The sequence below is a fragment of the Polypterus senegalus genome, chromosome 3 (genome assembly GCF_016835505.1).
Source record: "Polypterus senegalus isolate Bchr_013 chromosome 3, ASM1683550v1, whole genome shotgun sequence".
Lineage (NCBI taxonomy): Eukaryota > Metazoa > Chordata > Cladistia > Polypteriformes > Polypteridae > Polypterus > Polypterus senegalus.
The window spans coordinates 65,620,320-65,692,408 of record NC_053156.1 but is presented as its reverse complement, the minus strand read 5'-3'; the positions used below and the strand labels follow the sequence as shown (position 1 = coordinate 65,692,408).

At 38.1% G+C, this 72,089-nt stretch overlaps 1 protein-coding gene across 3 annotated transcripts; it reads left to right on the top strand.

The window, feature by feature from the left end:
- The first annotated feature begins 13,625 nt into the window (after positions 1-13,625).
- Positions 13,626-67,352, top strand: si:ch211-196f2.6 (immunoglobulin domain-containing protein). Of its 3 annotated transcripts, none has more exons than XR_005632917.1 (6): positions 13,626-13,759; positions 31,770-32,123; positions 33,447-33,549; positions 34,376-34,421; positions 40,355-41,914; positions 67,235-67,352. XR_005632917.1 is itself a non-coding variant. In XM_039747387.1 (5 exons), the coding sequence occupies exons 1-5, from the start codon at positions 13,708-13,710 to the stop codon at positions 40,571-40,573; spliced, it is 774 nt and encodes a 257-aa protein (XP_039603321.1). In that variant the 5' UTR covers positions 13,626-13,707; the 3' UTR covers positions 40,574-43,639. The 3 variants fall into 3 exon arrangements, 1 of the variants encoding a protein (XP_039603321.1); XR_005632918.1 differs by lacking the exon at positions 67,235-67,352 and adding an exon at positions 52,774-52,856; XM_039747387.1 differs by lacking the exon at positions 67,235-67,352 and having other exon boundaries at positions 40,355-43,639.
- The last annotated feature ends 4,737 nt before the right edge of the window (positions 67,353-72,089 follow it).

The following is a 72,089-nucleotide window of genomic DNA, read 5'->3' as shown; positions in this document are numbered from 1 at the left end:
TAGTTCAGTCATTAGGCCAAGGTACTGTTTATAAGGTTGGAGAATCCTGTAGTCAACTGAGACTGAGGAAGTCACTTGGATGAGTGATGAAACGTATCGTAAAAAAAAACTATGTCCAGATGTACAGAATCAACTTTCTAGAATACGATCTCGACAGTTTCCATATTCCCAAGACTTGCCATTAAATGAAACTCATGCAGCAAAACGGCCGAGATTGAATTCACAATATAATATAATAGAAAGGGCCTCAGTCACTCTGTCATTTCAGAGTCACCCATGAGTGCTAACTTTCATGTCAGTACATTTTGAAAATTACATGACCTACTCAGTAATGCATATTTCAATATAAGCCTGTCTCATTCACAATAAACTTCTAAATAATAACCTGACAGTTCAACAGGTTGTTTGTGCACATTCCACTTTCCCATGCAGTATGCTGCAGTGTCCCAGATTCTTGTTCCTCTGGTTGCTCAGACATTCCTCATCAAGGTCTAGGGCAATTTTGGGATATTTTTGGGAGCTCAAGGGAGCTGTTGTGACTCGCTTGTCCCAGAACTAGACATTTGGGGATTAAATGATTTTTCAAGATTAAGCCTCACTTTATGAAATTAATCATATCCAAGGCAACAGAAGCTGCAGCAGACGAACAGTTGGTGCTGTGGCCTTGAGGATAAAGCACTAGACTTATAACCACAATCCTGCAATTTGAAACTCTACAACAGACTTAGTGATTTTGAGTTGGTGTAGTTGGGCAGGACCACATTATAGTCCTGAGATACAGATATGAGTACAATGCAACACGCATGAAGGAGCCCAGCAACCACTGACTCAAAGTCATTCAAACATAACCTCTAAACAGTCATTGCTAGATCTGTGGGACATCATGCTTGACAAAACCAGCACCCATAAGAGCATGTAAGAAAGCCATGAAATCCCTTCAGATGGTGTGTACCACAGCATGGAAAAATTCAAGAGCGGCATTACATGTACACCACCAGTCAAAGGTCTGCATGAATCCAGAAATGTGGAAGATTTTGATACAAATCAAAACCTTTTATAATCAAGACACCATTGAATTGATTTAAAAAAACAGCCAACACATTTTTTGTGTTGTTAATGACTACTGCTGCTTGAAATGACTGATGACTGCAAAGCCCCATTTTCACCTTCCATTCCTTCAGTGTCCTTGGTCAACTTCCTTAACTTATTCTAAATCAGTCATGTTCAAATGCTAGTTGATTATTAGAGAAACCGTTCTAAATGCATTAGCATCACTGAAAACTGAACTTTGCTGTCATATGTGAATAAATAATTAGAAGTAATTTGCTACAAGCAGTAATACCCATTAGAAACATTAATTAATAATGTCATTCAATCAGTCATTTTTGAACCCATTTAGTCCTGAACAGAGTCACAGGTAATGCTGGTGCCTAACCCAGCTAGTATAGGTTGCAAGGCAGGAACAAACACAATATGGGACATCAGTCCATCGCAGGCCACACACACATCCCAACCACACACTAGGGCTAATAATGTCTTAGTTATTATTTATAAAAATTTCTATTTAAAAAAACTGAAAATGTCTGGGTGTGTCCAGATCTTTGACCAATAGTGTGTATATGTTTTAAGTTCCCTCAGAGAACACAGTCTTTTTTGTTAATAATTTCTCTAAATTTAAGGAAATCTGAAATATTTTCCCATTCAAGAGGGGGCAGTATAAGGCTATGTTTTGAATATTCCATACATTATAAATCTGTTTAATTCTACTTAGAGATACTGGGGGCTGAAACCGGTCCCAACAACACTGGGTGCCAGGCAGAGAACAGTCCCAGACAGGGTGCCAGTCCACCACAGGGCATACTCATGCATACACGCATGCCCACACATACTGGGCCAGTTTAGAGTGATCAGTCCACCTAACATTCATAGCTTTAGAACGCAGGAAGAATATTGGAGTGCCAGAACAGAAACCCATGGGCACACAGAGGGGTATGTGTCCTCACACAAAATCTAAGTCCAAACCCATGGAGCTGTGAGGTAGCAGTGCTAAGCTCTGTGCCGCTTTGCTTCCTTTCATTTTGTTGGGTGCAATCAATTTGATAAGGTGGTCAGTGGGCATTTATTTAGATTATACAGGCACTAAACAACACATACAGTGAACGTGGGGGACGGGCTAGCAGGACGTCCATATTTACTTGGAAAGGTAGCTTTGATGCTCTGTAGAAAGCAAGCCCTGGAAATTATAAATTAAAGAAAAAGAAGAAGTGCAATATTTGACGTCAGAATCCTTGTTAGACACGAACCTGACACTGTAATGGTTTTGAACGTTATGATCCTCTTACCTTGCAATACAGCCATCTGACGGGAAATTGAATTTCGACTTAACCTCATTTGATGGCGCATGCAGGACTAGACCACAAAGGGATACTACATCTTTGCAGGCCTGTCTCCTGATTTTACTTTGGAAATGATTTATCCAATCATACATTAATCTTTTGTGCAAAATAAAGTAATAATAATAATAAAAAATCTCTTTAAATATACGTTGGAAATGAGTTGTGGGTAGACACATAAATTAATCCGAATTTCTGCTCTATATTTGTAATCATTTCCTCTACAGAATGACTCAACCGGATTCAGAGCGGCAATGGAAATTTCTGCTCTTTTTTTCTTTGCCTCTCAGCTGACTCCCATTCATCCAATTTTCCATGTCACAATTCTCATTTGTTTTTCGAAAGATAAAACACACCAGCTACATAAAGAACAATGCAACGTCTTTCTACGGGTCCTGAACTTAAATCAGCCTTCAAATATAGATTTTAAAATAAACGAAAAGCAACGATGCTAAGTTACGACGAAAAGGCAAACAATGAAAAAAAAACAAAAAACCGAGGTAACAAATTCGTGTCCCAGCTCTGCGCCACTGTAGTTCTAATAAGAGTAAGCGGCTTCTTCGACTACACCCGCTGAGGGGTCGGGCAGTCAGGCCATGAGCGCCCTCTAGCGACCAATCAAAACGATTACAGCGCTAGAAAATAAACCGCGTGTCATGCTTCAAATGACAACACCGAGCTCCGGCTCGCGGTGCTGATTTTGTGCCAGGAGGGAATTTTCCATATACTGCAGAATGGAGATGAGCACTAGCTCTGCAGCTAAATAATAATATTATACGATATAGAATGAGTGTGTTGGCTAGATTTAGGCGCTCACGGTTTCTTTTCTATTAAAACACTGTGAGAGAAATGCAGAGAAACGGGCTTTTACATAAACATTATGAAAACAATCCACAGCATGCGTCATATGTAGAAAATGCCCTCTGGGTCAAACAAACGGCCGGACCATTTTCGCCCTTACATAAAATAATACATACTACTTAAAAAGTGTGCAAAAATATCTAAAAAATAAGCTAGGAAAAAAAAATCATAAAATAAAAATTTCCAAATGTCACAGAATGTGCTGCAAAGAGAAGCAAACAGTAACAAACTAGAATTAATATCTGATGTGACAACCCTTTGCTTTTAAAACTGTTCTTTTAGGTCCACTGTCATGCAACTTTGTAAGAAAACCAGCTAGTCATCTGTTCCATGAATCTTGGACAACTTGCCCCTGCAGCTCTTCTACACATTTCTGCCATCTCTCTTGCTTCAGTTTCTTCAAATCCCAGACAGTCCCGATGATACTGAGATCAAAGCTCTGTGGAGGCCATTATATCTGTTACAGAACTCCCCATTCTTCTTTTTGCTGTATTTAATTCTTTGTGGCCTTGGCCATAAGTTTGTGGAGATTGTCCTAGTGCAGAATGAAAATAGAAGTGTTTAGACACCTCATTGTGTTTTATCCCACACATTTAGGATTTTATCATTTCTAATATAGACTACTTATTCTGTTTAGAGAAATGCAACCCCTAATCTTCAGGAAATCTCTACTACACTGATGACTGCAGACATTCATCCCTGTAGCACTTTCTAGCTCATCTGCAGACAAACTGAGATGAGCTTGAGCCATAATAATTCAAATTTTGTCTTGTTAGTCCAGAGCACTTGATGCAATTGTTCAGCTCTTCAGATGACTCCAGGTCAGTTTTAAGCTCTAGAGGTGCTTTACATCATGTTTTTTCAACAGTTCACACCAACGTTCAAAAGCGTCTTTGATGACATTTCTGTTTCCATCATGTTCTCAGGATCCCTTGATAGCTCCACAAGCAGAAAACTTTTTAATAACTTTGTGAACTGTTGAGGCAAGGATGCCAAGGTCTCTGGAGATGATCAAGTACATTTTTGAGATAATAGCTTTATGATTGCCTTGGGTAGCTCTCTTATTTTCAGCATTGTCAACAAACCTCTTTAACCAATGAATGACAGCCTTAAAGTGTAGCCTCCTTAGTGTTATGTTTACCGTTGGAAAAATACACCAAAAAATGAAACTTTCTTTAACAAGAAAAAATGTTATTACATGTAACAAAAATATGTAAATACCAAAAGTGTCAATCTAAATACAGTAGGAAAGATATGCATAGTGTGCACTGCTGTACTGATGTAGATTTAGTTCAAGTCTTTCACGAGATATGTTTTCAAACAGTCACCAACATACAGCCCAACATCACAGTCAGGACAGTAGAAATGTGTTTCTTTGCACACTTTACTTTGATTTGTTCTGTTGCTTGTGCATGAGGGTGTAGAGCGTCATTGCCTAATCTGCATGATGGACATGCCCATTGTGTTTTAGTAGACTACCTGATATCCTTGGCTTTCTGACTGAATGTCTGTCTTGTGTTTTTGAATGGATGATTAGTAATTTCCTCAAGCTAAATAAGGGGATAAAAACTGAATTCTTAGCCATTAGTAAAAATGGAAATAATTAGAAATAAACTTGATCCCTTAGTATTAAAAGTCAAGGTGGAATAGAAGAATTTAGGTGTGATCATATGACTCAGACATAAACTTTAAATCACATGTTTACCACATTTCAAGGGCTGCATTTTTCGGTTTAAGGAACAATGCAAAAGTTAGACATTTATAATGTTGCAAGATTCTTTCATTAATCCTCCTCCTTCATAGTTTTTGGAGTGCCTATCCTCCATTCCAAGTTGTAACCTTAGCTTTTAAATGGTGACCTTCTTGTTATTTAAAGAATTAAACATGAAGTAGTGGTGAGGTGGCATTGTGCTGGTATATACACCAAAAATCAGGAATACTTTACCATTAAAGATACGCAAGGATAACAGTGTAGATCATTTAAAAAAAAAAAACTCTTAAAAACCCACTTTTTTGAATTTGATCTTTTTATAACTACAATTGAGTTCTACTATTAATAAATGAAATATGCTTAGAATTACCATACTCTTCAATGAACCCGTAATCTTCATTAATTTTTACTTCTCTGTTATCCCTTCCAGTTTCTCTGTGGTGGCGATTAAAGTCCTGTGCAGCAACCTGTGATGTCTGAATGCCCGAGATGAAGCCTAAAAAAAAAAATAAGGAATTACTTAGGAACATTAATGTTAGGCAGAATGCCCACTGGGGGCTAGGTGGTTTTTGCCCTATAATCACGACAGATTTTATTTTTTTCACTAGTATTTTTGAAAAAATTTTGGTTCTGTCTAGCCAGTGACATTATCATTGTACTGTCATTTAGAGAATTAAAGCATTTTTAAGGACTCTGATTCTCTTAATTATATATCCATCTTATGTAAATGTAGAGTACTTATTTTTAGATATTATTTATGCATTATTATTTTAATCTGATTTTATTTTGCTTTTATTTGCATGTAACTACTTTTTTGAAATTTTGTAAAGCACTTCAAGCTACATCATTTGTATGAAAATGTGCTATAGAAATAAATGTTATTGTTGACTGATGAGCATTTCACATTGTCATCACTATCACTTGATTCAGCTAATGGTTCAGTTTCAGTTTGTTCTAAAAGTGACTTTACAGATTATTGTTTACAAGCCATTGTGTGTTTCACTTGAAGGCCTCACCCCACTCATGAAAATGATGAGTTACCATTAAGTGGCAAAACATACAGAAATATTAATTATTATTATTATTTTTGCATCATGGTGTTATTTCTCTTTCCAGTTGGCAACAGAATACAGTTGGAAGTGTTATTTGGGCTTGACACTTTACAAAGAATCATAACACACTAACCCCAGAAAGGCTTGAGCTTTACATAGAATTCTGAGCCCAAAAGACTCTCTGAGTTAAAATCAAGGAGGTTAATCCAGCGTTTCTCAACCTTTAAGTATTTGAAACCCGAGTTTTCATAACAGTTTTAATAGTGCCCCCCTAACATTTTTTTTTGAAATGTAGATGCATATTTTATTATACCTACTTAACTTTATCGACATTTATCTAACTCTATATTTATTGTTCTAGTATCAGAATGTAGTTTAAGTTAATTTGTTTTGGTTTCAACAGATGTTTTTTTCATATTTTTGATTCTTGTTTTCTTTTTTTCACATCTTTGTGCCCCCCTTTTTGTTACTTCACGCCCCCACCCCACAGGTTGAGAACCACTCGTTTAATCGCTGATTAGTGTCATTGGAGTACTGGCAATTTATTGCAGGCGAGTCTAGCTTCATAGATAGATAGATAGATAGATAGATAGATAGATAGATAGATAGATAGATAGATAGATAGATAGAAAAAGCCAGTGCCTTCCTCCCCATACACCTCAATTCCTCAGTCCTACCCAGCACCAAGCCAGCCTTCTTCACCAGCTTGTCCAGCCTCTTCATGTTCTTATCTGTCATACTGCCTTCCCAACAAACTACAGCAAAAAAGAGAACGCTGGCAACAACTGTCTGATTGGACACAGATAGCATTTCACTACATACATTGAATGATCTTCAGATGACATACAGCCTTCTCTGCACCTTCCTGTAGAGGACATCTGTGTTCACAGACCAGTTCAGTCTGACATCAAGGTGGACACCTAGACATTTATAAGTCTGCAACACCTCAATGTCCTCCCCTCAGATGTTAAATGGCTGACCAACAAGAAACTTCTGACTGACCAACAAGAAAGTTCTTCCAATCAAATTGATTTGAATCATTCAAAAGGTATCTAACAGTATATATATATATGTATCCGCATGTTTCCATTTATAATTATTATTGTCAGATTCTAGGCTTCTCTGTATCAAACAAATGAGTGCATACAGGATAGACCAAAGCTGTTTCACTGATATATTGTGGATGGTTGGGGCCTATCCTGATAGCATTGGGTCCAAGGCAGGAATCAACTCAGGGCAAGGCTCCAGTTCATAACACACACCCACACAAAGGAACAGTTTAGAACTTCCAATTAACCTGACAAGCACATCTTTATATTATACTAGTCAGAGTACCCAGAATTGCTGGGATATATTTGTTCAATGGGTTGAAATAAGAAAACAAATATTTCAGTGGTTTTTTTTAAATGTTAACTCTTTTGTCATTGCTGGATAAAATATAAGTGTCCAAACCATCATCAACACTACCCCTCTATCAATGTCTCTAAACTCATGAGCTGAGAATTTGTCTTTTTGTGTATGATTGGATTCCATAATTGCAGTAACTCCTTGTCTTTTTTTGAACTTAGAAAGAAACCTCTTTTGATTTCCTGATTTATTGTGCTTTAATCTTGAATTAATATTCTTGATGACTTGTTGAATAATTCAGTCAATGAACTGTAAGAAGCATCTAAAATGTCAGTTACAGGTATCACTGCAGATTCATTCTGTGTAAAGTTTCAAGGAAACCACAGAGATGCTTTGCATTCAGTAGTCAGAAAGGGCTATTTTACTGGTGGTCTGTTGTGGTTACACAATAGCACAGATGGTAGTATGTATAACTGCAATTCGGTGCCATTGTGCTTCAGGCTCTACCTCTTTTCATTGTTATCGGGAACATATTTTTCATATATGAAAATACATACATAAGAATAATTTTGAACACCTTGCAAGTTGTCTCAAAAATTAAAACAAAAAAAAAATGTTTGTAACTATAAAACTATCTCTTGTCCTAGAAAACATATTGCCTAGCTTTGTTCTGCAAAATGTAAGATATTTACACAATGTAGAGTTACGGCAGACTTGCCGATGGAGGCAGTCATGTCTGAAAGCATAGGCGGAAGCAACCACATATGCTGGCTGCATGACCTGAAATGGGGTGAGTCGGGGAGGATGTGGTAGGCTAAAGGAGAGAGGGAGGTAGAGAATGGAGGTAAAACGGGTGAGAGGCAGGACTGCGACAGGCAGTGGCTGAAGGAAAGGATGAGAGAGGTGTAGTATGGATGTCTTGCATTAGGGATTTTAGAAAGGAATCATGACTTTGTTTTTGTCTCTGGTTTATAAACTGTTTATTACATTGTTTTAATCCTTCACCATGGACACCAAGATACATTTATTGGATTATTTGTTTATTAAGAAAGAATTGCACTTGCACTGTTTATTTGGGACATTGTTTGGCTTGTTTTAATGAAAGCACCTGCACTTCTTCAACCATCCATTGCTGGCTATGAGTATTCTACACTTGCTGAGATCCATCTGTTGGTTAAGTTATTAACAGTGTGGGAACAAGAGACACCCAATATGGTTCCAGGAGAGTGGAGCCAACCTGCTCTGTCACATTTTTTCCTGTATTTTGGAGTTCCTGTCTCCCCACACTCCAAGTTGTAACCTTGGGTCCTCTATTAGTGGCCACTTATTTTTTCTAGAGGTAAGCGTTAAAGAAGTGGTGAGGTGGATTTTTTTCTGGTATGTACCAAACTCTGTTATACTTTACCGACAAAGTCACACCAGGCTAAAACCATGCAATATTTTTTAAAAAGCACTTTTTTAATTTGGCTTTTTCGTAACTACATTTTAGTTGTACTCCTAATAGACTATACATGCATAAAATTATCATTCTTCATGCATTTGCAATCTTTTCTAATCACTACTTTTCTCTGCTTTCTATTCTAGTTTTTCTACGGTGGTATTCTGCCCCACTAAATCCAGGTCAAAGTCCTGTGCTGCCACCTGTGATGCTCAAGATGAATGCAAGAACCCCACAAGACCCTCTCCATCGAATCTTCTGGAATGAAGCCTGGAAACAATGAGGAGCAACTTAAGAAGTTTTATGCACAGTGGGAACAGGATGGCCATTTGGCCTTAGAACCCCTGCAGATTTTTATTCTTAACTAATTTCATTTTTTTTCTTGTAACTTTTGCTTTGGGCATCCTTTAAAGCATTTTGAGATAAATCAGATCTCCACTGGAAAAAAAAAATCATGCTAGATATCTCTACTGATACGGACTGGGTAATGTCTTAGGAACGAAAGGATGCCACATCGTTTGATGGAAATGAAAATTATTAACCTACAGGAGGATGAATTCAAAAGCACCATGAAAATCAAAGTGAAAAAATGATGCGGCAGACTAGTCCATTTTGCAGAAATTTCATTACAGCAACTGAAAATCATAATCAGTAGTTTGTATGGCCCCCACATGCTTGTATGCATGCCTGACAATGTTAGGGCATGCTCCTAATGAGATGACGGATGGTGTCCTGGGCGATCTCCACCAGATCTGGACCAGGGCATCACTGAGCTCCTTGACAGTATGAGGTGCAACCTGGTGACGTAGGATGGACCGAAACATAATGTCCCAGAGGTGTTCTGTTGGACTTGGGTCAGGCGAACATGTGGGCCAGCCAATGGTATCAATTCCTTCATCCTCCAGGAACTGCCTGCATACTCTTCCCACATGAGGCCAGGCATTGTTGTGCACCAGAAGGAACCCAGGACTCACTGCATCAGCATATGCTCTGACAATGGGTCCAAGGATTACACCCAGATACCTAATGGCAGTCAAGGTGTCATTGTTTAGCTTGTAGATGTCTGTACGTCCCTCCATGGAGATGCCTCCTCAGACCATCACTGACCAACCACCAAACCGGTCATGCTGAATGATGTTACAGGCAGCATAACATTCTCCACATCTTCTCCATCCAGACCTTTTGATGTCTGTCACATGTGCTCAGGTTGAACCTACTCTCATATGTGAAAAGCGCAGGGTGTCAGTGGTGGACCTGCCAATTGTGCTATTCTATGGCAAACGCCAATCGAGCTCCACGGTGCCGGGCAGTGAGCACAGGGCCCGCTAGAGGATGTTGGGCCCTCAGGCCAGCCTCATGAAGTCTGTTTCTGATTGTTTGGTCAGAGACATTCACACCAGTGGCCTGATGGAGGTCATTTTGTAGGTCTCTGGTAGTGCTCATTCGGTTCCTCCTTGCCCAAAGGAGCAGATACCAGTCCTGCTGATGGATTAAGGAGCTTCTACGGCCCTGTCCAACTCTCCTAGAGTAACTGTCTGTCTCCTGGAATCTCCTCCATGCCCTTGGGACTGTGCTGGGAGACACAGCAAACCTTCTGGCAATGGTATGTATTGATGTGCTATCCTGGAGAAGTTGGACTTCCTGTGCAACCTCTGTCGTGTCCAGGTATCGCCTCATACTTCCAGTAGTGACACTGACCGCAGCCAAACGCAAAACTAGTGAAAAAAGTCAGAAAAGATGAGGAGGGAAACATGTCAGTGGCCGTCACCTGTTAAACCATTCCTGTTTTGGGGGTCATCTCATTGTAGCCCCTCTAGTGTATCTGTTGTTAATTTCGTTAACACACACCTCATTAGCTGATCTCAGGATGACTTTCATACGAGTGACATGCACACCAAAATTAAGTTGCTATTGAAGTGAGTGTATACTGTGTGTAAATGTTGGATGGTTTTCTCCTTTTCTTTAACTTTATGATGAGAAATGAATGCATGTGTCCAAAGTCCGACTTAAAATAAAAGGCACCATACAACAATAATTGAATTGAATGGAGTTTCATAATGTTTGACCAGCACAAAGTGAAAAAAGAGGCAGAGATTAATATAATTACAACAAATATTAGCCAGATACTGTGCAATACATGAAAGCAACTGTGAAAGGCACTGCACAAAGTAATGATTAAAAAAGGAACGAATGGTCTGTCCTAGTTATTGCTGTGACAACATTACTGATGTTAGTGGGCAATCCTTCTGTGGTAGAGTAGCCATGCTTACCAGTGTGGGCAGGTAAAAGCTCTTCTACCTTCACGGGGGCGCTTGTAGTATCTCACTTGGCTCTTGGGTGTAAAAATAGGACATAATGACCCAGTGGAATGAGTTTCAAGATCATCTGATACAAATATCATCTTAGTTCTGGTTTTACGATTTTTTCATAAAATATGGGAACTCAATTGCATTTAAGAATAGATCCTGAAGAAAGAAAAAACTGAAACCTTAGTTGTTGGAAGTGTAAAAAATTAAAGTCTTAGAAATAAACTTTATCACTTTGAGAGTACAAGTCAGATTAAAGTAAAGAATAAGTGAAGAAGTAAAGAATTTAGATGTTATTATGAACTCAGACCTAAACCTCAAATTGCAGAATAACCAAATGAATAGGACTGAATTTTTTTTATTTAACAAATATTGCAAAAGTTAGACCTCCTTTAACATCACAAGATGTTGTTTTTAGTGACTAGATTACTGTAATACACTTCTAAGTGGATTGCCTAAAAAAGACAATAATCGGTTGCCATTAGCTCAAAATACAGAAACAAAAATTTTAACCAGGAATAGAAAATCTGAGCACTTTTCACCAGTCTTAGCATCATTAAGTTGTTATCTGTTCTCTTTAGCATTAATTTTAAAAAATCTTTAATTTTATATATAGCTCGGAATAATCTTAGCCTTCCTTATATTTTGTAGTCCCTGTCCCCTTATTAACCCAATTGTAATCTTAGGTATTCTAATATATGCCTGCTTCTTATTCCAAGAGCTAAGGAGAAACAAAGTGGTGATTCGGTGCTTTATGTTTATGCACTAAAAATCTAGAATGCTTTACCAACAGAGGCTAACTAACACTGTGGAGAATTAAAAAAAATATATAATATTAATACTGGCTTTTTCATACCTCCAAATTAATTACAGTATACATGTACTGGAAATGTGTATACTTTATTGAATTGCAATCATTAACTTCAACTATTCCCTGTTTTCTCTTCTTGTGATGGTGTTTTGCCATTTGATCCAAGTATTCTGCGACCACCTGTGATTCTGGAATAAATGTGGACCCTCCAGCTGTTGGTGAGATCCACTGCATTGAAGCTTCCAGGATAAAGCTTGAAAACAATAATAAATTGCTTTAGCAAATTTAGGTTTTAAAGAATGCCCAGTGAGGGCTGGGCAGCATTTTGGTCTTGGAACCCCTCACAAGTTTATTTTCACCAGCATCTCACCATCTGGAGTTTTTATTTTCCTGTCCTCCTTGGCCATCTGACCATAGCATCAGGTTGATTGTAATCTTTAGAGATGTAAAATTAATTTAATCCATAATTAAGGACTCTAGTTGTTAATCTTTAAGTAAGTGCAGATTGATTTATTCTTATTTATTGTTTTTGGTGTTTTATTTATTCATCCATATATTTTTTATCCCTAATTGTTTCATTTTACTTACAATTTTTTTCTTTAACATTTTGTAAAGCACTTTGAGCTACATGTTCTGTATGAAACATTTTATTGTTCTTCTTCTTCAAGACCCTCTGCTCATTAAAGACCCAAAAGTGTTATCTTGTCTGCATTTAGAGAAATGGCGTGATGCTTCTTCACGTATGGAGAAACACCACAGCTCACTAGGTACCATCTCCTAATTATCTTGGGTAAAGGTCATAAAGGCAAATAAATAAAAAAATAGTATTAAAAAGGATGAGTGGCACAGTAGTTAGCATCAGTGATCCAGCGTTCTGGGTTCACCTGTCATGCCGATGTATCGTATATTTGTTCTGTCCATTTGTATGTGTGTTACTTCTCTGGGCACTCTGGTTTCTCTCCCACATCCCACAGCTATGCAGGTTTATTTAAGTGGTTATTCTTAAGGAGTCTCATGTTAGTTTGTGTGTCTTGTCATAGACAAGCACAGCTTCCAAGGTTTTTGAGACTGGAATCTGTCCCAGCAACATTAGGAATACTAGTATAGGATGCCATGCTACTACTGGTATTGCTACTTCTAATAATAGTAAAAATAGTAATAATAATAATAGCTATCATTCTACTAACAAACTGTTCTTAATCGAACTCAGGCCTGCATCAGGTGCAAATCAGAAATTGACTTTGGATGGCACTGATAAAATAATAATGATATAATAAAAAGATTAGGAAATTGATAGTTGAATAATAATAGCATAATTTTCTATATGAGTGTAAAATCCTGTCAATTTTTCTAGAAAACTCATCTATCATTTGAGACGTTCTGCTCTTTCAGCTAGCTAAAGATCTTCAAGTTCATGCATGGTCTTTGAGGAAAACTCCATTAAATGGCTGATTTCCTTGTAATGTTGTAAAGATACCTGTATTTAACTAAAGGAATGTAGCGACTCATTTTAGACTATAGGATTTTTCTGAGAAACTTTTCTCAGTATGCTTCTGTTTCTCAGGAGTAATTACAGATTTAATTTGGTAGACGATATAAGTTTAATTCTGGTTTTGACCACAGTTTCCTTTGATTTCAAGGAGGCTTATTTTTAAGATCTGATGCCTGCCTCCACTTCCTCTCATTGTTATGCTCTATGAAGAACACTAATGTGGCTGGGTCTTTTGGCAGGTGGTGCTCACATTGCAACATGTCTTTCTATCCCTGAGATCTTTATGCTGTAGCAAAATGCCACCATGCTATCTACGGCTTCTGCTGATCTTGCTGGTCCTGCATGCAGGTGAGTGAGACAAAAACCGAAAATCTACTGCTTGTATAACACTCCTAATAAAGGAGAACATACTCTTGTCTGCAGAATAAAAACACTTTGGAAGTATGTGTTGCTTTAAATAATGGTGGCTGCAGAATTGTGTTTTAATTTTCACGTCTGACTCTGTCGGAGATCTGCAAGTGTTTCAGCTGTAAAAGTTGCTTTATGGAATGACGGGCTGTGTTCATATAAGGTAGCTTGGAATGGAGTTTGCTGTCACATAGTGCAGCGCATCTCAACCTTTAAGTATTTGCGACCCGAGTTTTCATAACAGTTTTAATCGCTCCCCCCTAATGTTTTTTTGAAACCCTAATAAAATGTATTCCTATATTTTTTGCTGCCGATACACCGCTACAATTTTTATTATACCTACTTAACATTTATTGACATTTGTCTAACTCTAGATTTATTTTTCTAGTATCAGAATGTAGTTTAAGTTAATTCGTTTTGGTTTCAATAGATGTATTTTTCATATTTTTGATTCTTGTTTTCTTTTTTTCACATCTTCGCACCCCCTTTTTTGTTACTTCGGGGGGCGCGCCCCACAGGCTGAGAACTGCCGACATAATGTTATAAACATGAAGTGAAAGATGTTAAAAGGATTCCAAAAAGCATTATATTTTTATGTGGGGCACTGGTTATTATATTTCTAGATGACACAATATTTTAGTATATTAACAGATTAACCTAAATACAAGGTATGTATGAGGTGTTCAAAACAATATTTAATGTCAGTAAGAGGTATGAATTATAATATCAAGGGAGCTGAATCTTTTCAGTTTAAAGAGGTGACATGATCAAAGTATTAAAAATGATGAAGGCAAATAATACAGTGGATTACAGCTCTTGTATGTATGTATGTATGGAAAACTTTAAATAGTAGAAAGTTTTTCTTTACAGAAAAAAAACAGACACGTGGAATAAATTTGTCAAGTAGTGTTAAAGAGAGGATGCCTTTGGGTCTTTCAAGAACTCAATGCATTGTTATTTTGGAGAATCAAGATGAATACAATTGGTGAGCTTGCTGAGTGGAGTGACCTGTTCTTGACACAATTGCTTTAACGTTAAAATGTAATGATGTTGTAATTGAAGTGTATTGCGTATCAATCAGGCATTTTCATCAATAAGCCTTATTGGACTTGCCGTTGTACATATCCGGAAAGACTACAGAAGAAAACAGAAGGTTCAATAATTTATTTAATTTTAATCTGTTGAATATACTTTGTAGTTTCATGAGGATAAAGGACTGTATCTCTGATGGATGTGAGCAACACTGGAGCACCACTAGGAACAATCCTGTCTCCTTTTCTGTTGAACCATCAGGTCATGTCACTTGCAGTAATTCTCAGATGATTCTGCACTTACAGACTGTATTGATAAAGGGGATGAAACAGAGTATAGGAGTCAGTGGAAGAACCTTCTTGGTGCAGAAACAATTGTCTGCAACTTAACATCAGTAGAGCCAAGGACCTGATCATTTACTTTCACACTTCTAATCTAATCTAATCTAATCTAATCTAATCTAATCTAATCTAATCTAATCCAATCTAATCTTTTGATGGTAGATTAAATCAAGATTAAATGTAAGAAGTTTATTTTCATGTGTATAAAGAATAAGGAGATTCTTACTTTCATGTCTGCCATAGGCAATCGATAATAGTACAAAGCAACAAAATGAATATTTAATACAACATTACATGAGAGACATAAATGACAGTCAACAGTTGAGTAGCTGTGTGTTTTTTTCCATTTACTTTGCATTTACTCATGACTCAGCTGGCCTACTTCAAAAGTTTATAAATTATACTTCACAGAGCACCTTAAAAAATAATCCACACATTTTTTGAGAACCCACACTATGCTTATGTAAAAAAAATATTAGGAGTTATTTCTAAGCTTATCTTTGAATATTTTTAACATGAAAATATGATTAATTAATTTATAGGGTCTGTTTTCTGTTTTGACTCATTAACTTTCATTAGATTTTTTAAACTTTTATTATTTTACTATTCTGTTGATTTGTTTTCAAGGGTGCCACCATTTTCTGCATGTGTTTACATGAGCATCTACATTTTGTGTTTCTCGATTTCATTGGGGCCGCCATTTTGTGTATTTGGCTTCTGTGGTGCTGCAGGGTTGCAATGAATGCAATACACAGGCCACTTGTGACACTTGGCCTTGTGGTAACCGTATTTAGACATTTGTCCACACTGACCAAAGCCTGAACTTTAAATATTTAAGGGAAAGCAAGAGCCATTTGTATAAAAACATGTAAATGCCTGTATTGATGTATAAGTATTAGTTGATTAGCCATGCCTTTGTATACAATAAGTATGTGCTGCATTAGTCTGTCCTGCTTCTAGCTTTAATTTGGTAAATGGGGGTTGGGTCAGATGATTGCTGCCAAGCAGGATGTGGGGCAACAGTATTTTGATTGGTTTAGTTGGATGTAGGTTTAAAATAAACGCAGTGATATTTTTGCAAATATGTTTGACAAGTTTGATAAGTTTATTATGTTCTTTAATTTACCTGTGTTTTATAATAAAGTTCTTTAAATTATATGAAAGAAGTTACTAGTAGTTTAATGCATCAGAAATCCTCAGTCCTGCTTAAAGTGGCACTTAATAGGGAATTGCGCTCTAGGTAAGATCTAATGAAAGACTAAGACTTATTTTTAATCAAACAAACTGTCTTTCATACAAGAACCATAGACACATGGAATAAATGACCAAGTAGTGTGTTAGAGAGTAGGACTTTATGGACCTTCATGTGAATAGGATTGGCAAGCTTGCTGGGCTGAGTGGCCTGTACTCAATAAAATTGTTCTAATGTTCAGTCAAATAATTTAAAAAAAAGTTTTTTTTCTAATTCATTTTGGTTTTGCTAGCTAACTTTGCGGAGTAATCTTATAATTTTAGTGTTTGGACCTTACTACTCTTTAGTAAATCTGTTCAATAGGGTTAATCTTACAGCTTATTTGAACTGGATAGCTTCAATTAAACTTGGCAGTGTCCCTGCAATTCAGCAGGCAAACCTCATTAAACATTTATGATATACTTTTAATTTATTAACATATAATTTCAAGTATAATCAAGCAATAAATAATGTATCCTGTGTACATAATACACAATATGTTTACATATTTAAAGTTCATTTACATGGCTTTTTATATTGTTACTTGACTGAAGCCTTTACATAAAGCAATAATGCTTGATATAAAATTGGTTACATTTGTTTTGTTTTTCAAACCAGAGCACAGACAGGTCAAGTGACTTGCTTATGGGTCACACAGTGGAGTAACGGAATTATCTTACGATCTTACAACCTCAGGAACAGAAGTCCAAAGTCTTAACCACTATGCTGTAAACTCAAAAGTGTCAAGCGGCCTAAAATTTTCTAAACAATGTATTACTTTATTGAAGTGGATTACACAGATCAGCCACAAAATTAAAACCATTAGCCTAATATTGTGTAGGTCAACCTAATGCTGCCAAAACAGCGCTGACCATTTGAGGCATGGACTCCACATGACCTCTGAAGGTGTTTTGTGGTATCTGGCACCAAGACGTTAGCAGCAGATCCTAAGTCCTGGACTTGTTTTTCCAGCACATCCCACAGATGCTTATATAGATTGAGATCTGGATAATCTGAAGGCCAAGTCAATTCCCGAACAATTCCTACAGTGTGGCAGGTCATATTATCCTGCTGAAAGAGGCTACTGCCATCACAGGATAACATAGCCATGAAGGATGTATGGCTTGCACTAATCTTTAGGTAGGTGATATGTGTCAAAGTAACATCCACCTGAATGCCAGGACCAAAAATTTCCCAGCAGAATATTGACCAAAGCATCACATTGCCTATTTTGGCTTGCCTTCTTCCCATAGTGCTTCCTACTACCATCTTTTCTCCAAGTAAACGAAATACATGCACCCTGAAGTCCACATGATCTAAAAGGAAACCTGATTCATCAGACCAGGCCACTTTATTCCATTGCTCTATGGTCCAGATCTGATGCTTAAGTGTCTATTGTAAGCGCTTTCAGCAGAAGACGAGGTCAGCATGGGCACTCTGACTGGTCTGCAGCTATGCAACCCCAAACACAGCAAGCTACAATGCACTGTGTGTTCTGACTCCTTTTTCTCATGGAAAAAGTGTAAGTTATTCAGCAATTTTTGTTACAATAGCTTTTCTGTGCAATCTAACCACAGAAGAAGATCTGAATAAGTCGTCTAGCCATCATTATTTGACCATTGTCAAAATCACTCAGACCTTTACACTTGCCCATTTTTTCTGGTTCCAACACATCACCTTCAAGAACTGACTGTTTGCTTGACAGAAGCCATTGTAACAAGGTAATCAGTGTTATTCATTTCACCTGTCAGGGTTTTAATGTCATGGCTGATTGGTGTAAGTTATCCCACACTACGTATTCACCTATCTGGCCACCTAGTAGGTTCAGAAGAAGCTGGTCCATCTCCTGATTTCTTTATTTATTGTATTAATTTTATTAATGTTTAAAGAAAAATTAATTGTGTTTAGTTAATTTGATATATTTTTACTATTATTATGTGTAGTCATTAGCACTGTCGAGTCTGATGTTCCGCATTCTATTTTGCTGCCTGTATGAAGTTTTTTATGCTCACCTGAATGGATTTCTTTTCATATCCCTAGGGATGCGAATATTAGGCTGATTGGTGTTTTCAAACTGTCCCATTGAGGGTGTATATGATATTAAACCTTGAGATGAAGTGGCACCTCATCCATGGTTGGTTCTTATCTTTCTTTCAAGTACTGACGGGATATGCTGCATCCATCTCACCACTGAACAGGATTAAATGAGTTTAGGAGAATGTTTATATTATCTACCTAAGTGATTAGTCATAATGGCATCTCCTGTGTTCACCAAAAGATCAAAGAAAAAGAAAAGAAAAAAAATAGTATGTTATGAGAAAAGGCATTTTAAACACAGTATTAAGTGTTTTCTGACATGTGATGAGACAAACCCTAATCTTAATCATAACCCTTAACTGAATTTTCCCATGAGATTAATGATGTTTATCTAATCTAATCTAATCTAGAATGTTTAACTCCTTGTGTTTATGACACCAAAGTATACTGAACAGGTTAGTGTGCATAGAGATCTTACACCTCTATGTACTGGTCAAATCCCATTACAGCGAATACAGAAGTAACAAAAATTTCAGAAAAATGAACACTTTTTGTTGACCCAGACAAACGTTCATACAACATCATGTTTAACAGCTTTCATTTTAACAAAATGGAAATCTCTTTATAACAAACATTTTTTCAACCAAAAATGAAGATAATAATGTAATGCAAAAACACTTAATGTCAAGCCTATAATTTGGCTGAGTCTCAGGAACCTTTTTCGTTTTAGACAAAAATAAAAGTAACAGTCTGTTTCAAAATTTCTAGTCTCAGTGAGGCTTTGCATCATACAGGTGTAGCTGAATTCTGAGTCAGTTCTACATTGAGTTTAGTTGTGTCGTTTGCAGATACTGTACTGTTCGACTTTCAGCGCTTCTCAAAGTTTTGTTTGCGATGAACAAAAAAAGTGAGAAACAGCATCAGTTCATGCCAAAAAAAAAAAGTTACATCTAATGTCTCATTTTTAAATAAAGCAGTTTAAGAGTCACTGTTGTTTTTTATACAGGCATTGTAAATCTTGGGTCACTGAGTTGCATGAGAGACAGGAAAGTGAGTCCAGGTTTCCAAGGAAAATACAGGTACTTTATTACTGTATAGAGAAGGGATGTACAGTCTCAAGATTTCATTCAAAATAGGAGCTGTTAAAAGCATCCTGCTTTAGCTTCCATCTTCAGATTAGAAGAACACCAGCAGCTCGGAATAACCGCTGTGGCAGACCAGGATAGTGTGAGGAACAGCAGGTCAAAGGCTGGTGTCAAATGTTTACTGTTTACCAGACACAGCAGAGCAGCTATGGAGCTATTCTTGTGGCTCTGCCATTAGAGATGTAGAATCATTGATGACCCATATTCGTTATAACGAAATGTCTTTTACAACAAAATATTTTTATTATATCAAAGTTATAATTTACCAATTCAGGGAAGTGGAGGGTCTTGTCCCAGGCATGATGAAACAGGATGTGAATGTTCTTCAGGTCATCCATGGGAAACTCTATACTTTACCCTGTTACAAAACACAATGTGTCTCTAAGGATTATTGTGAGAGTAGAAGACCAGGAGATGTGGGAAGGGAAGGTAAATGGTCAAAACTGTGTGATCAAAAATATCCAGGCAACAAGCTATTATGGGCAATACGTTAATGAAAAATCAAAGGCAAAACAAAAATCAAAAACCAGCACAACCATAATGCTAAGGTCTACCTAAAAATAAGCTAACTAATGCTAAAACGTCTCAAGTATTTTTTATCCCCCATGGGATGATGCACAATTAAATACCACCTCATGAAATACATATCAGCAATGGATTCCTCATAAGTCAAAACCACAAAATAGAGAAAAATAAATGAATAACACTACACATCAGAGAAGGTGGAACAGAGCTGTTTAAAGTGAATGATGATTGGTTAAAGGTGTTTTTTTTTTTATAAAAACAAACTAGCTATACATGTGTTATTCTAGCTGTCATTTTGTACAGTCCATGCTGAAAGTGTGGCTAGGTTGTCTATTCTTGGCCCACGGTGTAGCCTTATTAGTCGTGTTCATGTCAAAATGGTTACTCCAAGATGGCACAAAGTGGTAACATATCTACATGTACCACTGAATGGAAAGTTATGAACATGGTATCACAAATACATTTATTGGCTAAGCCAAGCCCTACTACATTATGTTGAAAACCTTAAACTTATGCTAATTTGTGCTAACGCAGTGTATCTTTAAAGAAATTGTGACAATATTAAGTGCCTTTGCAGTACATCAAAAAAACTGTCAACTGTTGTTTTAAATGTCCAAAAAAAGTTGTCAGTGATCTCTACTTTATTATAAAGGGCTATTATCAGCTGAAAACATTTCAGATTTAATCTATCTAATTTATCTGATTTGATTTATCTAATTTACACAGTACATCATATCTCATTCCCATTGTTGTTATGAAGCCTCTGACTGAGCAAAATAAATTTGCAAACTAATAATGTAGTAAATGTAATGTTAATGTGCACACAGGGCAAGGCTGTCACCCAGGATTACACTAAAACACGGCTTTAGAAGATAAGGATAATGAATACCCATTCACTTTTAAATAAAGAGTTAAAATTTTAGTCTTGTAGGACATAACATGAAGGAATAGCCAAAATGTGGTCAGTGGAGGTGGGCACATAACAGGCAGAGTGTAATCTGAGGTAGATAAGTATAATACCAGTATAATACCAGGTCTGATGCTATGTAATAGTTTTCATATTAGATTATGGAAGAAGAGGCAAGCTTTATAATCTAATCAAGTTTTCCAATTTAAATACAAAAGACATAGAGCCACATTCACCACATTTGTGTTAAGGGATGAAAGTCACATTTAATTTAAACAGTGTGTGTATCTTAACAGACATACATTCACTATTACATTTCACACAAACAGTATCTTAAACACAATTTTATTGCAATGGAGACATCATCACATTCACTCTTACTCACAAAAAGTTATAAAATGGGTCAGGGAGGAGTCCTGTGACTTATTACTTGGAAAGATTGTACTGAGACACTTGGGTTGGTGGACCTTAATGGAAAATGTTACCTTGTAGCATGGCTAAAAGTAACACCTTGAAAATTTTAAAGTTTAATTTTGTTCCCATTGTGTAATTAGTAATCATAAACATGTATTGGGAAGATTACTGTATTTATCTAAACACTTAGTATGAACTAGTAAATATCCAGAAACATACAATATCCATAGTATAATCAGGATCGAGGGTACCACCAGAATGATAGAGAGAAGTTCTCCTGGGAAAAAGAGAGCCTCACTGATGGAATTGGAGGTCCTGCATATGACAGTGGTGAAGCACAGGGGATAATGGGGGCGGTTTATAGGCAGGGGTAAATGCACATACGAGAGAGTGGGCATTACAGCATAGTTAAAGGCATGAAACACCCACAAAGGGGAAACACAAGGGTAGGGAACAGAAATGTTTGAATGCCAATGAAGCAAAAGGCCAGAGAAAGATGGCAGGAGGTGAGAACAACTTCAGGTTGAGATGGTAAGCAAATGGCCATGACCTTGTAGCCTAGTAGGTGGCAAAGCTGGATTGACTGAGATTTTGTTGTCTCTTTTAGTCAAAAGGCATAGACCTTCCACTGAAACAGATACACAGATAGCCAGTCCAAGCTTTTCAGGAGAAAAAACTGTGAGAAAAGATGTAGTTCAAGAAACAATGCACAAATCAAATCCACAGAGCCCGAAGCACTAACCAGAAATTAAAGTCAAGATGAAATATGCAACAAAGTCAAATACCAAAAGAAATATTAAGATCACATGCAAAAAGTAGAAGTTTTTATCAATCCTTGGACACCAAGGTGACCTTTATACCAGCGTGCCAGTGATGTTATTGTCATGCAGTCCAAATGAATTATTGTTTCCCATGGAAACAGGCAACATGAAATCTTTAACAAAGCAACATCCATCAAGACTGACATTAAAAAATATGAAACTTTTATGTAAACATATCAGACATGGATTTTCTGTGTCTGAAACACCCCCAAAACATGAATAACATAATTTTAAAAACATACAGACAATCCTGGAGAATTTATAGAAACACATGACACACTGGATTCTTGGCCCTTTTCAAGCAACAGAAGGTTCAGAGGTAGATATATACTAGGAACTGCTACAGATCAGGGATGTGCAGATCTGCCCCTGACTCCAAGAGGTATTGAATGGAAGGGTTTTGAATAGAAGTGTCCCCAGGATGGGATATAAAGCCACCTCACTGCCAATGGCTTAATGAGCCTTGAGTCGGGAGGTGAGTTTTGTTAAAGATCAGTTGGTTGGAGGAACAGATGCCAACATCAAGAGAACAATAGAGATAGAAGGTGAGAGAATATAGTGCATGGTGCTACTTTGTTTGGAAACTTGGCAATCTACCCTATAATAAATTCAAATCTTGTATATGAAGGCCCAGAATGGCTGCAGATTTGTTGTATTGTTTGTTTATTTGGTATTTACTTTTGTCCCTTTCCTATGTAACCACTTTATTCATAAATGTACCATTTCTACTTATGTGCCCATATTTTAGATATGGGGGGGCTGCCTGAGTGCCTCCTCTTGTAAAATATATACATTGTGGGTTCAGTAATAAAAGATTGAAGGGCTAAATGGATGCAAATTTCAGGTGGGAAATGTGAACTCAGAGGTCTGCCATTACCTATAATACATAACCACCATTGGTGAAACCTTTCCAGCTTTTAGACTTTCAGGAATAAAATATTACAACAACACGCTACCTTTGTTGACTAAATTTTGAAAAAAATCCCTAGTGTCTAAAGATGATGCCCTTGATTTAAAGTCATTTAAGGTTCAATGGGGGTTGCAGGGCAACCTCATAGATCTAGAGGCCTGGATGAATGCTGGTAGCCCCCTGGGCCTGTGTAGCCTTTTTAAATCAATTTTCCATTTCCCAAAGATGCATGTGGCACATTAATTGCCAGTTCTGTTTTGGCCCAGGGTTAATTGTAAGTGTAGGTGTGTATGTGAGGGTGTATTTCCTGTGACTGGCTGGCATTCCATTCAGTATTGGTTCCTGCTTGCTTTACATCCATTGCTTCTGGGATAGGCAGCAGAGGTTTGTTAACCTGAATTAGATAAACAAAGTTGGGAAATATTAGGTTATGCTAGACAGGCTTTTATTTATTAAAGAACCAGAAAAATGACCATGAAGACTGAAATAGTGCAACTTGCAACTAAAAATAATGCAACTTATAAAGTAGTGTAAGGTTTGTTCTTCATTATCAGACTTTAAGGCTTTCAAATATAAGACCTAGGCATACATAGAGGAACATATTTAAAAAAGAGTAATACAGTAAATTGTATCATTTGCCATTTACAGAGCTATTGAAACACTACCACAAAATATGCTGGAGATAATAATCGTAGTCTTTATGGTAAGCTCATACACAGGTAGGTGATTTCCTGGATGACTATTTAGTTTCTCTTGATCACACACAAAGAAAGCATAAGGTGAGCTTGTGGCCTTTCACATGCAGTACATTCAGTGGTAGTGTGAGTTTTATTTTTAATTTTTATTTATATTGCAAGTGTCTTGACCTTTTCTTTATTTTACTTGAAATAGAGTAGATTTTTACACCTCTGATGTAGAATGCTGCTTCACATGACCCAAAGAGTTAAGGGGAGACTGGTGGTAAAAGTAGGGTAGAAAAAAGGAAGCTTTTTAGGAGATTTGTATTTTAGGATTTGTAAAGTCTACTAGTAATGGAACAGTGACCCCACGCAAACTCTGAAAATAGTTTGATTGAATTTAATTTGCTGTTGTTATCCTCCCTGAATAATGAAATGTATTTTTACTTGATATTCATGGTAATCAAACATCTACAATACATTAAAGACATTAAAGTACAATGACCAGTATGGTTGCCTCAATGCACATCACTGGAAGTTGATGAGGCTTTGAGCTGTGACTGTTTAACTCTTACCAGCCTTCCCAAAAATTAAAGGTGAAGTTGAGCTTTTTTAATAAGAGAATTGGTTCTGAGGGATCCTATGTGATGTTGATCCCTAAGACCTTAAAGTTGTTAATTGTTTCTTTTACTGCCCCATTAATGTCAATCAGTGCAATAACTTCTCCAAGTCTACTGTGGTCAACAATCAGATTTCATTTTTTTGCCAATGTTAACAGATAGACTGTTGTGTTGCCACCATTCAGTAGGCATTTACCCATCTCCCTAGGCGGTTGAGTATGTCTGAAGTAACTGTACATAATACTTTGTAGTAGCATTTATGATTTATGTTTTATCAGTGGAATAAGGATTTAGAGATTTAATGAATCTCTGGGGCGGCACGGTGGCGCAGTGGTAGCGCTGCTGCCTTGCAGTTAGGAGACCCGGGTTCACTTCCCGGGTCCTCCCTGCGTGGAGTTTGCATGTTCTCCCGTGTCTGCGTGGGTTTCCTCCGGGCGCTCCGGTTTCCTCCCACAATCCAAAGATATGCAGGTTAGGTGGATTGGCGATTCTAAATTGGCCCTAGTGTGTGCTTGGTGTGTGGGTGTGTTTGTGTGTGTCCTGCGGTGGGTTGGCATCCTGCCCAGGATTGGTTCCTGCCTTGTGCCCTGTGTTGGCTGGGATTGGCTCCAGCAGACCCCCGTGACCCTGTATTTGGATTCAGCGGGTTAGAAAATGGATGGATGGATGAATCTCTGATACTTTTTTGCATTTTAGATTTATCTTTGATGTTAAAAGTATTTATCTATATTTAAAATGGCCTAAAAAGGAATATTTATTAGCTGCCTGTGACAACTAGAGTGGGTCAGATTTTCTACAAATTAAAAATAAATTAATAGCTACTTGCAGATAAAGTCTTATTGGCATGAATAATAAGAACATGTTTACTTGGGTTAAATTTACCTTCCATGTACACAGTGAATTATGCTCATGATAAGGAAACTTGTCTATTAAGATCTGCTGTTTGCATGACTTTTTTTTTTACGTGCAGTACATATTTTTTATTCCATGCATCCAATATTCTATTTTGCAATCTGCTTATTCAATTCTTATTGAGGTTCACCTATCCCTCATTTGAAAGCACTGGCCTCAAGGAGCCACTCATGTGCAATGTCACATTGGCCCAATTTAGAATCACTGATAAACCCTAAGGTACACACATATAGGATGTGGGAAAAAGACCGGAGTAACCGGAGAAAAATCCCATGCAAACATGGAAAGACACAGACACGTTTCAGTCCATAATTTAATCCCAGGACTGTGGAAGTGTTATTCCACAAAGCTCTCAATTGATCCTTCTTCAGTTGTGTACTCTATACTTCACTAAAGCTGACATCACATATCAGCTCAATCACTCTGTTAGCTGTTCTTCTTCTGTACAACTTTTAAAAACGTTTGCAAGACTCATAACCAAATATTTTGGCGGATTTATTTCAGCATTTTAACTTGATCAGTTTCTTATTGAGGTACGAAAATAAGTGACTCTACAGAGATCTGAATCAATGATAACATCTGCCCCCACAATGGAAAATAACACGTCACTGTCATGAAAGAGAGAAAGGGATGGACAGGTTGTGCAATGAAACCATGTATGTAAAAAACAAGATTATATCACAGATGAGGTACAGGCTATTTATATTTCAAAATTTGAGAATGTCAGTGTTTTGCTAATGGAAATTTGTTAACCTTGTGATATTTTAGGCTTTAGATTGTAATCAAATCTTTCACAATTATTTAAGCTTTAAGCAAATTAGATATAAACCCCACAAATTGTGATGAGTACAACAAGACAAGTTTTGATTTGCATTTGACACAATTTATTTTGCAGGTGATTTAGCGATTGTGAAAAATGAAACTCACTAAAAAGAATGTTTTTGGAAAACAAGAAATACTGCTCTATAAAGACCCATCCACATTTCTGTGCTTATTTGTGTTCTTTTCTGCAGCTGCATAATGCATGAAATTTGTCACTCACCAGTAAATTCAGTTCTATTTATGGCTATCGTTCACATCATCACAGATTAAGTGTATGTGATATGATGCATATGCACCATTGTGCACATTACTATGTTTTCTCCATAGAAAATTTCACTACATGGGAAACTAAATACCATTACCAAGCAAATACTCTTCACTTCACCTTAATTCCTCCAGAAGAGTTGGAGGATATGATAAGTGCTGTGGAGTTTAGCTTCTAACTGGCAAAGTTGGGATATTACCAACAGAATACATTTGGCAGCCCAACAAAATTTCTACACTTGAGAGAAAAATGAGTCCACTGATCATGTTTTTACTAGAGATTTTTATTTAAATCTAAATCACAGGCAGACTCTTCTGAAATTCATTTATTCATTTTCCACCACTTATCCGATGCAATCAAGTCCAAACATCCCTTTTCCCAATCACACTTACCAACTCAAACTGTCGGATCCTAAGGCAATCTGGGAGATATAATCCTCCCAGAGAGCTCTGGGTCTTTTTTTGGTCTCCTGCCAGGAGATTGTGACTGTAAAACCTTCACATGAAGCCGTATGAAAGTTATCCGTATAAGATGCCCGAACCACCTTAGTTGGCTCCTCTCGATGCAGAGGGTCAGTGGCTCTACTCTGAGCCTGTCATGGATGTCTGTGCTTGTCACTCTATCTTTAAGGGAAAGCCTAACCACCCTACAGAGAAAGCTCATTATCCAAAGCGCACGACCATAGGTGAGGGCAGTAATATAAATCAATTGGTAAATTGAGAACTTTGCCAAATAGCTAATACTATTTGAATATAAAAACAATTGCATCATTTTTGGATCCAATTCATGAATAAGCATACCTTTACCTAAAAATTCTTTGGCCCAGTTTCTCATCCACCTTTAGAAAATCTCCAGCTGCAGAGCTCAGGGGCTTGTCACGGATTCCTGAAACTACTGAGGAACTTTTGAAAAGGAGCTAAGGGTCTAAGGGGATCTTTCTCTGCATCAAGCATCATTGGAATCTGTAATGAGTTTTTTTTTTACATAGGTGATAAAAAGTGTAAAAAAAAATAAAAAAAACAAGATAGAAAGAAAAAGGTTTGGAGATCCACCCCGTATATTGTATGCTCTCTTTCAAAAAGTAATGGATCTGCCACTGATTAATCTCTGAGGACTGAGTCCAAAACAAGACTGGAAGGGGAAGGCAAGTTGTTGACTTTATAGTTAATGGGAAAGAAGAGGAGGGTCCAACCGGGACAGGTGGAAATGAGGTCAACAAGGTTGGCTTCAGGTGTTTTTCCCATCAGATGATCTGCATCTTAAGACATTAATGCATTTTGTCAACCCCTGACCCGTCATACCATCTTTAGTTAACCCCATTGACTGCCTCCTATGTGCACGTGTGTGACAAAAGATATCTGTTTTTTAAAAAAAATCTAGATCAGATATTATTTAGCTATCAGTTAATAAAATAAGCTTGAGAAACTCATTTCTCGTTTCTATGATTTATTTTGGTTTTCTTTGTTTCATGAACTATCACAGTTCATTCAACCTTTGTGTTAGTGTCACAGCCTCATACAGTTTGAGTTTCAGATTTTATTTCGGACTGGAGTTTATTCTGTGCTTGTTTAAGTTTACTACCTTCCAAACATGTCCATAATAGAAATGTGCCACATTCATGAAAAAGGTTCCTATCTCCTTGAATGGTTTTGACTCAACAGAGACCATAACTAAGAATCACCAAGCATGTTTTCTCTACTCTTACCTGCAGTGTTAGGCTGAACTGTGTAATACATCTTAACAAAGGAGAGAAGAGTGGTTAAATGGTGAGTACTGCCTACTTAGCTCCAAAGTCCTCAGTTCACACCTTATGCAGGTCATTCTAAGTGTGGACTTTGCACACTCTCTCTGTACTCATAAGGGGTTTTATCTGCCACAGTTGTAGTGCTCCCAAAAGCAGTTTTGTTAGTTGACTGGTATAGCAAATAAATAATGCTAAATAAATAGCATTAAATAATCAATAATTAGTAATCAAACTATCTGTGTGAGTTGAGATTTATGCATAACTAGCTGTGCTAGTCAGGTGCTGTGCTGTGCTTAGACAGGTTGAAATCTAAGTTAACAATGTAGTCCTCAGTGTTAACTTTATTATACACCATATCAATTAAAATGTGTTTTGTAATGTGTGCAGTAATAAAATGCATTATTACAAATGTTTGTGATGTGCCATCTGTTGGAATGAAAAACGCAATGCATATGTCTTGGTTGTATTCAATTTGGTAAGGAATTTGTAAAAGAAGTATTAATGTTTGTGATGCAATATCTATTGGAATGACTGAAGCATAGCAACCGGACGTAAAACACAGACAGACACTTGATCTTTTATTAAGGTGAATGATGTTTTATTTAAATATATACTGATGGAAAAAAGAATAACATTTTCTGGAATGAGAAGACAATAGTTATAGCAAAGAGTGAAGAGAATGTAGCATGGGAAGAATGCAATCCTGTATAGGTAGTGGGGCAATGGTATTCCCTGATGGCTGTTGCCTCTTTTAGTAGGATAATGCACCCTTCCACACTGTAAAAAGTGTTCAGGAATGGTTTGAGGAACACAACAAAGAGTTCAAGATGTTGACTTGGCCTCCAAATTCTCCAGATCTCAATCTGCAGGATGTGCTAGAAAAACAAGTCTGATCTATGGAGGCACTGCAACTTACAGATCTTAAATGATCTGCTGCTAACATCTTGGTCCCTGATACCACAGGACACTTTTAGAGTTCTTGTGGAGTACATACCTCAACAGGTCAGAGGTGTTTTGGTAGCACAAGGGGGATCTACACCATATTAAGCAAGTAGTTTTAATGTTGTGGCTAATCTGTGTGTTTCTGCCAAACCATTCTCACACAAAGTTATGTAGCCTCCAAATTTATGGTCTGTAATCACAAGAAACCAAGGGGAGCATCCACATGCATTGACCTTAGCTTATTTCCAGTTACTAAGTACTATATGATGTTATAAGCAGTAGTGAAGCCACAAAGCATGATCCTTGCATAACTGTCAGCTTATCCAAAAGGATTAAGGCCCTCTGCAGCAGAGAGAAATGATGGTGCAGACCCATTGTGTGTTTAATAAATCAAGTGATATTTTCACCTACAGGTGGCTGATAAAAAGTCTTCACGATGGGAGACATTAAGGCAACAAATTGATTGTCATTGAGTTTACTGGTTTTATTTTTCTTTGTCACTGGGGTCTTGCTGGATGTCCTTCAATATGGTGAATAGATGCTGAAGAAGTCCATTCACGATTATTTACTGGCATACACCCTGATTACCATACAACTGATACAGTCCTAGTTAGCTCTTCACCTGGTCTATAGTTTGTGACAGAAGAAGACATACACTTTTGTGTTGAAAAAAAAAAAAAACAAACAAAATCAGTGAACAAAATTAAGGATAGTGTGCTGATGCATTGGATAGCACTGATGCTTCCTAACTCCAAGGATTTAATTTGGTTCTGAGCTTTCTCAGTCTGTTTAGAATTCTTGTGTTGCCTCTATGGCATTTTCTATGGCGCCCTAGTCCCTTCTTATTTTTTAAAAATGTATGGATTAGCTTAACTGGTTTCAGAGAGAGACAGTGTCATGCGATGGACTGGCATCCCATCAAGGTCACTTCATTCCTAACACCAGTATAAATTCTTGAACTTGTAAATCTGTATTAGATTAAAATAATTTGGGAGTAAATGAATAAAACGTGCATGCGTGTGCCCTGCAGCTGTCTGAAGTCTTGCCTGCCTAGTGCCAATTGCTACCATGATATAATTTAGTTCCAATTGACAGACTTTTTGAGAACAAAAGTGAAGAGAAAGTGAGCCAATATCCTTATAGCTCAGCCTGTTTTCAGCAAAACAGGCCTGATGTGTACAAATATAACAATAAACATTTCAAGGAAATATGAAAACACATTCTTCTCTCTGTGGCTCATGCAAAAGCAACCTTGGACATCTGCCACCAAAACATTTAATTGATCAAAAGGTATTTTTTCACAAGTGCCAAATGTCATCACCACAAAACCTCTCAATACGCAAGATGTATAGCCTAGGAACTGTTTCAATCTTCTGCTATTTAATAATAACTAAACTAAATGAGCAAATCAAGAAAGCTTCCTCAGAGTTCTATAGTCCTTATTTACTTACTGTGCCTTTCAGAGAGCACTATCACAAAACATTTCATAAAGTAAGAGTAACATTACCCTGGAAGATGCAACAATGCAATTTTTATTTTTCTTATTTAACTCACATGTATCATATATGTCATTAACTGATATTCACATAATTATTTCGACATAACTGGGCTTTTTCTACCGACTCTTCTACATGTGAAAAATTATCTTAATATTATATCACCCTGCTACTTTAAACATGTTTGTCTTATCTCTTTTTCATCATAGTTCCATTGAATTATCATGATTATGTCTAACGCTGAGATCTTTCTTTATTACTTGTATGATAAGATCACCACACTCCTGTCTCATCTCCATTCTCAAATTTTTCTTCATTGAACATTTTGATACTCCAGTCACCATCCTTCACTGAAAGTAGCAGACAGGTAGTATTGTGTAGTAATAATAATAATTATGATTATTATTATTACTTATTAAATATTATTAAACATTTATAGTGCATATCCCATACTCAAGGCACTTCTCAAGGTCTCAGAAAGATCAGAGTATATAGAACATCGGATACAAATAATGCCGCTGAATAATCGCTTATTGCTAAACCCCACAACTACTGGTTCACTTCCCACCTGTGAGTCACTATTTGAACTGAAGCAAATCACTTACTCTGCCTGTGTTCCCACTGCATATTCTAAGTCATATTGCTTAAAGACTCCAGCCAAGTATATACTGTAGTAAACTGAATACATTTGAAAATGTAACCCTGTCTTTTTAAAGGTTTAGTGGAGGTGGCTGCTCCAATCAGCAAAATGGCAAAAATGTTCATTTTTTAAAAGTTCTATTTTTATTTAAATATAAACTCTGGGATTTACCATTTTGTCCCCTGTCATTGGTTATATTCACCTGTGCAATGAACACCCTTAACTGTTTTACATACTGTAGTGTTCTATTGGCATGATCGGGCATTTTCTATTAACAAGCACATTAATTCAATATGTTGATTTCATATGCACCGAATTATTTTAAACTTGTTTCCTTGCTCTCTCTATCATCCTTCACCATTCATTTTAATTCTCATGACTATTTCTCACAGTTAAATCTGTCTTTAGTTATGGTGTGAAATGATCTCCACTCTCTCTATTCTCATACATCTTTTCATTCCAAAATCAGGGACTGTGAACAACATTTCTGGGATACGCTGTTCAACAAAAATCAAGGACGGCACGGATGTTCAAATTGAGTGCAGCTTACCTGTGGATAATAAGGTGGCTCAAGTGAACTGGATGAAGATACAGGATTCAAAAAGAACACTGATTGCTGTGTATCATCCCCAGTTTGGTTTGCATGTCCATCATAACAGTTCCAAAGTAAAACTCAACTTTCAGTCCAGCACACAGATGGAGCTGATTGTGAGCAACTCAGATGGTGTCAAGAACAGCACCTTTTGTGGTGAATTTCACATGTTTCCTGTTGGGATTGTGGAAGAATGTGCCATCATGGATATGCCAGATCAACAGTATACAGGTAAGAGAACACATTGGGAAGGGAGGGATAACATTTTGTGTTTTATTCAGAAGTAAAGAAAGACTGAGAACTTCTAGCGAAATAGGAAGAAGCAGTAAAAACATTTAATGACAGATGTGAAATCTATAAATATAAAAGTCAATGTGTGTATGTATGTATGCATGTTCCAGCATCGCTTCCGAATGGCTGCAACAATTTTCATGAAACTTAGTACACGTTTCTCATTGGTATACTAAAAATACTTCAGGGTGAAATCCTGAAGTATAAATCATGTATGCATATTATTATCCAGTTGACACTTGGAATGACCACCAGAGGGTGAACTGGAGATGGCTGCCTGCATTCTTTATGTTTGAGCACCACCGCACCCGTTGCTTTGGAAATTAAATAGAGTTGTCCAGTTCTAAGCATCAACTGGATGATAAATTAACAAACAATGTATGTTATTTTTATTTTTAAAGTTGTGTTTTTTTTTTTATTATTATATTTTTCTCAAACAATTAAAAAAACACAACACTGGTTATTTCAGCTAGTTGGTGATAAAGTTAAAATATTTAAAACACACATTTTTCTAAACTTCTGAGTTTAGAACTTTCACACTTTTCTTAAATCCTTCTTAAATACGTAGGAGGGGGTGATGATTCATTATGGGCTGATCAGATTATACACTAATGTTATAAACAACAGCGTTGAACCTTTGTGCTCAGCAACTTTTAAATTATATTCCAAACCACTGATCTTACACTTAGACTCTCAGAGGGGACACCAGATGTCTGCATCAATGACCAGAAGAGCTCTTATGTCTTTCAAATCCAAGGGCATTCAATTGCTAACAACACGTGACATTTCACATTAATGACCTTTATCGCCAAATTAACTTTAATGAACAGATATATTTTTTATGAGCATTTTTATTATACTTTTATTATAGTCTTATTCTCTTTAGGCCAATAAAGGTTATCATCCATTCATTATGCTACTATACAGTATGCACTCAGGGTGTAGCAAAGTGGTTAGCACTGCTACTTCATGATTTCAAAACCAATACTCGTTCATTACCCGTTTCAAGTTTGCATGTTTTCCCTCATGTCTGGGTGGATTTCTCCTTTCTAATCTACAAAGAAATGTACATCCGGTGATCATAAATGGCCACTTTTTGAGGAGGCCCTGTAACAATCAGGTGCTCCACTTATGGCTGGTTCCTGCTTTGTGTCCAGTATTGCTGTCATAGGCATTGGCTCCCTGTGGCCCTGAACTGGATTTGGTGAGTTTAAGAATGTTATCTGCTTACAGGACTGTCAACAATTCTCCTTTTCTCTCCAGTTGCTGCTCCTTCACATCTCAAAGTTGTGACAGCTGTTGTTGTACTGCTCTGCATCCTGCTGCTCGGTGTACTGGGCTGTTTCAAGCTGAGAAGAATGACAAGGTAATCTTCTCTCATCTGTACAATGATGCAGGATGTCTTTTACCAGGAGGTCCACTCACCTCATGGAGTGAAACATACCTGCAGATGTGTGACTTTTCTGTGCTGAGAGTTGACCTGCATTGCAGTGATACTTGCTACTTCATTCATTTAAATGTTTATGATAGATAGATAGATAGATAGATAGATAGATAGATAGATAGATAGATAGATAGATAGATAGATAGATAGATAGATAGATAGATAGATAGGAGATTCCAAAAACAATTGGATTGAATTTAACCTTTTGTTGCAGCTAGCAATTATTCCCTCACACCCCATGGTTTCTCTTCTTCTTTTTCAAAACAGCAACATTCAACAGGAACACATGAAACACATTTTTAACTTATAAAAAGTATTCAGCTCCTTGCTAGTTTTACATGTTAAAAAGCCCAAGTGTATCTCCTGTGATTTAATGCTGAATAACTTTAAAATGTGAAAACTTCCAAGGCATTGTGAATCTTTATAGGCATTGTGATTTAGATGCAGTGTTACTTTGTACTGCACATGTTTTTTGTGCACTTCTAATCCTAAGATGTTTCATAAAGACCCCTACATATAACTAGCAATATGGAAACAAAGAGAAACAAAAAAAAAATCTGTTTACTGGCCCCTAACATCTGGTGTAAATTGAGCAGGCACTTTATCTGTCTTCAATGTACTTTGTTCACAAACTCAGTTACCTGCACTGCTAAAAACCACTTTAGCTGGCTGGCAGACTGGCTGACCACCAATGTCACATGTTTTCTACTTCTGCCCACACACTGTAACTTCTCACTTTCTTTTTAAGGATGAAGCTCTTTGATGTGCGGCAAGTATTTCTGGTTGATTCTGAGGTACGTGAATGTATTTGTATAAATGATTATTTGAGTGTTTGTGTGGACATATTAGAGAGTGTAAAAGAGAAAGAGCCAGAGGACAGTGACCACTGACCAGAACACATTAAAAAGTATGAATGGCTGCCTTGATGGCATCAGCTTTTTACAGGACTTTTAAATACACCTACCCATAGATTAAAAAAAACCTACACAGTCAAGTACTAAGTGTACATTCCACGGCATTTAAATTCATTTTACAAATACTGTAAATACTCACCTATCATGTGTCAACTTACAAGCATTAAAGTGAGATTATAAAGAGAACAAAAACCATGAACTTAACAACATGTATAAAACAGCAATTGTTATGCCATGCAAGAGGAAAATCAGATACACTGATTTACCAGCTATTAAAATTACATTAAAACCCAATAATATAGTAAAACAGCTTAAATAATTAAAAGATGGGAAATGATTTGATTTTACTATGAAAAGGAACACTAAAGGAGATATTTATCTAAAAATGGTAGCCTTTACCAAGATCAACAGCAATAGAGCGGCTCTTCAGGCACAGATAAAACTGTAGCCCCAACTTTGTCCTTACCACATGTGTGGCAAAACAGATGTGCCAAAAAAAAAACACCAAACATGTTCAATATAAGTCTTATAAAGTATTTTTAACATCACTCCATCCATTCTCAATGCTCTTTTTCCAAGGCAAATCTTCTTCGACATTCTCATAAAATATCCTTACACTGCAACTGCTGCAGAGATGCAATCATGTGCATCTTATTTAAGTTCTGATAATAGACACAAACAAGGCATGTTGAAAGTAACGTTGTTGGATGCGGACTGTGGGCTCCACTTAACTCCTTCGAAATCTAGTGATTACAATTTCACAATAATAATAATGAGAATTCTTTACATTTAAATAACGCTTTTCTCACTATTCAAAGTGCTTTACATAGTGAGTGGGGAGCCACTTCAACCACCACTAATGTGTAGCATCTACCTGGATTGCACCAGTATACCCACTACAAATTAGTGATATGTGGTAAGTAGTGAGAGAGAGAGAGACAGTTAGAGACAGGAGATGATTAGGGGTCAGAATAACTAGGCCATGGTGGGCAATTTAGCCAGGGCACCCATCAGTACTTCCCTTCCCAAGTGTTCTCAGTGTTCCAGTTTTTAAAAAAGCCAGTACTTCTTTGCCTAATGACTAGTGAGGAGCAAAACTCAGAAAACTGAAAAAGAAATTGCAATTCACTCCTAAAACTGACACAATAAGAAAGGTGTTCAGTCCAGTCTAGAGGCATTAAAATGGCATGCAACTGCCTGTCATTTAGAATCTAAAGAAAGATCCACAGGAAAAAATCAAACTGATGATTTACTGACATATGTAGACATTTTGTTGAGTTGCCAGACATGTTGTGGTAGTAGAAGCCCTACTTTTTCAATATTAGCCATTTCAATCCTAAAGATGCATTGGACACAGAAAACAAATGTGAAGCTTCATATCCTCAACATCTTCCACAGGAATTGAGAAGCAGGAAAGTGTAGGTAATGGCAGCTTCCTGTTTTTTTGAGATCTGCCTGTGAAAAAAGGACATCAGTGTGCACAATGGGGTGTTTTAGTATGTCTTTGTGTGGAAAAAATGTAGCATGTCACATTTTTTTACAAATGCACTGTCTTCGTTTGCAGTGATGTGAATGAGAGGCATAAATAGAAATGCTTTTACCAGTGCGGTAAATAAGAGTCCTATCACCCTTTCTGTTCACCTTGTATACCTCAGATTTACATATAAACACCATGTCACTTGTAGAAATTCTCAGATGATTCTGCACTAATGGGGTATATGAATAAGGGGAATGAGAAAGAGTATATAGCAGTTGGGTGAAGGATGTTGTTTATTGTTGCAGAAAGAACCGTTGGCAACTTAGCATCAGCAAAACTAAAAGAACTGGTTATTGACTTCTGCAGCTTCAAACAGCCTCTATGGGACTATTTAGGGAATGGATACTAATGATCAGGCAATCCCTGCACTCCAGGCCAACATTCCTGAAACGGCCCTCTTGATGTCAGTGCCAGCCCCGTTTTTAATCGGCACTTGTATGAGTAGGTGAGCCGCACGAGCCTCATTGAGATGCAGCTTTCTCGAGAAGGTAATTCATATCATGGCCTGCTAAAGTTGATAAACGGCGTTCATTACACAGACCTCTTCTCCGTCTACGGCAGAATCCAGAAGACACGCGAAACCAGGAGTACATTAACTCCGATAGTAGAAAGAATAATTTAATGACCCTTATACAATTGGATTTTTATAGTGTCATTCGTTACAAGGCTCTTTAATGCGCAAAAACAACAGTACGCCCATTCATTCATTTTCCTATCCAGCTTATCCAGATGTATACGTAACTAAATACAGTACACTATGCCAGCAGTCAATACTGAACAAATGAAGCTCATAATATCAGTTCGTGTTTCATTGTTATATAGTTTTATAGTTTCTTTTTATGTACTTATTTTTATGACGTTGCCATACCTAACTAGAGAAGTTCCCGTTTTCTCAAGAGAGAAAAGTGAGCCGAGTTCCCGGTAATCGCACCCTCACTCTGTGCAGGAGCTCACTTTCGTCATCGTCGACGTCACACGCCAGCTGTTAAGAGTCTGGAATATTCGAGAATCCCGCGCGCAGAACTCATCAAGGAGCAAATAATAAAGAGCCTGAAGGAAGTGTCACATCGTGGTGTATGAAACTGTCAGACAGACAGACTCCGGAAAACCACAATAGAAGAAAATACTTTGAACATCAGCAGTACTTACACAAACGAGCAGACTCGTGCGCTGTACGATAAACAATAAATAGACATTCGATCCGCAGATGATACATTGGAGGAAATTCTAATTGATCATCCCCCTCCGATAAGCCACATACCACATCAAGCAGTGACTTGAACTGTGACGATTAGGAGGTTTTCATTTTGCAATGTATACATAATGGAGTGATTATCAATTAAAATAGATTTTTATGATTATAAAAAAATAAAGCTTATGTTATGCTGCTTACGTTTCTGTAAGTTTACTCTAAAAATGCAATACATCTTATGTATAAGACTCCCCAATCCCATTTTTTTTACATTTTGCGGGTATAACTGAAGTTATTTGTGCTGATGTATAAGTGGGTAGTGTTTGGCTGAAATATATGGGTAACATGGTAAAAGTCAGTTATAAATACACACGTTTTTATGGAAAGTAACCCATTTATTGACATGACTCTCCTGGGGGGAAGGTATGGGGTAGTGGATGTTTTCAAAGTTTATAAAAATATGGAAAAAGTGTGGTAAGGCCATGATAGAGCACTATAAAATAAATGAAACAGGAGAGGGCAGCCTTGTGTCATTCCTGTCCATGTGGAATACTGACAAAATAAAACAAGAACAAATATAACATGAAAAGGATTAATTTCTTCCTCTTCATATTTTTCCACTTCTATGTGGGGTCGATGTGCTTGTTCAACTTTTTCCATACAGTTCAGTCCTGCATCTCCTTGCCAATCAATCCCTTTTCCTTTAGATCTTCTTTTACTTTATCCATCCACCTTTGCTTTGGCCTCCATCACTTTTTCTTCTCTGTACTTAAATTCCCATCACTCTTTTACCCACATATTCATTGTATTTCCTCATCACATGTCCATACCGTTTCAGCCTACTTGCTTGTACTTCCATCCATCCATCCATCCATCCTCTTCCGCTTACCCGAGATTGGGTCAGCAGCTTGAGCAGAGATCCCCAGACTCTCCCCAGTCACTTCTTCTAGCTTTTCCTGGGGAATCCTGAGGCGTTCCCAGGCTAACCAAGAGACATAGTCCCTCCAGCGTGTCCCGGGTCTTCCCCGGGGCCTCCTCCCGCTTAGAAGTGTCTGGAACACCTCACCAGGGAGGCGTCCAGGAGGCATCCTGATCAGATTCCCAAGCCACCTCATCTGACTCCTCTCGATGCAGAGGAACAATGGCTCTACTCCGAGCTCTTCCCGGACGACTGAGCTTCTCACCCTATCTTTAAGGGAAAGCCCAGACACCCTGCGGAGGAAACTCATTTCAGCTGCTTGTATCCGCGATCTCGTTCTTTCAGTCACTACCCACAGCTCATGACCATAGGTGAGGGTAGGAGTGTACTTCGACTGGTAAATTGAGAGCTTTGCCTTACGGCTCAGCTCCTTTTTCACCACAGCAGACCGATGCAGAGCCCGCATCACTGCGGACGCCGCACCAATCTGCCTGTTGATCTCCCGCTCCATTCTTCCCTCACTCGTGAACAAGACCCCGAGATACTTGAACTCCTCCACTTAGGGCAGGATCTGGCTCCCAACCCTGAGAGGGCACTCAACCCTTTTCCGGCTGAGGACCATGGTCTCGGATTTGGAGGTGCTGATTCCCATCCCAGCCTCTTCACACTCGGCTGCAAACAGATCCAGAGAGAGCTGATGATGCAAATAGGACAACATCATCTGCAAAAAGCAGTGACCCAATTCTGAGCCCACCAAACTGGACCCCCTCAATGCCCTGGCTGCGCCTAGAAATTCTGTCCATAAAAGTTATGAACAGAATCAGTGACAAAAGGCAGCCCTGGTGGAGTCCAACTCTCACCGGAAACGGGTTCGACTTACTGCCGGCAATGCGGACCAAGCTCTGACACCGGTTGTACAGGGACCGAACAGCCCTTATCGGGGGTCTGGTACCCCATACTCTCGTAGCAACCCCGACAGGATTCCCCAAGGGACACGGTCGAACGCCTTTACCAAGTCCACAAAACACATGTAGACTGGTTGGGCAAACTCCCATGCACCCTCCAGGACCCTGCTAAGGGTGTAAAGCTGGTTCACTGTTCTGCGACTAGGGCGAAAACCACACTGTTCCTCCTGAATGTGAGGTTCGACTATCTGATGGACCCTCCTCTCCAGGACCCCCGAATAGACTTTTCCAGGGAGGCTGAGGAGTGTGATCCCTCTGTAGTTGGAACACACCCTCCAGTCCCCTTTCTTAAAGAGGGGGACCACCACCCTGGTCTGCCAATCCAGAGGCACTGTCCCTGATGTTCATGCGATGTTGCAAAGGCGTGTCAATCAAGACAGTCCTACAACATCCAGAGCCTTGAGGAACTCCAGGCGTATCTCATCCACCCCCAGGGCCCTGCCACCAAGGAGTTTTTTGACCACCTCGGTGACCTCAGTCCCAGAGATTGGAGAGCCAACCTCCAAGTCCCCAGGCTCTGCTTCCTCATTGGAAGGCATGTTAGTGGGATTGAGGAGGTCTTCGAAGTACTCCCCCCACCGACCCACAATGTCCCGAGTCGAGGTCAGCAGTGCACCATCCCCACTATATACAATGTTGACACTGCACTGCTTTCCCCTCCTGAGACGCCGGATGGCGGCCCAGAATCTTCTCGCAGCCAAAGAAAGGTGTCTTTTTGTTTGACTTCTCAATGGGTCTCTGTGTAATTGTGGTAGTTATCCTTACTGGCAAATTGCCTATTTAAATAGTATGATTAATGGTTTTGTCTGTTTGTCCACACTGTATGTCTTATTTGCACTATATGCCCACTGTTAGCCCTGAGCGTCATCATTTCATCATTGAGAAAGTTTACTTTGACTTTGGACATGTGGGGCTAGTTCACTAGTATGCTGAGCTGAAGGTTTTGTGGATTGAAAAGAACTATGAGAAAGTTGGGAAATAAGGGTGGCGGGAGTCACAGCAGAAACGATGTATAGTGTCAGGAGGTAAATGTGACAGAGATAAATGGTTGCCTCTCTCTGTGCTTTGCTATCTCTGCTGCTGGTTTGTAAAAAGCATCAACCTGGTAAACTGTACAGGTCACTGAAAGCCTGAGAAGATTGATATGTGATCTTTTTTGCTGCCTTGATGACTCATGCACTTTTCTATTTCCTCCTGTAGGCCAAGACAGCAGAACCAGAAGGTGGTGAAGTCTCCAGGCTTTATATGATGATTAATGCAGACTATTTTAGTGTCCATGAAGCCAATGCAGGGATGGAAGAGAAGGACCTGCAGCAGCTTTTGCCAGTCTCTCTAGTCTCACCTAGCTTACAGAATGGTAATGAGAGTTATTACGCATTGAGAGAAGGGAAACCGACCACATCTTCCCAGCAGTGCTGACCCATCTCTTGGTTCCCTGGTTTCTGTTCAGCATCCTCTTCTGGCTGGCAAAGCAATAGCTTTATTATTATTAGTGTCCTTTATGGAAAGACATATTGGGTGTAGCTTGAGATCAACATGTATAAAAGATCTGATGACACACACTTAAGGAAGGAAAAGTGGCATCCCATTTTTTACAAACACAAAGAAGTTAGGTGGGGTAGGTCTCCTACGTGACCCTCTCATTGTTATCCAGTACACATAATTAAATACTCGTGACTGTGAATTTGACCATTTCAGACAGTCAGTCTGAATAGTGGTTAGACATGTAGGCAGGCATCTCTCTTTCTATTGTGGTTAGAAGTACAAGTACTCTTACATTACATGCCCACCTAAGCAGTACTGTGTTACAAAACAGGTTTTTAGTAGTGGCCTGTGGGCAAAAATTAACACAGAGTAGGAGCAGTATTAAGAACAAGGTCAGGGGTCCTGTAGCCTTCTTCACTAGCCCTGTAATTTGTGCGTTAATTATTGTTGAATGAGCTTTGTTGGTGAGAGACTGAATAAAGGTGAGTCCTCCCACTACACGGCAGCAACATTAGATACCTTCCAATACAGCAATGATCTGCGCTGTGCTAGGGCCATCATAACTCTGAATTTAAGAGAGTGAATGGAAAGATAGATGGATGGATGGATGGATTTTTCTAGACCACCTGAACTAGATTGGTTCTCTTTTTCTGCATATTAACATTTTACCTATAAGAGGAGGCTGATTAGTTATTTTTTACTTAAAACTGGAACTAGTACTATTCTGTGCAATAGCAGGTAGAAATGAAAAAATAGTGATATTGGAAAGATTGTAAGAGGAGAGAATGAGAAAGAAAGGCTTAAGGACAGCCGTTAAATATGAGCTAAAGGTCAATACTGGGAGTTCAAGAAGAAGCCAATTAACAAATCCAAAAAGTCTGAGTCCAAGTTTGAGTCAGAAGAAAAGCCAGAAAGTCTAAACCAGTGGTTTCCAAACTTGGTCTTGGGGACCCACAGTGGATCCAACCAGATTCACAACCAGTGATAACTGATTTCATTTAATTAGCTGGTCTTTTTTCTCCTCCCTTGTTCTACATTCAGAAAGGCTCAGCAGTATGGATTTTAAATTTATAAGACATTTATAAATATTTCTGTTTTTGCTCTAGCTTTAAATGCTTATCTCTCTTTTGTTGTTTCTATCAGTTTTCCCCTTTTCAGGTGTAGTGTGCCCCCTTTACTGTATCTTAATAATGACAATTAAAAACAAGCAGGCCAGACACCTGGAGAGACAACACCGAAGTCTGCAGCTACTTCAGCATCATTCCCACTAAATTAGTAAGTAATGGACTTAATAATTACATTATCCCTGTATAGCAGCTTAATACAAAATGTAGCAGTTTTATAATTTCTACATTGACCCATAAACACAGAAAGTAGGAATGGACACCTCACTTAAAGAGACTAGGAGTGCAATTAAAAACCTGCAGCCACAGGGAGTTCCCTGGACCAAGTTTGGGAACCACTGGTCTAAACTATAATTAGATGCAAGTGTTCCCTACAAACAATGAAAATCACAAACTGCTTTTAGTTTAATTTTTATCCAAATACTTTGATGCTTATATCTGGGCACCATCATAGTTAATATGAAAACGCATGTGACATCATGGTGATGTAATATCCTGCCATGTAATTAGCAATGCCCATTCAAACCACAAACAAGATGGTAGTGCCAGTGAAAACAAAATTCAAAATGGCTGCAGTTGCAATCAAACTGTTGTGATCCATTAACCCGAAATAGCAAAAGTGGTATGAGGCCTCCAATAGCAGGCAGGGAAGCAGGCCAGAATTCTTACATGCCAAGAAGTTGAACTAGAAGGCAGCCTGAGTTCCCATTTTAGTGGCTGGCTTTGGCCTACATCATGGCAAACTGCACTTCGCTTCAACAGTTCAAAAATAAAACAATACTGACAAAATTTAGTCCAAGCCCCACCAGAGTGAGGATGACAGTAAACCTCCAGCTTGTAGATGAAAGGCCAAACAATGCATTTTTCTAAAACGATATTTATTTTAAAAAAAAATCACAGGAAATGCTCAAAAGATAAAAAAATTTCCAACTAGGCAATTTTTGGAACAACCAAGTTCCAAACACTATGCAGAGATCCCAAGAACAGATGCTAAAGAGTCAAAAAGTAAATAAATATAAGAAATTGCAACAGCTAAAAAAGGAAAACTCAACATCCACCAACTACATACAATGTTACACAGAAGGACTGCAGTTCCCATGAGTCTTTATAGGGTGGGGAGCAGTCCATCACTGGAGATTGACAGGTGGGCCCATCTCTTGGAAACCAACCACATAACACAAAAGACATGGCAGAATAAGTAAGGGTCCATACGTAGAAACGAAAATGATAAAAAATAAATAATTATACAAATAATAATAAGCAACTACAATAACATAAATGATAATAACCAAATGACCAAAATTTACTAGTACAGCATTTACAAATTAACAGTAATTTACACATATGCCAGAGTAGCGATTGTGTCTTAAACGTAATACAAACAAATTGGCACCCTGAGAACAAAGCAAAAGCAGCTGTGAAGAAAATAGCCCGTTTTCAATCAACCAAGCAATCGAGCAATCTACAGTATACATCCATCCACCAATCGATTTACCAGAAAGGATCAATCTGTTTAAACGAAAAGCTCCTTTCATACACAACACCATTATAGTACACTTTTCAAAGCATATACAACAGAATGCAGAAGCAGCATCAGATAATAAATTTGACCACAAAAACTCCTTTAAGTAGTTCAGTTTTGTCTCAGCAGATAGGCCCCATGGTTGTTGCTGGCGAGATGATAATTCCTTCCATGTGCACTGTCAATGATGAAGTACTGCACTCAAATGTGTGATAGCAATGGCTCCATATGGCTAGAGAAATGCAAGCAATTTAATTGGAAAGTGAGCTAAACTTCGCAAAATAAATCTGTAATGACCTCCTTATGGCAGATGATTCTGGTTTAATTACTATTCTCATCCTTCTTGATCTGAGTGCAGCCTTTGACACTATTTGTCACACTTCTCTTCTCAATAGATTATCTTCGATTGGCATTACCCACACTCCACTCGATTGGTTCAGATCCTACCTCTCAGGCCACACTCAGTTTAGCTTAAAACTTTCCCAACCCACTGCTGTTACTTCTGGTGTACCCCAGGGCTCTGTTCTGGGGCGCCTCCTTTTCATTATTTACCTCCTTCCCCTTGGTAATATCTTTCATAAATATAACATTAGCTTCCACTATTATGCTGATGACACCCAGCTCTATCTCACTAGCAAACCTACTGCTTCCTTTCCACCCTCCTCACTTACTGATTGCATAGCAGAAATCAAATACTGGTTTTCTTCAAATTTTTTAAAATTTAATAGTGAGATAACTGAGGTTCTCCTCATTGGTACAAAATCAACATTATTTCAAACTGATCATTTTTCATTTGTTATTGATAATTCCTCTGTCTCCCCTTCCCCACAGGTTAAGAGTCTGGGTGTCATCCTTGACAGGACTTTATCCTTTCAATCCCACATCAATAACATCTCCCGGTCTGCATATTTCCACTTGCGTAACATTAATCGTATTCGCTACTCCCTCACTCCCCACACCACTGCTATCCTAGTTCATAAACTTGTCACTTCTCGTCTGGATTATTGCAATTGCCTTTTCATTGGTCTTTAATGCAAATCTCTTTACAAGCTTCAACTGGTCCAGAATTCAGCTGCCCGCATCATTACTAGAACCCAGTCTATTCACCATATCACTCCCGTTTTGCAGCAGCTTCATTGGCTTCCAGTTCAGTTCTGAATTCAATTCAAACTTCTCCTGCTAACTTTTAAGACTATCCACAACCTTGCCCCTCCATATCTGTCTGACCTCCTCCATGTTGCCATTCCCTCCCGTACCCTTAGATCCTCTTCCTCCATCCACTTGACTGTCCCCTACGTCCATCTAAACTATGGGGAGCAGAGCATTCAGTTGTTCTGCTCCCCAGCTTTGGAACTCACTACCATCTGAACTTAGAAATAGTTAGTCATTTTCACTTTTCAAATCTAAACTTAAAACTCATTTGTTTAAGACTGCTTTTTCTCTTTGATTACAATAGCTCTGTCTGATTTTAACTTTATTTTACTTTTGTTAATAATCTGTGTTTTGTTTATTGTTCAGTGTCCTTGAGTGTTTAGAAAGGCGCCTACAAATAAATAAAATGTCTTATTATTATTACTGTAGCTAATGTGCACTGTTAATTCACGTGTGCTAAAAAAGTAAATTCATTATATGCCCACTTCTCTTTTACACATGGAAAAAGTTAAAGCATTAACAAACTGTACTGTTTCCTGAATGCTTACTGTGTAAATAAAAGGTTTCTGCATTGGGCCCGGTAGCCATGATGGTTATTGTATATTGGTGGTGCACTTGCGTTTCTGTCTTATGAGAACATAGGTGTTAATGTTAGTTTCTTAAATCCCATGAAATTTGTCATAATCATAGGTTCACTGAAAGTGTTAAAGACTTTTAAAATCCTTTAAAAATTAATAATCCTGGCAAAATTTACTGTACATCAATGCCTTACCAAACTTTATAACTTAATCCAATATTATTCTCAGATTTATACACACACCAACATGATTCTCCATTCATTTAACACTGAATACCAGTAATCCTAAAGATATTAAACTACAAACTCTTCCTTTTGTATTATTAGTATATTGGAAATAACTGTTTTATGAAGCACATGAGAAATAGTGGTGCAGCAATTACTGCTATTGCCTCACTGCTCCAGAGTTCCACTCTGTTCATATTTAGTTTGCACTTTATTCCCGGGTTCATTTTCATTTTTCAGCCTCTACTCTGCTTTTCTTGCTGTATACCAAAAAGTAGACTGATTGACAATTCTAAACTATCCCTTCCAGGAGGAGAAAGGATAGCCCTGGATAGGTACTGAAGCCTTCTAAACCCTAAATTGGGTTGGGTAGGTTTAACAATGTTGTTTTATATGTTTCCAGGATTCATTTTATGACCCCAAACTGGCTTCTGTAGGAATCATAATGGATCAATATGAGCATCACATAATTTTGCATTTGTGTTGATTTTTGTTTGCGACAATTATAATTTTTACTTTCTCATATACGAAGTATAAGAAAAGTATTGTAACAGAGCAATATTTCGACCTCAAGATTTTGATGAATCACAATGTTTTATAACTCCCTGAGTCTGATTTACTTTCTCATAGGGAAAATATTGTAATCATCCAAAAACTCGATTTCGAGATTTAAATGAATCTCAACGTTTTAGACCTCCCTGATTCTGAAAATACAATTTTTGGAATTATGTCTGTGTGTCTGTCTGTGTGTGTATGTAAACACGATAGCTTGAATATGTTTTCGGTTAGGTCCACCAAATTTTGCATACAAGTATTAACTAGGTAGAAAACATAGATTTCTATCCACTTTTGAGCTATTTCCGCTAACCAGAAGTGGTACTTTTAGTTCATGCAGCTGCAGAGTCCGATTTATTCAACTTTTCTTTTATAATAATTATTGTTGATGGTTCTTTAATATACATAATGAAAAAAATATAAACATTGTCTTGTGGTTTACTCTTCAAATATCCATCCCCATATCTGAGTATAAAAGAAAGTCTAGGGGAGACAACTCATGATTTTTTTCCTGTGATTCACTTACACTTTCCTTAGGTTTTGAAAATTTAGAATTCACTTTCACTTTTATTTTCTACTTTTATTTTGGGCTAAAGCCACTTGTGAGTGGGACCACCAAAACAGGTGAGTTTAAACTTCAGGCACAGATTCAAATCTTTACAACATCAGGCTTACAGTCCCATATTTCACAATGGAATACATTGTAATCCACATATGCTAGCATGTCTACCTACAAGAGCAACTTCTAGCGAGTTACACAAAATTAACAACACATAAAATTCTTTGCAAAACCTCTCTTTAACTTTTTCTAGGGAAAAAGATAAGCCATGAATGGTCTTTCAGAAACATGGAGCTGGACACACAGTGTATTGCATACCTTTTGCACAATGCATTTGGAAATATGTTTGTGTCAGTATATTAAGAAATGTATGTTTCAGAATTTTTTTTAGATGTAATGTTAAAATATACAGTATATTTGAATATTATTATGTCCATGTATTTTCAGGTATATTGCAATATGTTTAATTTTCATAAGGACAACCTAAAACATTAAAAAAGAAGAGAGATAAAAGGCAGTGCATTTAGCTTTGAGCAAAAAGAACTTCACTATTAACAATTTCTTGTACTGAAGTTACAAAAAATACTTCTATTATCCCTTAACCCAACACAATCAGGGATAACCATTAAATGGCTTTATAAATAATCAATTTCTATAATTCTGTGTGTGCAACTTATTTAACCTCCATCCACCCCACTAGGAAAAGGGCAAACTCTTATAACCTCACCAACTGTCTCTCATCCAACAAGATCAAAAGGAATAAACCATTTCACCTGTAACCTGTAGGGGATGCCACTGAGCCCCAAGCCACAAATACAACAACAACTACACAAGTCTCAAGTTCAGCAATAATTTATTTTGGTAGATATCTGCATACAGGTTATTTTTTAAGCAATCCCACAAGCACAATTGCTTCTTCTTTCTCTTCCTTCCTGTCCTTCTATTCCTCCATTCTCTGACTCTTTGAATGGAAATGAGATGATTCTTTATATACAAGGCTCAGGAATTCAGCTGGTGTCAGGGCGAAGCGTGTGGGAATCACTTCCCAGTCAGGGGCTCCCAATATAGGAAGAGTTGCTTTCAACAATGCACTCTGTTGGCACTCAGAGGCTCCGATAGGGCTGCCCTTCAAGACTACAGGTCCCATGATACCCCTGCAAAAAAGCACTGCCACCTCCCGTGATGAATGATAAACTGTCCCAGTCCATTCACTACACAGCAACTGGCCCAATTGGGATAGGAATCATTAGCTATCCTGGGTGGGTTGTTTCTTCCGTTATGCTGTCCATCCATTATGGCTTCCTGGTTGTGTAAAGCAGCTTTCTCCAACCCAGCTGGGATGCTGGTCCCTCTGTGTTGCCATGCACACACCCCACATACTCTTTTTCCCAAATGTATAAAAAGAATACCATTTATCTGTATATTTATAGCTATACAATTCTAATCTTGAAATAGCCAATTTGAAGTTGTTATGTAGTATCTAACTAAATATACATATATGCCTTATGCCTCCTGTTAAAAAAAAAAATCAAGCATGAAGTAAAATGCTCCCCTTCTAATGACAAAGTATTTTTTTCCTAAATCTTGCAGTTATGAGTTTCAGAAGTATTATACACTATTGGGTTATTTAAACAATGGCTTTTGCACAACTGCAGGGAGTGCAAACACCATGGCCAAAAAAACTTTTTGGACCATACCATGCCATCAGGTGAGGGATATATTTTTAATTAGAACATTAGAACACTCTAGACTAGAACAGACCATTCAGCCCAACAAAGCTCGCCTGTCCTATCCACTTATTTCTTCCACAAAAACATCAAGTCGAGTTTTAAAAGTTCCCAACGTCTTACTGTATACCATACTACTTGTTGGCTTATTCCAAGTGTCTATCGTTCTTTGTGTAAAGAAAAACTTCCTAATGTTTGTGCGAAATTTACCCTTAACAAGTTTCCAGCTGTGTCCCCGTGTTCTTGATGAACTCATTTTAAAATAACAGTCTCGATCCATCCATCCATCCATTTTCCAACCCGCTGAATCCGAACACAGGGTCACGGGGGTCTGCTGGAGCCAATCCCAGCCAACACAGGGCACAAGGCAGGAACCAATCCTGGGCAGGGTGCCAACCCACCGTAGCAGTCTCGATCTACTGTACTAATTCTTTCCCATTAACTGAGTAGTTGGGTAATATGAGAATTTTTTAGTTACTGTAGCGACTAATTTTGGCACTGTGTGTGTTCACTTCTAACTGTGCTAACGCATAGATTGAATCTAACATAGAAACAGGAAAAGGTGGTGCACATCACCACACTGTGATGGCATCTTGTTCTTTAGTGGGTGCTGCCATTTTGAACTTTTGTTGGTATGATGTGGTTACCTGTTGCTAGTGGGCATGTCCCGGAAGTCTCCCTCTCTCCTTGTCCAAGTTTGTGGTTGACCTGTCTAAACTAATCTCTTTCTTTCCTCTTGAGGTATTTAAAAACTTCCTTTGTTTACTTGATAGCAAACTTTGGTTTATGTATTGGGCATTGATATTTTGTTTTTTAATAGTATTTATGATTTTGACCTCATCTAGCATTCTAGTAAATATTTTGCCCTTCATCTACTGGTCCTTTTCACCTGCAGTAGAACAGATTTAACATATATTTAGTGAGTAACCACGTGGCTTCATTTTAAATTTTGCTACTTTAATTTATCTGAAAATTATGAGGATGAAATAAATATGCAATGCACAAAAATGCAGTATGGGAATTGTACTCATAATATTCAGTCTGTGATGATATCTCTGATTAAGGCAGCTTTGCAAAATACAGAAAATGTTAGTGTGTTGGGTTACCATTGCTTATTGCTCTTTTATTGTATGTTGTGCTGTTGTTTTTTACGGAAGTTATATAATCATTGTGTATATTATATTGTCCTTTGGTGATTTCATATATAATTTCCCCTTAAAGTTAATGCTGCTTCTGTTTTTCAAATAAATGGACAGATTCATGTAATAATCCTTGCCTACTTGTTTTATTACACATGGAAATAAGCCTTCAAGTAAACTCACTAAACTCACTTGATTCATTGCATTTAGGATGATTCATCTTCTCCTCCCACATCCCAAAGATGTGCGTGTTAGGTTAATTGGTGATTCTATATTGTCCCTGCATGAGTGAACATGGTCATGTGCTTGTAAATGTGCCTTCACTGAACCTGCCAGGGGTGGGCGGAAGGGTTGTTCCTGCCTTGCACTTAATGCTGGATTAGGCAGGCTTGAGAATTATTAGACAAATGCCTTATTTCTTGTAAATACAAAAAATGATGTCAGAAACCATTTCTTTAATGTGTTTGACTTTCTTATTAATACGGTTGTCCCTAAACATGTCACTAAATCATCCTCTTAGTTTATGTAATGGCTCTCATTCCACCAGATCTGTATCCTGTTACCAAGATATGATCTATAATAATAATAATAATAATTCTTTGCATTTATATAGCGCTTTTCTTACTACTCAAAGCGCTCTCCACGCGGTTAGGACCCAGGAAGTGAACCCACAAGCTCCTTACTGCAAATCAGCAGCGCTACCACTGTGCCACCTACTTCCCAGATGGGATCTGGAATCTGCACTTCACTCCTTTATTTGTGTATTACTTGCAATGGTTCCACCCACCTCAGTCTGTTGCCCAAGCAGAAGCAATTATGCTGCAGTCACATGATGTTGGAAGCACACGAGGGGAAATAAGAAAGTTAGCTTGATGGGCACTCTTTACTAGCATTATGTCTCTGTGAAAGTGGTAATGCATTGTTTGAGAGAGATTTTATTTTAAAATGCTCTGTATACAGTGGTAGTGCTAGATTATTTTGTGCCTCAGGCCAACCTTAGTAGTGTGCCAAACGACTGGACTGTTCAGTAGCTAACCCAATACAGCTGTATTTTTCCCACCATTATGATCTGCACCCTGGGTGAATGCCTAATTCATTATAATGGTGGCGCCAGCCCTGTATGTATGCCAGTCATAATTATTGGACTGCTGTATTTAGATGTGGGTCAATTAACGCCATGTTGCATTAGATGACTTGTGGTATAGCAGGTCCACAGCTCACGTCAAGAGGCCAGTTTTAAATAATTAATCACCGCGCTTGCAGCTTAGCGAGGGGGCGTGGTGGTTTAGTGTCTGAAGCAGTTCCAGGGGTATTTATGGTGTGGGCGTTTCTCACCTAAGTGCACAGGTGAGAAACCGTTCACATCCGTAATTGTTCCCAGGAGCTGCTGATTGCTACAGCTGCCACGTCCTCTTCATAAATAGAAGCATGAGGCGGTTTGGGGGAGAAAGAAAGAAAAAAGAAGAAACAAGGAAAGAGAAAGAAAAACAGAGGTTGCAGGAAGCAGTGCAGAGAAAGCCGGTGAGAGAGAGAGAAAGAGAGAAAGAGAGAGAGTGAGAGAGAATGAGCAAGCGAGTGAAGGCTCGCAGGCAGACAGCTGGACAGTTGAGCCCTAGCAGGGATGTTTGGCCAACACCTAGGGCAGTTGGAAGCGGTCGTTCCCGTGGACCATTTTATGAAGGAACGGGAGTGACCGGTAGAAGGACGGCTGGCCACGTATGGCCGAGATGGCAGCGGGAGTCGGCAGACTTGGAAGTAAAAGCCCCAACGTTTGCATCCTAGTCGTTGGGTAAAAAGCCAAGTCTGTCTCAGTCTGGAGAGTGCGTGACCGAAGCCAGGGATCGGGAGGCCTCCATACCAGTAGAGTAAGTGAGAAGGTCAGCTGCTGAGAGGGCGACTCTCCTGTTGTGGGGCCCAGATGGGAGAAGCAGGAGAGCTGCCAGGTAAACAGAAGACATCAGGCATATTTGAAAGGACTGCTTCCAGCATTGTTTTAACCACATTGTAAAGGGTTGTTTTTCTATTTATTGAATTTTTTAACCTCCATGATTTCACCTGTGTTTTTATGGATTATTTATTTAATGACTTTGAATGCACTACACTTATTTAATTTGGACTTTGAGCTACATTTGAACTACATTATTTGTATGAAAATGTGCTAAATAAATAAATGTTGTTGTTGATGTTTTGTTGGTTGTTTTTAATAAAAGTACTTGGCACCTTTTTTTGTTTTTATATACCATCCCCTTGCTCCATTGTTGTGCTTCACTGCCATGCTCATCGGTGACATTACCGATGGTGACAGGTTTAAGGGCTCCCAGATGGAAGATGGGAGCATGCAGCGAACTCGCATTGTCACATGACTTTCCAGTGATTTTTCAGTCATAGCTGTCATTTACATAATTTCAGCGAGTTGGAGGCAGTTGGCAGAGCACACTGGTGAAGGTTAGTCATATAATGTGATATACCCAGTCACTCACTCCAATGAGTCCGCAGCTTGCTTTGACAAAATCAAACAGGTTTGATTTTCTCTTTAGTCATAGAGGTGGGATCTGAATGCAAAGAGCTGGCAACCAATGAATGCTCATCCAAAAGTACAATGTGTAGAATGCAGCGATGGGTGTTTTGGATCTCACAAACAGGAGAGAAGCTTGTCTGTCTGATGTCTCATGTTTTGCATAGTATAACAGAATGAAAAAAAGAGAAATAAAAGGTCTGAAATTACACCTGAATGTGCCATGGCTAGTAGCTCTTCATAAAGCATGAGCTCCATCAGTCAGCACATTATATACAGTAGGCTGTCTTGAAAAGGGGTGAGCACGGCTGATTTTCAGTTCTGAAAACTGACATGGTCTGGTGGCAAGACAAGCAACTGCAAATCTGACACACCCAATGACTAGAAGTCATGTAACTTGACATTGGCTTAAATTAGATGGCTAGTTTAAAATTCCAGCTCAGCTTGTGTCCTCTGCTGTCAACTTTATTATTAAACTAATACTGTAATTTTTGTTACAATAATATAATTCTCTTTTAAAAGATCATGATAACTAGGGCATAATAAAACACATTAGTCAATTTAGTTTGTTTTTTCTTATTTTTAAATATCTGGCTGCCTCTAGATTTTGCCTTTTATAGTTTTGGTACTTGTGCTTTTGTGTTGTGTTGAACTTTGATTTTCTGGCCACCTCCCTGTTTTTTGATTATGACTGCAATCAAATATATGTTACTGTCTTCCTTAGCAGTTTATCATTGCTGTTTCTTATCAGGCTTGTCTTGATATGCTCCCCCAGTTAGGGCCATGTAGTCTGCTGAGCATGTTGGGATGTTCTGTTACTAAGTTTCCTCTATTTAGAAGTTCCAGGGTATGGTTACAATGAGCACCTCTGAAGCATGTGCCTAACAATCTACACATCCAACAATAAAGTTCTTGTCATTTCTCTCCATCCCTCATGTCACTAGTGAATAAAGTAAGCAACAAGAGAAACACAAAATGATTTTGAATGGATGGTTATGATATTCCCCATCTTCTATAGTGTTTATATTTTCTTAAACAGGTCATTCCCTACACTGTTACCCTGGTCAAGTATGATGCTGTCCACCTGCAGAGATGATGAGAGCTTCAGTATCCAACAGCAAGTTCAGCAATAACCAAAATTTGAGGGTTAGATGTTAAAGTGATGCTAAGGTAAATAAAAGACAAACAGGCTGTGATTTCATACAGTCAAAGGTGTTAAAACATTTACCAAATTTAGCTAAAAATTCTGGCAAAAACAACAAACAAGGTCAGAAGCTCAGGAAGCTGATAAATGTCATGAGGGCATAAGAGCAAAATGCACTCTGCAATCTTAAAATAAAACAGATATGTACAATGGGCATGTGCCCTTTGTTATACTGGTTACCAAAGAAATCTTTATTCCACTTTACTTTTTATGATATTGTAAATCTACTTATTTATGTCTTAATTCAGTTTTAGGGTAACAGACAGTCAAAGTCTATTTTAGCAGCATTTGACACAGGGTGTACTCATGCATACAAGCGACTCACTCACACTCTGCCATCTTAGAATCATCCATCAGCATTTCATACACATATTTGGGATGTGAGGGAAAAAAATGAACTTGCAAACACCACACTGACAGCAGCTAGGTTGTAATCCAAATCCAGTTTTCCTTAGCTAACAGGCAACATTGACAACCTCAGCATCCATGTTTTAAACATTAATAGTTAACCAGTTTCAGCTCTGGAGTCACAGCGAACTTCACTGCTCTGATACATTAACTCTGCCTCTGCATTTGCTTCCAGCCAAAGGATGGCTTTCTAATTATTCTCAATGCCCCTTCTAATAAGCTTATTTGGCTATCATTCCATGTGTGCTGCTCCTTTTTTCAGTCATGAACGTTTTCTGTCCTTTCCTTTTGTCTTCCTATCTAGACTTTTAACTAACTGTGGATTAGTAGAAATTTGTAGGCAAGTTTAAAACAGAAGCTCTACCTTAAAACAAACATCTTTAATGAGTCTCAAAGTAAATAATAAAATAGCCAAGGCTGGATTAGGACCCCGACAGGGCCTTGGGTCACTTACCTCCTTAATGTATGATCACACTTTTAATGAACTGTGTGGCATTTCTTACTCTTGATTTCTGCTTGAGACTCAGTTGATTTATTAGAAGAGAGGGTAAATCCCCCCTTTGGTCATTTCAACTCAAAAATATTTAATCATTTTACTGAGTTTGAGGGTGTCACTTGATCATTTTGACTCAGTGATACTTAACCATTTTATTGTGATGAGAATTGCTAAAGAAGCCCCTTGCCTTCACAAGTCCCTGGATGTGCACCCTGAACTCACTGATGGCATTGAATATATGAGGTCTGTCAATTAAATAATGAAACTGTGTTTCTATGCCTTAAACAAAGCAGTGAGAACTGATCATGAGCACTTGCCATGCTGGTTTAAACCTGTCCAAACCTGCACAACAAACAACAACACTCTCTGCTGTTTAGTTGATTATCAGTCACTGTTTAATGCAGTTGTGTTTCCCCTTGTGTGCTGGAATCATGCTAAGTTTAAAAGTTGAGCGACGTGTCAATTTGAAATTTTTAGTAAAATTGAACAAAACACCAATGGAGTCATTTCAAATATTTACTGAGGCTTACAGGGAAGAATGCAGGTCTCGTACACATGTGTTTTTCCTAAATTGAAATTTAAAGGAACATGTTTTGAGTCAATACATGCAGTAAAGAAGTAAAGAAGAAAACATCAGAGGTCTTGAAACAGCTGACAGAAACTGATCTGCTCCTCGCCTTCGACCAATGGAAACCAAGACTGCATCAGTGTGTAATTACAAATGGGGAGTATATTGAAGGGGACAAACATTAGAATTGTTATATAAATAAAAGTGAGTTATTGTGTCAGTCTCGTTATTTAATAGACAGACCTTGCAGCCCTTAACAATTGAAATTAATAGAAGCAGTGTTACTGGTGCTCTATCCAGAAATGGTTTCATAACTTGCGGCTGATGCTGGCAGATTAGACTCCATTGCCATCTAAGCAGAACTGGACATTTAATTACAATAACTAGACTGCATTGGACTGGCATCATGCAAATGGTTGTTACCTACCTACTTTGAGGCCAGTGATGCCAATCAAGTTGTTTTAAGAATTTTTAGCATATCTGCTGCTGAATTGGTGGCACATTAGCTCAGAGGGTAGCAATGCTGCTTCTCAGATCTAGCTTCATGGGTGATAATCCACACCAAATCATTATCTGTGTATAGTTTGCACTTTCTTCTCATGTCTGTGTAGGTTTTCTTTCCAGTTAATACGTTTTTTTTTCCCCCCAAATTCCAAAAGACATACTGATTAGATTGACAGGTTATTCTAATTTGGGCCTGTGTGCGCTTGTGAGTGGGTCTCTGACAGAGTAGCACCCTGCCCAAAGCTGTTTTCTGCCTTGCACCAATGCTGCACAGGATAGGCACCAATCTCTCTTGATCCTGAATTTGATTAAGACACCTGCAGAATGTATTTTTTGAAAATGTTGTTATAATGATTATATAAATGTTGTTTCTAACCCACTTAATCCAGACCAAGGTTGTGGATGGGGTTTGCCGATTATCCCTGCTAGCACAGAATGCAAGACAGGAACAAACCCTGGACAGTGCTCCAGTTTATTGCAGGGCTAGCACACATACACAAACACACACCAAGCGCACACAAAGGGGCCAATTTAGTATTGCCAGTTCACCTAACCTACATGTCTTTAGAGGAAACTGGAGCCGCCAAAGGAAACCCACACAGACACAGGGAGAACATACAAACTCCATGCAGGATGGTCCCAAGATGCAAACTCTGGTCTCCTTACAGTGATGCAGCAGTGCAAAGCTTTTCCACCATGCCGTTCCTATGTTATGTTATGTTACATTATGTAGAGTATGGAAAAAAGACAGGAAAACAGAGAACAGTTTGAGGTATTATGGGATAATAATAATGATAACATGTATGTATGTAGAGCCTTTCCCATGCTCAAGGCGCTCAAGCAAGCAATGATCAAAATACAAGTCTCTATAGACTGGAGTCCACAACAGAACTGAAATAAACAAGTAAGATGGTGTTTATATATGAGGATTGGAGGAAGTGATGTCATTAAGACTGGAACCAGAAGTAATGTAATTAAGGCCGAAACCGGAAGTGGTGTCCTTAGACTCAGACAGGATTTCCTTCAGTTGGTCTGTGGAGGATAGAGAGAAATGGTCAGTAAACACTGCCACCCCTGAACCAGCATGTATTTACATTGATTCCATCCCATAAGCTGTCTCCCATGTGCACGCGTGTGACAAGAGATATTTGAAGGAGAATAGTTACAAACTGCCCTCTTACAATAGTGAAGAGTACTCTCCCATGTGGGAGGTTAAAAAATCATGGCGTGAAACAATGTAGCCATTTTTGTAAAATCTGTCAGAAAAGCCAGCACTGGTCTAGCACTGGTAGAAGAACTCGAATCCTAAGAGTCAATATGGCAAAGTAAACTGTAACAAGCAAGGCCAGTCCATCCTCTAACCCTCCCCTGAAAACTGCCAGGAAGTATCAAACTTTCATTCATGAAATGAGAACTGCAGTTATCTACTTTATTCAAATGTTAGTCTTGTCACTTGTGTTGTGGATTTTTCCTGGATTTCAAACACATGTGAGTTAGCCGAATTGGTCACTACAAATTGGCCTAGTGTTTGTGTGCTCAATGATGGACTATCATGTTATCTGGCATCAGCTCCTGCTTGCCCCTGACACAGGACAGCTTTCTGAAACCCTGAACTGAAGGGTGTTAACACAGAATTTAGGCAAATGATGCCTTATGACATATGGAGCATTACATAAGGGAACACTCAGAAAAATGCTTTTATTTTGACTTCAAAATTACCATATGTTTGTCTATGCAGCCAAGAAATGGTTGTTATGTCTCCTGTATTGTCTGCATGTCACTAAATAAGATTACTGTCAAGGCCAATTTTTCTTTTCCAGTCATCTCACTTTTATTTGATTAAATAAGACAGTGATCTTTAGTAAATTAGATTTAAGGATTGCATAAAATTTAATTCAGATAGGTGAAGGCTAGAAGTGGAATATAGCATCCACAGGGATAATAACTAATTTGCAATATTCTATCAACTAGCTTCCCCCTGTACTCCAGGTATGTATCAATATTATTTTCTTTGAATTTATTAGGAGTTTCCTTGTAAAGATTAAAGATGCTCTATTTTCTTTTTCTAAGACTGAGGTGGAACATTCTAAGATCTTTGAAGTCCTGTCATGGAAATGATGCCACAATCTGCCCGATGCAACTAGAGAAAAAAAAACTTGATTCTTGGGTTGCAAAATAATCCAAGAGAAACATAAAAATCATTAGAAGTTTGACAAATGAGAGATGACCATTTGGTCTATTATGGTTGGCTGATTAGCTAATAACTGGAATACAGTACTTATGTGGACAATGTTTCAGCTTCAGCTACTGTAAGTGGTTTCATAGTTTGTTCCAATTTCCTCTAAGACTCTGTGTGTGTAGAAATGCTTCCTGGCTTCAATCTTCAATGCAATTCTCCTTAATTACTCTCTGTGCCCTCAAGGAAATTATTTACTGTTTATCGTAAAGAATACATCTAGGTCAATTTTTTGTTGCCTTTGAGAATTTTGAAGATCTGGAACAAGTCCCTGGAAAGCCTTATCTGTCCAAGCCTAAAGAGTTTTAATTTCTTTAGCTTATCGTGGTAGCATTTGCTCTTCAATCCTGGGATACACTTTGTTCCCCTTATCTGCATAGCTTCCAGAGCTATTTTCTTCTAGTATAATTGCTAGAACACTGCATAATATACCAGGTGTACTTTCATATTTAGAACATTTCAGTTATTTCTGAGGCCATATGAAGGATCAAGTTACTTTCACAAATAGGTAAATATACCTAAAGAAGTGGTGCCTATGTATTTATTTGTTAAAAGACCCTAGCATAAAGCATGCTGACTCTATTCCAAATAATTACCCAAGGTAGGGGGTGTGAATCTGAAGTAATGGAGGTGTCATGTTGGAAAAACTATTGCTTCTTCTGGAACTTACTGCAGTTTTATTATTATACTCACCTCTGTTGGGCCCCTGAGCAAGGCACTTAACCTGCAATTGCTTTGTCCTGGGCATGACGTGAATCTGCATCCTGCCCTGCAAGTAGGCCCTCCAACCTGCAGGGAAAAACCTGGGGGTTGGTGGCAGAACTGGCACTCCGGCCACCATAAAAAACCTCACACTGTTCCATTGCATCTTAACTAGTGTGGTGCTAAGGTGTCGCCCGTTGCATGGCTGCACTTGGGTCCTAATCTGGGGATTCTGAGTTGATTTGTCATGTGGTGGGTGCGGCAATGTGCTGTATCAGTACATGCTCCTAACCTTAACCTTATACTCTTTGCCAAGAGTAGCCAAGTTGACTAAAGGCAAATTAATTTTTCCACACTGATCTTCATTTCAATGCATGCACATGTATAATGTATTAACTTGCACAGAGGTTGCTATACATTATAAAATATACACATATTTGAGGCACATTTGTTTCACCAGCAACTTCTGAGTTTGACTCAATAGCATCCTTGAGAGATGACAACACATATGTACATACTTAGCCAGTAAAACTGTCACTTAAAGGAGTAGATATGTAAACACTTATCAACATAAAGCGACAGAAAGATGTCAATAAATGTAAATGCTTCTCATTTGTTTATTGTTATAAACATGCTGAAATGGTGGAGCTTATTGCTATTTGAATTTGCCTGGTTACAGAATTTACATAATTTGTACATTTTCTTGTTTTTACATTAAAAGTAAAGTTTTTTTTATTAGCAATCTATTTCTAATTTTAATATAATTAATAGGTATTTTATATAATTAACATCCAAAGCTTGATAATCAATATGAAAAGATGAATCTTTCATTTTTTGCAGTGACCTATAAAGGCATTAGATAGAACAACTGTTCTTATAATTCATAGCAGCATACACAGTACATGTTAACATTCTTCTGCTGATTGTTTGACATGATACTTAACAAGTAAATGTAGTCCTTAATATCAATCTTAAAATTATCTCTTATATGTATCCAGACACATTGTAACAATTTTTTTTCCTAACCTTTCATGTCATGTATCTTTGTGCTACAAGGCCAGCCTCATTACTTTATTTAAAGTGGCGCTGAAAGAGAAGATGTCCCAGGAGTCAAAATCTGTTGTATAGTCTCATCTTTCTGTCTTGTCTAATTAATAAGTTAAATCAATGATTGTACATCATACCCTTGATGTTCTCCTTCGTGCCAATGCTATAGAAAGGAAACCACTGAAATCAATAGAGAGCAACCTAAAGGTCCAAGAGAGGGTGTAACTGACACAAATAGTTAAAGGCCAGGAGCAGCCTGCCATTTTGGGTTTCCTAAAACTGTAGTATGCTATCCCATGATCATTTCTAAGGTCAGATTTGTCAGCATTGAAAATGTTGGAACAGACCTAATGGATACTGAATTGATAGTTTAGATCTTGCTTGACAGAGAAGATGACACAACAGCACATGTTGGTATTTTCATCATTTACATAGATCATGCTCTAAAGTTAAAGGGAACCAGTGACATTCTACTATCTTTTAGAAAATGCAGAAGTTAGGGGAAGGACTGGCCATGCGCCATATAGGTCACACTGCTATGATGATTTATGGGTTTTTCCATTATTTCATCAGCTCAATACTAGACAAATGATGTCGCCGATCTGCACTTCTCTGTTTATTTATTTGAAAATAGATGCAATGTTTTCTAAGCCCCTTATATGAAGGACTACTCTTTGGTATTAAATTACAGAAACAGATGACTGTTCCCCCTCTAAAACAAGAATCAGACAAGTAAAACATTTTGAGGTAGTCTGTGACCTTGTTTAATGTAAATGCAAAAAAACTGGAATCTTTTACAATGAAAGTATTTATGTTTTTAAAGATGGGGGTCTGATGTAGAACTGGTTTTAAGGTGGCCAAACTACTGGTCATATGGGTTCCATGCAGGAAGGGATGGGTCCAGGAGGGTAGAAAACAGAATTGATGTCAAAGGTGGAATGGCTGTCAGTCTTCCATTATGCAGGAATAGAGAAGGGAGTAGCACACAGCACCACGCCTACCATTAGAGCCCTTAAGTTGTCTCCCAAGCGCACATGCATGACACCCCTTAAAGATGACTGACTTCTGTGGGAACACGTCAAGGGTTTACTTCTCTCATAGACTCTTTGATCATCTCCTTTTGTTGGATAATGTTGTGTAGCAAGCAGTGGGGTTATTTACGGCAACTTAAGAACAGGGCAGCAAAATATCTCATATTTAAAAGATTCAGGTTTGTAATAGATAAATCACAACTTCAGCTGATATCTTCTAATTAAAGTACCAAAAATCAACAGATATCTTTTCCAGTTTCGCTCCATTAAAAAAAATGCTCTTGTATGGCTTGACTCCATTTGAGAGCATTTATTCCATTTGCATTTTGTTATTTAGGTGCATTACGGGATTAAACAAGACCTCCCCAAATCAAACATTATTTTCCCAGCCTTCTAGGGAAATTCAAACTGGGAAACTTCATTGTGAAGGGCTATAATCTCTCCAGAGTTTCCTAGTTCAGTCAAAGATAACAAAGATGTTGAAGAAGTTGGAGATCCAGCAGGGAAACACCTTTAATTGGTGTGTTAAGGCAAAAATAAAGGAAAAATAATGAAGGTGTTCAAGAAAACCGTCATAGGAGAGTCAACCTGTTCTTTTCAAAGTCTGCTGGTCACTTCCTGCGATGGGGCTCTTTTATCTTTTGTGGTGTGAAGAAGAAGAACTAGTAGCAAGGTGGAAGTACCCCCATTTTTCTTCATCAGGATTGTGTCCCTCAGTTTTAGACAGGGAAATGGAGACTGTGTGAATCACTGTTTAATGTCTCTTCCCTTGCCATAGTGCATCTTTGAACTGTGCCATGCTTTTGTGTTGGACACAACTGTTTACTAATGATGTCGAGAAAGTAAAGTTATGCTGAAATAGCCTTCTTCGTTGTAAAGCTCCTCAATTCAACCTTGCACAGGAAGAACTTTATTTTAGCTTGTATCCATGGCTCATTCTTTTAACTCAAACCAAAGGTGAAGATACTGATTTAGATGGATCAATACATTAAGACTTTTTCTAAAGGCTTACCTCCTGCTTCACCACTACAGCCTGATCAAGTCAAGTTTACATTGCTATTTGAAATTTCTCTTCTATGAAGGTGACTCTATAAATGCTTGATTCACCACTGTATGAGAGTATTTGAAACCTCAGCTCCATTAGAGAAAAATATTAAGAAAAGTCATAAAGCTGTGCACTAAAAAAAGGGTTTCTCTACTATATTTTCTGTTCCCGGTGGTTATAGCTTTAAACACACTGAATTTTTTGCTCATTACTATAATTTTAGAACCTAAACAAAATGTAAATCCCAAAGCTTTTCTCATCAAAAACAAGTTAAAAGATGAAATATAATCACATTAATTGCATGGCTACATAGAAACATTTAAATTTTACAGCTGTTTAATCTAAACCATTTACATAGGTTTTACATTTTTATTCTATAATTTTAATTTGGCACAGATATGTGCACCAGTTGCAGTCAGAATGACCATGAAAGGCACTGTTGTTGACTTTAAATTGATGGCAGCATATTAATTCCACAATAAACATACCATCTTATGTGTAAAATGTCAGGGACACAACAGTATTGGTTTACATTTCACAGAGTTACGCTGATCACAAACAGAGGCCCTTTCTAAGAGCTGGCAGGAGGTGTTCCTGTGAAGCTTAACTGGGAGAGTGTTTGGCCTCCTTAGACTCTCAGCAGTTTTTTTTTCACTTTTTTGTTTCCAAAGTAGAGAAAAACCAAGCAAAATGACACCTTTTATTGGTAAACTAAAAAGATTACAATATGAAAACTTTCGAGACAACCCAGGCCCCTTCCTTAGGCAAGATGTAATACAGAAACTCAGGGGAGGAAGGGGCCTGAGTTGTCTCGAAAGTTTGCATATTGTAATCTTTTTAGTTTGCCAATAAAAGGTGTCATTTTGCTTGGCTTTTCTCTACATTCATAATGGCTAACACGGTACAACACGCTTGTTTCCAAAGTGAATGAGAACTTTATTAAAGATTATAATGAAACTTTTGTTTCAGCAAGTTTGTCTTTCCTTAAAGAACAGTATTGATAAGGGTTATGTGGTGTGGGTGTGTCAGTGTGTTATGTGATAAATTAATGTTCCATCTCCCAGAAATAAAGTCACTCATGCCAGTAAAATTAAATTAATGAGTGTTCAAGCAATGTATGGATGGGTAAATGAATAGACAGGAAGAAAAGAGAGGTTGTACATATATATTTGGAAAAACAAGTAGACGTCTAGATGTCAAAATAATTATTTTGTACTGACCTCCATGTATCCACATATTTTCTTTTTGTGCTACATTTGTCTCGACACATTAAACTGTTGCCATTACCTGCTTGTAATCCCTATTCTTCTTTGTTAGAGAGGCTGAGACATGAGTCCCTTTCATATTCTTTTAAGGAGGACTTTACAACAGAAATGAACCAGACTCTGGGGCGTGAGCGGAAGGTCAATAATTGCATGATTTCAGTTTAAACATGGAAGATTTCATAGAGACCTGGTACTGCTATACATACTTCTGAAAGCAACAGAATTAAAAGGAAGTAATGTATTTCAGTTGAACAATTAAAAGCATACTTGACGTAAACCTGTAGAGATGTTGGTATGTTAATCTCATGCAGCAGTCTAGTGCATTATGATTGCTGTGGCCACAGTAAGTTTGGATTTGTGGACGAAGACTTCAGACTAGACAGCAGGTGTGGTTATAAAGCAGCTTTATTTTGCAGAGTCACAGTGAGAAGAGTTTCAGAAAAGCAGACAATCAAATATACATGACAGCATCAGGGCTCTTCTGAACCCCGTCTGTTGGGTGGGGCAAGTTTTTATACCCCTAGAATGTGTAATTTAATATCATTATAAAATGTAACAGTCAACACATTTATTATACACAATCCTTGAGCCCCTTCAACGCCCCTTATGCAACTCGATTTCTTGGCCCCTTTTGTTATGGCGTTCAGATGCAAGCTAAGGGAAAACGTGATAAGGCAGACTCATGTGTGGAATGCTTAGACCTTGAGTCCTTTGCACAAATATTTTTCTGTTTGCTAAAACAAAGCATGCTTTTACATATTTTTGTAAAGCTTACTTCTCAGACTTGAATTAGTACAAGGGAACGAGGAGAACATTCGTCTTCCACAGATTACAATCAGTCTCTTTATTAGCGGAGAATTTATAACTGTTCACAAGCGGTTTAATTCACCTACTCAGCAGTGTGACTTTTTGTTTTCTAAAAATGTGAAGTAAGCTGAGTGCTTATTTTAGAGTTACTAAGATTTAAACATTATCACTTAGAAGAAGGATGAAGCTTTTTGCTTCACTCTGGTCAGTTTGCAGGGCACCTAATACAGTGTCTTAGTGAAAAGAAATGAGTTAAGTGTATTCATGTTGCATTTTATTATTGTACTGTATGTAAGAACCGCTGTGTGGGTGTGTGTGTGAGTGTGTGCCCAGCGATGGTCTGGCGCCCTGCCCGGGGTTTGTTTCCTGCCTTGTGTCCTGTGTTGGCTGGGATGGGCTCCAGCAGATCCCCTGTAGTTAGGATAATGGATGGATGGATTTAAGAACAAATCTTAGAAACTTAATGTTTGATTTACTTAAGCGTTTGCTTAATTTCTATAGAATGTCAGTTTCTCATATCTACCTAGCATATGGTACAACCCTCTGTAGGTTAACATTTGACAGAACTTTCTCAGCCATATCTGTAAAACAGAGTGTTAATTAAGACAGTGAGGAAATAGTCTTATTGCTGGCATGGGCTGTTAGATATGTTTGCAAATAAGAGATGGCATACAGTGTTCTGACCGTGCTTAGCATGCTTCAGGTATGAATGTATGACCAAACGTAGAGAAATGAAACAAAATACAGTATAAGCCTTAAACAGAACTTTTCTTAAACAAGAACTTTTCTTTTCTTTAATATCAATTTTTTTCTCAGTTTTTTATGTGAACTATTCTGCTTTGAATTTTACTAAAACCTCTAAAATGAAGATATTTAGTTTGTGAAATTATTTCAACATGTGCCACACTATTGCCTGAATCACCCTTTGAAGCAAACTAAAAGCTGTAGAAATTTTGGATAAACGCAGCTACACTGTATGTCAACTGTATTTCAGACTTTTGATAAACTTTCTTGTTGTATGATATTACTTTTTTTTCCTACCACAACCCCTAAGATTTGCATGGCCCTGTGTAAGAGTGTGTTTTGTGTGTGTGTGTGTGGGTATGTGAGAGTTTTATGTGACAGACTAGAGTCCTATCCAGGGCTGTTTCCTGTCTTGTACCTAGTACAGTTTCCAGTCCCACCACAACTCTGAATTAGATTAAGTGATATTGAGAACAGTATTTTTTGTTATGGTTTACTTTTAGAGTAGACTCATCAGCTAAGATCACTAATACCTTAGGACTGATCTTTAGGAAAAGAATTCAAGAAGCAATTCTTCCCGCAAAAGGTCACGGAAGTCTATGGGAATCTTTAATAAAAATGGTATCTGAACAGACAAAAAGATCAGTGAGTATGTCATGTAATAAATCTGAAAAAAAAAAAAAATTGAAATCCTAATGCTGTCAGTAGTTAGCACTCTTGCCTAATGGAGCCAGTGTTCTAGTTTTGAATTCCAAGCTCAGTCATTATCGGTGTTGAGACTGCATTTCTCTGGGTTTTCCAGTTTCAGCCCTGTAAGTCTGTGTGCATGAGTATGCCCTGTGATGGCTCCCGGTTTACACCCTCACCTTCCACGTGTGTCTTTTTTTCTCCTTGATTCTGAATTGGATTCATTTGGGAATTAATGCAAATAAAATTCATACCCACGTTATCTATCATGTTATTGAAAACATCTTGGAGCCCAACAGAGTAAAATTATAGTTAATAAAAATTGATAACGTAAGGAGAAATTGTGTGGACTTGCAATGTGTAATACATTGATCAGTATGTTGCACAATTTGCGATACAGATCAGTATGTTGAACTGTTTAAAAATAAATACAACAGTACTTTGCATGATGGTCTATGGACATTCCAGCTTCTCCTTTTTCTTGGTAGACAAGTAACCCTGCAAAAAAAATTATAATATTGTTACAAAGGGAACGGGGTGGCACAGTGGCACAGTGGTAGTGCTGCTGCCTCGCAGTTAGAAGACCTGGGTTCGCTTCCCTGGTCCTCCCTGCGTGGAGTTTGCATGTTCTCCCCATGTCAGGGTGAGTTTCCTTCCACAGTCCAAAGACATGCAGGTTAGGTGCATTGGCGATCCTAAATTGTCCCTAGTGCGTGTCCTGCTGTGGGCTGGCAACCTGCCCGGGGTTTGTTCCTGCCTTGCACCGTGTGTTGGGATTGGCTCCAGCAGACCCCCGTGATCCTGTGTTAGGATATAGTGGGTTGGATAATGACTGAATGACTAAAAACGGAACGTTTTCCAAAAGTATACAAGTATATTTCAAACCAAAAATGTATTGCTTGCCATATATGATACTCAACTTTTGATTTTGAATCACATTTTTTAAAAGATGTCATGCTAAGTGGTGACTATATACTTAAGGACATTGAGATCATTCTTTGACACATTTTAGAGGACAATCTACAGTAAGTATACAACCACCACCACAGCTGTTCTTAATAATGCAAATGCTTTTATGTTCAATAACATATTCCAGCACCTCAAAAGACCTTCCAGAATAAAAGTGACTACAGGAAAAACAAACTTTTATACAGTATATTGCCTTCACCAGACCGAACAGCTGTCCTATCACAAGATACTTTAAAGGGCTATATGACACTGAAATTTTAAAGTAGCTTGTTCAAGGAAACTAAAGAAGTCAGGGGCAGAAACTGAACATGAAACCTGACATTTTCCAGTCCCAGTCCTTGGGCCACACTGTCCAAAACATAGCAAAGGCTTTCACTTATAAATCAATAATATTCACAGGCGTTAAATTGTAGATAATAAAAGCAACAAAGCAAAACCATAGCTTCATCAGATCCTTGTAGTGGAATTCCTTCCAGACTATAACTTTAATTAGATTTGGTGGGATGTGGTTGTTTATTTCTTTAGCTGGCAGAAAGATCTGTGAATTGTGCGAATTATTCATTGGCCTATCCATACTTTCTGAAACTGAGCAATTTGTACCACCCTAAAGACTTCCAGAAAAATATTTTTATACTGAAATGAAACCTTTGTAGGATAAGTTGAAGGGGAAAAACCAGGAAATCTAACTAAAGGCCTGCAGCCAGTCAAAGCCTTATTAAAAACCTTTGCCGCCCCTTTTTTCCAGATCAGGTGCTTTGCTCTCCTCCTCACTAATATGTAGCAACAGAACTCACAAGCAACAAAACTCTCCTTTACACTGTCCTCATTCTGGTTGTATTTCCTCACTGCCAGTGGAGCGTTTGCCCCAATTCAGCTTGAATGGCCAGTGTCTAAGGGGTGTCTTCATACACCAGTAACTGTTACTTCTGCTGCAAACCAGGGAGCCACTTTGTGTTATTTCATAGGTGCAGACATTTTGTTTAGTCACTGTGATGCTGTATGGTTGCTAGGAATGTGATGCATGTATCATGTGAACCATGATATGTTGCCCAAGATATAAAAGCTGACAGATCATATTGAGCAAATATATGAACATTGTAACAACTTATGGTAGACTAAGTACTGTATACTTATACTTACTCTTTTGTTTGCACCCCTAAGATGTATGTTTGCTTGCAGCCTTTATAGAGCACTTTAGACACAAGGCAGGAATCAGTCCTGTAAGGTGTTAATCATTTAGCTGAGCTTGCAGGTACCAAATCAATAAAGGCACAGGGGAATTTACTTTTAAGTAGCTGGGAATTATATTATATAATATACTAGCTGTGCTCTGCAGCTTTGTCCACAAAGAGATGAAACAGGACAACAAGGAGGACCCTGTCTGGCTCCCTACTCCTAACGTCATGCTTCCCCCCTCCCCAAAGTCCACAGCCTCTGTCTCGGATTAGCATGAATATGTTGCTCCTGCAAGCGAACTATGATTCTTAGCACAATGAGAGAAGTCAAAAAATCTAGAATCTAGAAAAAAGCCAGATCTAAATCGGTTAAGTAGTTCTCTTGTTCGCTAGCTAAGCGGATGTAAGATATGCCCTGAGGCTAAATCCATTAAGTAGTTTTCTCATGCAGACAAACATACAGACAGACAGGTGTTGGATTTTATATATACAGTATAGGGATGTGTATAGGGATATGTATGTTTTCCCTTGAGCATGGGAAAGGTGCTATATAAATAAAATGTATTATTATTATTATTATAGGGGTATTTATGTTTCTTCCAATTTTTTTAGGTCTTCAACTAAAGAGAAGATCAGTGACCACAACTTAGCTCTTCATACTTTTCTGGCTACCTGTCCACCACCATAAAAGGATCTTCACTCATTCCACATGTCTCCTGACCAGATAGAAATATCTCCTACACCCTTCAGCATTGAAGATAATATGTTAAAGCAGTGCTCTTCAAACTGTGGGTCATGGCCACCTGAGGGACCACAGGACCACACATTTGGTAGCAGAAAACGTTGTTTGATTTGAAAAGTCGAGAAGTTGACAATTATAATCTTGAGAGAGTTCTTATAAGGACAGAACATGCAAACGTTTAATCTCCTTTCCTAATAGTGTCTCCCCTTTTCCCCCACTGTTCCCTCACTTTTTCAAGGGGGAAAGCATATTTTAATTTTTCTGTTCACTAAAAGAGGTGCTTGGTCTCAGTACAAAAGTGAATCAATATGTTTAAAGCCCTATTCCAATGGGAGTAGTTTTCCATCAGGAGGTAATCAAGGCTGATTGTCACTCCCAAGGAATTTTTATAATTATTTTGTTTTCCACTAAGTTTGATTTATTGGTAGGGGCTGGAGGCTTAGGAGGCCTTGGAAGAAAATAATTTGAGAAGTACTATGTAGAGATTGATAAACTTTTTTTCCCATCTTTGACCCCAAAACCTCTTATATTTGCTTTGCTTCCTTTTATAAGGGCCACACAGCAGAAAAAAATAAACATAAAAAAACAAGAGAAAAATAGAATGAAATGCTGAAAACCACAAAAACAATGCAAAAACTCAACTGCCTGCACAAATGTACAGGTAGGGTGAAAGTTGTTTAAGTGACCAGGACCTATAATGGGTAGCCAGGGATCAGCTGTGAAATGACACAGTGGTCCACTTGAGAGGTTCATAAAAATATAAGACATTATATAAGTAGGAGGACACTATTCTCTCTTTAAGTCTCATTTGTTTAGCTAAGATGTCTCTATCTCTCACCCATTTACATTTTGAAAGTTGTCAGGATTTCTGTTTTAGGTTCTTGATTCAACAGTTTATTCTGTATTTTAAGACTCTCTGTGTGACTCAGCAAATTCTGGATTTTCTGTAAAATCAGCTTCCCCTTTCTGCGATGCTGAGTATGTGCTTCACTATTTAATTTCTAATGGATCAATTTTATTTTTGATTTTGAGAATCTGGAATTCAGCCTACTCTGCTTAGTAGCTAAGAGAAATAATTCACCTTAGCCCATTAGAGTAATATAAAACCTTTAGTCCTGGGATTACTTTGGTTGGACTTAACTACACAGTTTTTAGAACCAATACAAATTATCTCTGATTTTTATCAGAATCCCTTTAAATAAATTGGAGATTAAATCAGAGCTGCACTGCTTTCTCTGTTTAGTTCTAGCCAAGTGTCCCATAACAATCAAAGCATAGCTAGAGAGGATTGATTCAAGGCTAACTGCCAGTGAGAGGTACTATGAGTTTAGAGATGGGAGGAAAGTTACACAAAGACTCAATAGTCTGAGTAGTAGGCAGAGGTTAGACTCATGAGATAGATAGATAGATAGATAGATAGATAGATAGATAGATAGATAGATAGATAGATAGATAGATAGATAGATAGATAGATAGATAGATAGATAGATAGATAGATAGATAGATAGATAGATAGATAGATAGATAGATAGATAGATAGATAGATAGATAGATAGATGCTCCATAATGTACTTAAGACAACTAAATGAGCCATTCCTCAGGATATACTGGAAGATGAGTTGTGAAAAGGAGCTCAAGTGTGTTTGTGTTCTGTTTCTTTGTTCCGTTGTGTACTCTGTTATAAACTAAAACAATGAATGAACACACTCCTTTTTGATTTATTCAAGATTTGGGCTTGAGGAAAGATGCTGAGTAGAGATGATATGAAATTCTGATAGAACCCAACTGAATGACTCCACAAGCAGATAACTCAATGTAAACGAGGCAGAGGATATGTGTGTTTTTTTATTTTTTTTTTTTTAGATTTTAGGATCTTGCAATATACCACATTATGCTGGAACTATTTATTAGAGATCAAAAAGTATCAGTGATGAAATACATCAACGACTTCCATTACAGCTTAGCATAGATGAGACTCTAAGCAGCAGGACAGCAGCCAGTCTTTTTTTGATAGATTTCCTTTGTTCAGTTTTATTCTTGTGAAACTCTTTAAACACTTCTTAGTACTGAATATGAAAGTTAGTAAGTTGAAAAGGATCTAATAAGAAATCCTGAGAAACAAAAGAACAACAGCAGAGCAGGGACTAAAGTCTGGTGATGAGATATGATGACTGGTGGTGAAAAAGATAAAAAGCATTGAATACTATGCCCACACAGAAATCAGTACCTTTAATAATACTGGAAGGGCATTCTGGGAATAATGTCAGAAACTGACCTTGACTAAGTCACAAAGAATAACAGCCAGCATTGATCGACAATTAAAACAGGTGTCTTACAAAAGCAGCATAATTAATATATAACCCTTATTATATAACTTAATGACCATTTCCAAAGGTTTATCCAAAGCAGATTTAAATACACAAGATTCACGTTGACCAGTTAGGAGTCACTATTAGTTCTGTAAAGCAGACATTCAGATGAATATCACACTGTCTATGAACTCCCACTACCATTTAAATATCCATCCATCCATCCATTTTCCAACCCTCTGAATCCGAACACAGGGTCATGGGGGTCTGCCGGAGCCAATCCCAGCCAACACAGTGCACAAGGCAGGAACTAATCCCAGGCAGGGTGCCAACCCACCGCAGGACACACACAAACACCAAGCACACACTAGGGCCAATTTAGAATCGCCAATCCACCTAACCTGCATGTCTTTGGACTGTGGGAGGAAACCAGAGCGCCCGGAGGGAACCCACGCAGACACGGGGAGAACATGCAAACTCCATGCAAAGAGGACCGGGAAGCAAACCCGGGTCTCCTAACTGCGAGGCAGCAGTGCTACCACTGCGCCACTGTGCCGCCCCCATTTAAATTTTCTAAACATTAATTTCATTGGTTTTATTCTGATTTGATACTTAGGCATTTAAACCGCAGTTTTCCCCATTTATTAGTTTCAGTTTTGATTTATTTTTATTCTGTTTTATTATTTTCTGTTCCTTTGTGCTGTATTCTTGTTTGCCTAGTAAATGTCTTTGAAAAGTACCACACAAATAAATTGACTGAACTGTTGTTTATGCCAATCAAGATCACAAACATATGCAAGTTCCCATTTATGAGAATCATAGTTGTCTTTATCTTACCAGCTTTGTCTGTTTTTCAGATTGAAAATTTTCTAGAACATATTTACCAGCAGCAGATGGCAGCAGAGAGTTAAGGAGCTGCAGCAAAAGGCCTGACTTACTTACAAGGCAATTGGCTCACTTGCTTCTCCCCACAATAGGAGCTGGGGCTCTAAACTCCATAGCTGCCGCTTGGCAGATCAGGATAATTGTCTGCAGGACCTCTTGTGGGAGTTGTAATGGAAGCTACGTTTCTGCTGGCACGAATGAGGCTGAGTTCAATGCAATTAAAAGCAACACCGATTATGTAGGCCGAGGGTCACCATAAGCTCTGAATAAAACAAGAACGCACCCGATGTCAATTGTTCTTTCACTTACATTCCCATCTTTTGTGGTGGTTCCACTACAGAAAACAGTGAGAGGTCTCTGAGTAAAAAGCTGGTGCGTTGTAAGGGCCAGCATGGTTAATGCAAAGTTCGGCTTCACATGAAGACAGCATCAATTAGCGTGGGGTGAAAATTGGTTTAGTGATTTGGGAATGATTTCCAGGCCATCCTACCCCCTCCTGTTAAAATTATTATTGAGTGAGTCTGCCCTGGTAGAACAATGGAGCTGCAAGAACTGAATAGATAGTGTGTGCCCCAGAAGAAGTGCCTTAAACTGCTAAGTAAAATGTAATGTTAACCCTTAGTGTAGCTAATTGAAGACAATTTTGTAATATGACAAGCTGGAAGATGTACAGAGAATATATGCTGCTTGGAAGACCAACTGCCTCAATGACTATGAAAAGCATTTATCTATTTATTAAACCAACTTTTCCTATTATAAGGTTGCAGGGAGCATCTGGTGCAAGGCAGGACCAATCCATGGACAGGATGTGCGAGACTTAACTGTTGGGCATTGTGGGGTTCATTCCAAATCTGTTCTGCATGTGCAAGAGCTGGAAGACTTAAGGGTATATCTGTAATCTTCCCTGGTGTTACTTTTGAACATGTGAAAAGGGCTGGAGAGTAGCGTCCCTTTCTAAAAAAAACACCAGCAGACAAATCTTCCCTTCTGCGTCCTTGCAATAAAACGAATCTTCCACACTAGTGGCAGTGGTGGGCTATTCTTTGTGCTGTACATTCTCTGTCCAAATCAATGGAAGATGTTCTGATTTCAAATATTTAATGAATTCATTCATCCCTTATTGATTTCATGTAACCCAGTTCTAGGTAATGGTAGAACACAGCTTACTCTGGTAGCAGTTATCAGGCAGGAATGAGGTTTTAGCTCATGAGAACCTTCACACTCTTATGGCATACGTCAACCAAGCTTGTATGTCATTAGGATGCAGTACCTGATAAAAAAAAAATCCTTGTTGCCAACAAGAATAATGTTCAAACTTCACACAGGCAATGAGGGGGTCTGGCATCTGAACCCAGAACTCTGGAAATGTGAGGGAGTGCCAACCATGCAATTTTCAATGCAATATCACTACACTACCAGATAAAAGTAGCAGAGGAGTTTTTTTTTTTCAGTGTTAGACATGCTTTATGCTTTTAAGAGATGTCTTCAAAATTACTGTTTCCATATACATCTGACCTTTGTGTGCCAGGTC

What these genes read in the sequence shown, in the direction of transcription:
- si:ch211-196f2.6 (XM_039747387.1), top strand. Translation starts at nt 13,708, where the DNA reads ATGCCACCATGCTATCTACGGCTTCTGCTGATCTTGCTGGTCCTGCAT. An exon ending in GCCAGATCAACAGTATACAG is followed by an intron (nt 32,124 to 33,446) that starts GTAAGAGAACAC and finishes TTTTCTCTCCAG; the next exon opens with TTGCTGCTCCTTCACATCTC. An exon ending in TATTTCTGGTTGATTCTGAG is followed by an intron (nt 34,422 to 40,354) that starts GTACGTGAATGT and finishes TTCCTCCTGTAG; the next exon opens with GCCAAGACAGCAGAACCAGA.